General features: G+C 37.9%; 1 long non-coding RNA gene across 1 annotated transcript; it reads left to right on the top strand.

Annotated features, from left to right (window-relative positions):
* The first annotated feature begins 12,815 nt into the window (after positions 1 to 12,815).
* NBDY lies at positions 12,816 to 70,102 on the top strand. Its single transcript, XR_328348.3, has 3 exons — positions 12,816 to 13,170; positions 15,010 to 15,146; positions 69,864 to 70,102. It is a non-coding gene; the product is annotated as a negative regulator of P-body association (long non-coding RNA).
* The last annotated feature ends 1,987 nt before the right edge of the window (positions 70,103 to 72,089 follow it).

Genomic DNA, 72,089 nt, shown 5'->3' with positions numbered 1-72,089 from the left:
AGTCTTTTTAATGTTAGTATAAGTGGAATTGTTTTATTACTTTTTCTGGGCTGTCTATTGATATTATATAGAAATGCAATTGATTTTTGTCCAATATTCTGCTATTTTTCAAATTGATTTATTAATGCTAATAGCTTCTTTATAATTCTTTATGATTTTATGTACATAAAACCTTGGCATCTGAGATAGAGATAATAATACTTATTTTCAAAAGTAAGTGGTTTTTACTCCTTTCTCTTGTCAAAATGGTCTGCCTAGAAAGAACTTGCAGTACTATAATGAATATAAGTGGTGAAAGGTACACCATTGTATTGCTCCTGATCTTGAGGGGAAATTTTTCATTCTTTCACCATTCAGTATAATGTCAGCCATAGGTAATTCCATATGTGTGGTATGTCATAATGAGGCATTTCCTTTCTAATTCAGGTTTATTACTGGTGGTTTTTTTTTTTTTTTTTTTTTTGGTCATGAAATGATACTGGATTTTGTAAAATGTTTTTTTATGGTTCAATCGAGATGATGATGTAGGGCTTCTTGCTGTGGGTTTGTCATATAGGCTTTTACTATCTTAGATAGGTTCCCTCTATGCATTTTCTGGAGAGTTTTTAATCATAAATGGATGATGAGTTTTGTTGAAAGCGTTACCTGCATCTATTTAGATGGTATGCCTTTTATCTCTCAATTTGTTATACGGTATATCATATTCATTGATTTGTATATATTGAGGAATCCTTGTATCTCTAGGATAAACCCCACTTGATCATGTTGTATGATACCTTTAGTGTGTTGTTGGATTCTGTTTGCTAGTATTTTGTAGAGGATTTTTGTATCTATGTTCTTTAGTGATTTGATCTGCAATTTTCTTTTTTGTGATATCTTGTCTGTTTGGTATCAGGGTGATAGTGGCCTAATAGAATGAATTTGGGAATGTTCCTCCCTCTGCCATTTTTTGAGAGTTTGAGAAGGATAGGTGTTAGCTCTTCTCTAAATATTTGATAAAATTCACCTGTGAAGCCATCTGGCCCTGGGTTTTTGTTTGCTGGAAGATTCTTAATCACAGTTTCAATTTCAGTGCTTATGATTGGTCTCTTTATATTTTCCATTTCTTCCTGGTTCAGTCTTGGCATATTGTACTTTTCTAAGAATTTGTCCTTTTCTTCCAGGTTGTTTCTTTTATTGGCATATGGTTGCTAATAGTACGCTCTTTGATATTTCTGCAGTATGGTTGTAAGTTCATAAGTTCTCCTTTTCATTTCTAATTTTATTTATTTGAGTCCTCTCTTTTTTTTTTTTTTCTTGACCAGTCTGGCCAATGGCTTATAAATTTTGTTTATCATCTCAAAGAACTAGCTTTTAGTTTTATTGGTCTTCACTATTAATTTCTTCATTTCCTTTTCATTTCTGCTCTGATCTTTATAATTTATTTCTACTAACTTTGCATTTTGTTGTTGTTGTCGTCATTCTTTCTCTAATTGCTTCAGGTGTAAGGTTAGGTTGTTTGACATTTGTCTAGTTTCTTGAGGTATGATTGTATTGCTATAAACTTCCCTCTTAAAACTGCTTTTGCTACATCCCATAGGTATTGAGTCGTCATGTTTTCATTGTCATTTGTTTCTAAATATTTTTTATTTACTCTTTGATTTATTCAGTGATCTTTTGTTTACTTAGAAGTATATTGCTTAGCCTCCATGTGTTTGTGTTTTCACATTGCTGCTGCTGCTGCTAAGTCGCTTTAGTCGTGTCCGACTTTGTGCCACCCCATAGACAGCAGCCCACCAGGCTCCCCTGTCCCTGGGATTCTCCAGGCAAGAATATTTCCTGTAATTGATATCTAATCTCATAGCACTGTGGTCAGAAAAGTTGCTTTATATGATGTCAGCTTTCTTAAATTTACCAATGCTTCAGAAAATGAATTTCTTCAAAAAAGCAAAAACTAAAAGAACTCACCAATACAAAATATATAAATACATGTGTGTATAACTGAATCACTTTGCTGTATACCTGAAACTAACACAATATTGCCAATTAACTATACTTCAATTAAAATGGATATATTGTAGAATTCAGTGAATATACCCACTATTTTATAATAATTATAAATGGAATATTACCTTTAAAAATTGTGAATCACTATATGTTTACCTGAAATATATAATGTTGTACATTAACTACACTTCAATTTTAAAAGTAAAAGAAATACCATATATATAAGGAAGTAATAATATGCACTTAGAATGCACTCAAATTTAAGAGACCATTATCTTCTAATAGACTGCTATATAAGTAGATAATTATATCAATATATAAACCACATGGTAAACACAAAGCAAAGAAACCTATAATAGAGACACATAAATTTAGAGAGAAAAGAATACAAACATAATACTTAAGAAATTCATCAAATCACAGGGAAAGGGACACAAGAGAAAAAAGGAGCATATAATAACTACTAAAAATAGAAAGCAATTAACAAAATTACAATACATGTAATACATGCCTAGCAATAACTATGATAAATATAAATGCACTAAAGGCTTCCTCAAGGCATATATTTATGCTGCCTACAAGAGACTCACTTTGGATCTACAGAAACACACAGTCTAAAAGTGAAGGGATGGAAAAACACATTTCATGCAGGTGAAAACAACAACATAAAAGGTCTAGGATAGCAGTACATATATGAGACAAAATAGATTTTAAAACAAAGACTGTAACAAGAGACAAAGACCTTACATAATAATAAAGGTATCAATTAAACAGAAGGATGTGCCAATTATAAATATCTCTTCATTATAGGAACACCTAAATACATAGAAAATATTTACAGACAGAAAGTGAAGAATTGACAATACTACAATAACTAACAAAGGATTTTAACACTTCACTTTAATCAATTAATGAATCCTGGAGGCAGAAAAGCAATAAGGAAAAATTGGCACCATATGATACCTTAAAGCATATGAACCTAATATATATACAAAGAGTATTCCACCCCCCAAAAGCAGAATACACATTATTTTCTAGTGCACATGGAGTACTCTCCATTATAGATCATATTTAGGACATGAAAAAATTCTCAGTACATTGAATAAGACTGCAATCATGTTAAGCATCTTTTACGACCAAGGAAGTATTAAACTAGAAATGGATTTTTTAACAAAATTATGGAAGAAATAATCATAGAGAGGCTAAATAACCTGCTTCTATATAACTAGTGGGTCAAAGAATTAACAAAAAATACCTGAGATAAATAAAACATAAACACAATGTTACAAAATCTAGGAGACACAGCAAGAGCAGTTTTAAGAGGGAAACTAATAGTAATAAAGTCCTACCAGAAAAACAAGAAAAATCTCAGTAAACATTCTTTCTAGAAAGAAGCAAATAATAAAGATCAGAGTGGAAATAAATGAAATGAAGACTGAAAAAGTACAGAAAAGATCAATGAAACTAAGACTTGGTTATTTGAAAAGATAAACAAAAGATGAAACTTTAGGTAGACTCAAGAAGAAAAAAGAGAAAAGATTCAAATAGATAAAATGAGAAATAAAAGAGAATTTACAATTGATACTATAGAAATAAAAAAGACTAAAAGAGATTATTACCAAAATTTATATACTGCTAAAATGAACAGGTTAGAAGAAATGGATAGATTCCTAAAAATATACAATCTCCAAATACTGAATCATGAAGAAATAAAAAAAATATGAACAGACTAGTTATCAGTAATGAAATTGAATCAGTAATGCAGAAAAACATTTTCAAGAAACAAAAGTCCAGGTTGTGATAGCTTCACAGTTGAATTCTATCAAATAGTTAATGGGTAACACCTATCCTTGTTAAACCATTACAGAAAATTAAAGAGGATGAAATGCTTTCAAACTCATTCTATGTGGCCAGCATTACTCTGACACCAAACCAAAGACATTATGAGAAAAAAAATTATAGGTCGATATGCCTGATCAACTGGGCTTCCCAGTTAGCTTAGTGGTAAAGAACTTGCTTGCCAATGCAAAAGACAAGAGACATCGGTTCTATCCCTGGGTTGGGTAAATCCCCTGGAGGAGGGCATGGCAACCTATTCCAGTATTCCTGCCTGGAGAATCCCATGGACAGAGGAGCCTAGCAGGCTATAGTCCATAGAGTTTCAAAGAGTCAGACACAACTGAAGTGACTTAGCATGTATGCCTGATCAACATAGATGCAAAAATCCTCAGTAACATATTAGCAAATAAAATTCAACAGTACATTAAAAGTTTCATACATCATAATCAAGTGGGATTTGTTCCATGGATGCAAATATGGTTCAACATGCAAAAGTCAGGCAATGTGATATACCACATTATCATACTGAAAAATAAAATTCATATGGTCAACTCAATAGATGCAGAAACATATTTTGACAAAATTCACTATGTGTTTAAGACAAAAAAAAATTTCAACAAAGGGGGTATACACCTCAACATAATACTTTCATACACAACCAACTCACAGCCAACATCATACTAAATGATAAGAAACTGAAAGCTTTTTATCTAATATTAGGAACAAGACAAGGATGCTCACTCTCACCATTTTTATTCCACATAGTATTGGGAGTACAGGCCCTAGCAAACAGAGAAGAAAACACAACAAAAAGAATCTAAATTTTAAAGAAAATAAGTAAAACCACCACTATTTGCTGATGACATATAATATACAGAAAATGCTAAAGACTTTACAAAATAGCTAATAGAATAAGTGAATTCTGAATAGTTGTGAGATACAAAATCAGTATGTAGAAATCTGGTGTGTTTCTACTCACTGAAATAAACTATTCGCAAGAGATATTAAGTAAATTCCCTTTACACTTTCATTGGAAAGAATAAAATACCTAGGAATAAGTTTAACCAGGGAGGTTTAAGACCTGTACACTGATAATCATAGGGTACTGATGTAAAAAATTGAAAAAAAAAAAAACACAAATAAATGATGAGTTATTCTGTGTTCATGTATTGGAAGCATTAACATTGTTAAAAAGTCCATACTACTCAAGACAATATACAGATTCAATGCAATACTTATCACAATTCTAATAGCATTTTCACAAAAATAACAAACAGTCCTAATATTTGTCAACAAAGGTCCGTCTAGTCAAGGCTATGGTTTTTCCAGTGGTCATGTATGGATGTGAGAGTTGGACTGTGAAGAAAGCTGAGCGCTGAAGAACTGATGCTTTTGAACGATGGTGTCAGAGAAGACTCTTGAGAGTCCCTTGGACTGCAAGGAGATCCAACCAGTCCATTCTAAAGGAGATTAGCCCTGGGTGTTCTTTGGAAGGACTGATGCTAAAGTTGAAACTCCAATACTTTGATCACCTCATGCGAAGAGTTGACTCATTGGAAAAGACTCTAATGCTGGGAGGGATTGAGGGCAGGAGAAGGGGACGACAGAGGATGAGATGGCGGATGGCATCGAAGACTCAATGGATGTGAGTTTGAGTGAACTCCGGGAGTCAGTGATGGACAGGGAGGCCTGGCGTGCTGCAGTTCTTGGGGTTGCAAAGAGTCAGACACGACTGACTGAACTGAACTGAATATTTGTTAATACATGACCAAACAATATCCACAAAAACCAAAGTTACCTTGTGAAGGAACAAAGCTGGAGGCATAATAATTCCTGATTTCAAACTATATTACAAAGCTGAGGTAGTCAAAATAGCATGGTATCAACATTAAAACAGACACATAGATCAATAACATGGAATAGAGAGCCCAGAAATAAACCCATGCATATGTAGTGAATTAATTTTTGAGAAAGAAAACAAAATTATACAATAGGGAAAGGACACTCTCTTCAATGAATGGTTTTGGGAAACACGTACAAAGAATGAAACTATACAACTTCCTCAAACTATACACTAAAAAAGCCCTCAAAATTGATTATAGACTTAAATGTAAGACTTAAAACCATAAGAAACTTAGAAGAATACATCAGAGACTCTTGATGAGAAGACTCTTAAGAGTCCCTTGGACAGGAAGGAGATCAAACCAGTCAATCCTAAAGGAAACCAACCCTGAATATTCACTGGAAGGACTGATGCTGAAGGTGAAGCTCCAATACTTTGGTCACCTGATGCAAAGAGCTGACTCATTGGAAAAGACCCTGATGCTGGGAAAGAATGAAGGCAAAAAGAGAAGGAGGCAACAGAGGAAGAGATGGTTAGATAGCATCACCAACTCAATTGACATGAATATGAGCAAACTGTGGAAGATAGCGGAGGACAGAAGAGCCCGGCATGCTGCAGTGCATGGGAACAAAAGTGTTGGACATGACTTAGAAACTGAACAAGAACAAACTTTGTATAGGGACAGATGGTTACTAGACTTACTGTTGTGACCAATTCTGTGTATGTGTGTGTGTGCTCAGTCGCTCAGTCGTGTCTAACTCTTTGCTGCCCCATGGACTGCAAGGTTCCTCTGTCCATGGAATTTTCCAGCCAAGAATACTGGAGTGGGTTGTCATTCCCTACTCCAGGGGATCTTCCTGATCCAGGGATTGAACTGACGTCCCTTGCATCTCCTACATTGGCAGACAGATGCTTTACCACTAGCGCCATTTGGGAAGCCCCATGATATCATAATGTATGCAAATAAATCATTATATCATACACCTGAACCTACATTTTAGTAATAAAATAAATAAAAATAAAAATATTTTTACAATATATAAAAGGAAGGAAATTTAAACACATCCTACAACATAGATGAACCTTGAGAACATTATGCTAAGTAAAATAATTCAAAAAGACTAATATTTTATTATTTTATTTATATGAATTAATACTATAGTTGTATCTATGTAGACAGAAAATAGAATGGTAGTTGCCAGGGGCTATGGGCAGTAGGGAATGGGAAGTTGTTGTTTAATGGATGTAGCATTTCAGTTTTGCAAGATGAAAAGAGTTTCAGAGATTGGTTGTATAACAATGTGAATGTACTTAATACTACTACTTTTTAAATGGTCAAGATGGCAAATATTACCTCAAATGAAAAATAAAAAAAAATATAGTAAACTTTATGTTATGTGTATTTTTATCATAATAAAAATATAAAAATAAAAAAGGATGAAGTACATTGCATAGCCTCATGAACCTTGGAAATATTGTGCTTGGTGAAAGAATCCAGACATGTAAGACCATATATTGTATGATTCCATTTGTATGAAATGTTCAGAATAGACAAATCCATTGAGACTGATAATAGATTAGTGGTTTCTTACAGCTCTGGTGAGGGAAGATTGGGAGTAACTGTTAATGAGTACAAGGTTTCTTTTTGGAGTGATGAAAATGTTCTGGAATTAGTGGTAACAGATGTACAATTTTGTGAACATACATTAAACTACTGAACTGTATATTATTAAAAGGTGAATTCACGGTATATGGGTTAATTTTTAATTTAAAGAATTGGAATAACCAAAGAGTTCATAAACATACACAAATAGAGAATTATTTAAATAAAAAAAATTATGGTAAGTCCATACAATAGGATTGTGTGCAGCTATTAAAAGGACATTTATAAATGAGAACAAAAAACATGTTATATGGAAAAGTCACCAAGCTACATGGTTAAGTTAAAAAGGAAAACTACAAAAATGGTGACTATATGATCACTTTTGTGAAATGAAAAACAACAGCTATGCAAGTAGATGCAACTCTCACACATATCTGTGTGTATGTGTATGTTTGTGCAAACATATACAAATTTATAGTCTGCCCCTTTCCCACCTAGTAATTACTGAAATGCAGCTAAAATGACCAACTTTGGATATTTTTACTTTTTTATTTGATCTTTCAGAAGTATTAATTTTTTCCAGATTTATACTATTTTATCTCTTATACTTTAATGTTTTGAATGTTTAGAGCCTATCTAGGCAGAGAGATAATAGATCTTACTTTCTTTGTATTTCATAGAATTCTAAAAAATTCTTAGTGAAATATTACATCAAAAACCTGAAGTAAAACACACATTAAAAAAAAATGTTGTCTTCCTCCAAATCATTCTTATTTTTCATTTTATGAGAATGTTATATGAAGTCCATGGCTCTTATCCTTAGATTTTAGTTAAAAACAATTAACAGAGAAATCCTCTATATTTGTACAAGGAAGAGAAAAATTCTTGGCCTTAAATGAAAGCTAATTTCCAAAGAAACACAACGAAACAACCAACTTCTCAATTAAAAAAAAAATAAATAAATGAAAACAGATTACTACTACCCAGAGGCAGATTCAGTTTGTTCTCCGTTGTCATCTTCTAAGCTTTTGAAATTATGAAAGGAATTCAGATCTATGCTACTCAAATTTGATACAGTAGTCCTTCAACTTAATAGTGCCTTCTTCTGGTGCCATGTTTCACATGCAACTACTTGTTTAGTTGTCAGTGGTGTCTGATTCTTTGCCACCCTATGGACTGTAGCCCCTCCAGGCTCCTCTGTCCATAGGATTCTCCAGACAAGAATACTGGAATGGGCTGCCATTTTCTTCTTCAGCAGCTACTTAATCAATGTTAATAAAGAGGGAGGGGGCTGAACTTGGAAAAGATGTTTGAGAAAAACCATTTTGAAACCTAGAAGTAAAATGTTTTAGTTTTCTATTATAATATAACAAAAATAAACAAAAATCCAGTTCTGAGTATAATGGGGGTTGACAGGGCTGGGGAGAGAGGAAAATGGGAAGTTGTTTGCAGTAGTATTACAGTGCTAGTTGCTCAGTCATGTCCAGGGATCAAACCCAGGTCTCCTGCACTGCAGGCAGATTCTTTACCATCAGAGTCACCAGGAAGATCCCAGAAAGTTATTTAATGGGCATAAAAAATTCTGGACTTTGGTTGTACAACACTGTGAATATACTTAGCATTACTGCACTGTACACTTAAAATGGTTAAGTTAGTAAATTTTAGGTTATATGCATTATAACACAATTTAAAATAAAAATAAATAAATCCATTTGAAGTATAAATAGTTCAGGTTGATGTCAGCAGCTCTAAGTTGAGACTGTTTTCACCTCAAGTCAAATCTTTCCCATAAAGCAAATACATGTGGATTTGATACAATTTTTAATTCCAGTCATTTTACTAAAATAGGCACATGTTTCTCTTAATTTACTGAGAGACAACTTAATTTCCACTTTAACTCTTGAAGTCTTTAATCTTTCAAGATAAAAGATTGTGAAAATGGTATGGTTTTTCCAGTAGTCATGTATGGATGTGAGAGTTGGACTATAAAGAAAGCTGAGCACTGAAGAATTGATGCTTTTGAACCGTGGTGGAGAAAACTCTTGAGAGTCCCTTGGACAGCAAGGAGATCAAGCTAGTCAATCCTAAAGGAAATCAGTCCTGAATATTCATTGGAAAGACTGATGCTGAAGCTGAAACTCCAATACTTTGGCCACCTGTTGCGAAGAAGTGACTCATTGGAAAAGACCCTGATGCTGGGAAAGATTGAAGGCAGAAGGAGAAGCGGACAATAGAGGATGAGGTGGTTCGATGGCATCACTGACTCGATGGACATGAGTTTGAGCAAGCTCGGGGAGTTGGGGATGGACAGGGAAGCCTGGCAATGCTGCAGTCCATGGGATCACAGAGAGTCAGACACGACTGGGCAAGTCAACTGAACTACTTCATTTATTTTAGGAAATAGTAAAATAGTGATATATATATATATATATATATATATGTGTGTGTGTGTGTGTGTGTATATATATATATATATATGCATGCATGCTCAATCACTTCATTCATATTTGAATCTGTGCGACTCCATGGACTGTACTCTGCCAGGTTCCTCTGTCCATTGGACTCTCCAGGCAAGAATACTGGAGAACCTGTCTGCCAATGGAGGAGACCTAAGATACTCCAATTCAATCCCTGGGTCAGAAAGATCCCTTAGAGGAAGGCATGGTTACCTACTCCAGTATTCTTGCCTACAGAATCCCATGGACAGAGGAGCCTGGTAGGGTACAGTCCATGGGGTCGCAAAGAGTTGGACATGACTGAAATACACACACACACTCTAAGGTTTGAATTGTACAACTAGGTAGAAGGTTTAACATTCACTGAAGTGAAGACTATGAAAGGGGCAAGTTTGGAGGATTAGGGATAGACCAACTGTTCTAAAAAAGTATTATCCTACCACTGCCCCCACCCCTCCCCGCCACTCTTCCACCCTGCCCAGGGGATATTTGAGAGTACCTGGAGACATTTTTGGCTATCACACCAGGAGGCAGTTGGGACAGGGTTGCAGGACATGCTACTGGCCCGGATTGGCATACTGCTAAACATCCTACAATGCACAGGACAGGGTCTCACCACAAAGAATGATCTGGCCTCAAATGTCAATAGTGCCAAGACCAAGAAACCTTGGGTTGGAATCCTCTCTTCTGAATTTGTCCATTATTTCTCAGCCTTTACAACAGGCTTCTCCTCTTCTGACCCTAATTACTCAATAGTCTGTCTTTAGCAGCCCACTTCTCTTTTCTCTACACTTTCTCTTTGGAATATCACCCATAACTTCAACTACCACATCTATGTTACTGACTCCCACAATTTTGTCTAGTCCCAACCGTTCTTCTAGCTCTACAACATTGTTTCTTTTACATTTTTTCATTAACTTACTGCTACATCTCTTGTCTTTATAAGTAGTATCTGATAGAAAACCACAGGGTCATTTATTTTCCACAATGAGTATCTAGTTTGTGCAAAGGGCAACACTAGTACTCAGAGTAAGGTAGTGATGGTGATGAGAGGTAATCATGGTAATTGCTTTAAATGCATTATCCTTGTAAAGCAATTATCCATCAATTAGAAAAAAAATTAAGGCATTATCCCTTATTCAATTCAGTTCAGTTCAGTAGCTCACTCATGTCCGATTCTTTGCGACCTCAAGAACTGCAGCACGCCAGGCCTCCCTGTCAATCACTGACTCCCAGAGTCCACCCAAACCCATGTCCATCGAGTCAGTGATGCCATCCAACCATCTCATCTTCTGTTGTCCCTTTCTCCTCCTGCCCTCAATCTTTCCCAGCATCAGGGTCTTTTCTAATGAGTCAACTCTTCACATAAGGTGGCCAAAGTATTGGAGTTTCAGCTTCAACATCAGTCCTTCCAACGAACACCCAGGACTGATCTCCTTTAGGATGGACTGGTTGGATCTCCTTGCAGTCCAAGGGACTCTCAAGAGTCTTCTCCAACACTACAGTTCAAAAGCATCAATTCTTTGGCACTCAGCTTTCTACACAGTCCAACTCTCACATCCATACATGACTACTGGAAAAACCATAGCCTTGACTAGACGGACCTTTGTTGGCAAAGTAATGTCTCTGCTTTTTAATATGCTATCTAGGTTGGCCATAACTTTCCTTCCAAGGAGTAAGCGTCTTTTAATTTCATGGCTGCAATCACCATCTGCAGTGATTTTGGAGCCCAGAAAAATCCCTGATTATGACAACAGTTTTACAAGGAAAAAATTGTCATCTCCTGGGAAGGAAAGGTGCAAGTGTTTAATTAACTACTTAAATATAACAGTGTTTGTAAATAGCAGAGTATTTTAAAAGTCAGTTCTATTTTGACATTACGGATTGCATTCTCTCCATTAAAAAACACTGGGAACAGAGCTGGAAAAGTGTGTCCATAGTCATAGGGAGGTGGATATGAATGATGAAGGTCTAAGAAGTTCTGCCTTTCTGTTTAGTTGCATCTGACTCTTTGTGAACCCATGGACTGTAGCCCCCAGGCTCCTCTGACCACGGGATTCTCCAGGCAAGAATACTGGAGTGGATAGCCAATCTCTTCTCCTGGAGATCTTCCCAACCCAGGGATCAAACCAGTGTCCCCTGCTTTGCAGGCAGATTCTTTATCATATGCGCCACCAGGGAAGCCCTAAGACATTCTACTGCTGTTGCTGCCAAGTCGCTTCAGTCGTGTCCGACTCTGTGCGACCCTATAGACGGCAGCCCACCAGGCTCCCCCGTCCCTGGGATTCTCCAGGGAAGAACACTGGAGTGGGTTGCCATTTCCTTCTCCAATGCATGAAAATGAAAAGTGAAAGTGAAGTCGCTCAGTCGTGTCTGACCCTTATTCTAAGCCACAGTGTACCTGCTTCGGTTACTTACCTACCATATATCACAGAATATAATACACCAGCCATAGTAGGATGAATCATTATTTTCCTTAACTGTAGAGAAGGAAAAAAATGACAATGAAAGTATGACATACTGTCAATTGTCAGAGATTTCCTAGATGTTGACATATTTTAAAAAAGATAAGCCTTCAGAGATTTGTTATTTGTTAAAATATGAAGAAAAAACGTGATCTTAGATTCTAAGACATACGGTGAATTTGTTTTCCACATTCAATTTCCATGGTCGGTGCCTGTGTGCTATCTGCACTTCAGTCAAGTAAGACGTTTGTATATCGCTTTCTAAAGGGTCGTAGGTAGTTTTATGACTCTTGTGCTTCTACAACTAGAACGTAAAGCTCTTAGCTTTTCAATCACCTCTTTGTTCTCCACACAAACACTCCCGCCCCGACACGCAGCGCCTTTCCACAATCTATGCAGATGCTTCCATTTAAGAGTAAACTTTAATTTGTTCTAATCTTAGAATTGCATAGATAGTATAAGACTGTCCACAGATTTAGTTACACTGGGGGCGGGGGAGACATTCTATTAAATAAACGCTTCTTTTTTTTTAAGACCCATCCTCGCAGAAACGTTAAAATAGGGTGGGGTAGGGAGCGAGGGCGGAGGCAGAGAGGGGATATACGTCTCAGGATACAGGAAATACGGAAAAAGCGAAACCCAGAGGAAGCCCTTTGCCTGGAAGGGACCCGCCGCCATCTCAGGTCTCTTGGCCTCGCCAGGGCCCACCGGAGAGAGCTGACACCCAGGTCCTATAATCCTTATGGGGGACCAACCTTGTACCTCCGGGAGATCCACGCTCCCACCTGGAAACACGCGGGAAACGAAGCCTCCAAAAAAGCGCTGCCTCCTAGCTCCACGTTGGGATTACCCTGAAGGAACCGCTAACGGAGGTAACACCACTCTCCCTTCTACACCTCCTCCAGCATCATCGGGCCTGAAGTCGCATCCACCTCCTCCAGAGAAGTAGTACAATATACTTCTTCCACTCTAAACCAGGTCAGATTCTTTCTCATTTGGGACAACCAGGCTCTCTCAAACTTAATTATGCATTTCCGCAGATCTCCTTCTCCCTTTCCCTATTCTTTTCACGATTTCAAAATTAAAAAAAAAATGTAGGCATTAAATAGCTCTTTCACAAAATATGTGGGGGTGAGCTTATGGATATTTAATAACGTTAAGTAATTATTTTTAAATATATATTTTCAGTAGACGTATCTGTTGATTTGCTTTAAAGTCAGTTGGGCCCAGGTGAGGGGTACAAATGTTAATGACTTGATAATTGTTAAAGCTGAGTGATATATACATGGGGATTCATTAAACTATTCTTGCTACTTTTGTGTATATTTGAAGCTTTTCCGTTCAAAAAATGCCTGATTCAAGATCAATAACACCATTGTATTTAAGGCCTAATTCCTATAGCCATAGCTTTGTGCTAACAGAGTATTTTAAAGTGAACCTTTAGAGTTGTATTACAGGAGAATTTAATGATTTAAAAAATATAATATGGTAAATCAAACCCAAGTACCATAATATTTGCTTGCTCAAGGTATTCAGGAAGCTTGGGGGATGGACCTTGAGCCATCAAAGAGGAAGGGGTAACTTTGGGTGGGCCTTAAAGGATGAGTGACATCTGCCTTGTGGAGGGGGCGGGAATGCTTTACTGGCCTAGCTTTCCCAGAACAAAAGCCCCAAGCAGGTTTGTGCTAGGAAAAGCTTGTCTATAATTCTGAATGTATGAGAAAAACTAGGAGGTGAGATAGTGTTGCAGGGGTTGAATATTTATGGTAAGGAGTATGCAGTTTAATCCAGAAGCAGTGGAAACCATTGAAGATTTTCAAGGAAATGATATATTTTAGGAGTCCAGTTTTTACTATCAGGAAAACAATCAATTTAGATGAGCTTACAAAATGTAAAAACTAAGGTCTGACTCAAAACTCAGATTCTTGTACTCCAAATGAGACATGACATACTTTCTTCATTTATGCAATAAACCTTTAAGGAACTGTTGCAATGGACTAAGCATTATGCTGGGAACTGTAGTGGTTAGATAACTAAAGCACATAGGAATGTGAAGTGAAGCCATCCAGTTGTGTCCGACTCTTTGCGACCCCATGGACTGTAACCTACCAGTCTCCTCTGTCCAGGGGATTTTCCAGGCAAAAATACTGGAGTGAGTTGCCATTCCCTTCTTCAGGAGATCTCCCCGACCCAGGGGTTGAACCCGGGTCTCCCGCACTGTAGGCAGACGCTTTACCATCTGAGCCACCAGGGAAGTCACATAGGAGGGAAACAGAAATTGAATGAATAGGTCAATGATTGATGGGATTACAGTGGCAATTTAAGGAAGTTCTGGACTTGGGGCTTGGCGGCAGTGCATAGTAAAAGAATGAGCTCTATTGTGCTTGAAAGCTTCACTCTCAGTCATTCCTTACTGCCTGATTTCCCTCAACTTTACCTCTCTGTTCAAAGGGGTAGAGGTAAAGGGGAACCATAGGAATAGGAGTGCTTAAACAGAAAACAAAGGCGGTTGTATAGGGCAAAAAATGCAAGAAATATATAATTTCCTCCAGTGATTCAAATCATTGAAATTATAATAACAAACATTTACTGAACATCTTATATGCCAGACACTGTTCTACAAAACTTCCCAGCGCCTATGCTCTTAATTGCTGTGCAATAGATCCCTTCTAATTCTGTCTGTATAACTTTTTCAGGAATACATAACTGAAATAGCTGAAATGGGGGTATGGTAGAACATAAGAACTTGAGGAGGTCATGGAAAAGAGAGGAACAGTAAAAGAAGAAATTATTTAACCTTATTTTATTATTTTTCAGTCTATGAGGGATTGCAGTATGACTTCATTTCCTTGGTGTATTCATAAAATAGTTCACTCAGTGAAGACAATGAAGATTACTGACATTGCCACCCTGCTTTTTCTGATGTCCTGCACCAGGAAGTTGTGATTTTTAAGGTAATCGCTTTACTAAAAACTTATTAAAGAAGGAAGAGGAATAAGAGTTGATTATAACACATTAAAATAGTTAGCCAAACAAAGGGCTAGCACCAATGATAAATTGAAACCATTTTCTGCATTATATGAAACCATATATACCATATAATAATAATGCTATCTATAAGCTGTCTTGTTATATTCGCTCCTAATTACCTTATAGTTTCTGGTATCATGGTGAAATGTATCTTTTAAACCATATTTTCAGATTATAGTTGGTAAATGGGAATGTGATTGATATTGTAACATACTGATTTTATATGCTGTGAACTTTCTGATTTATATTTGTTCTAATATTTGTAGATTCTTTGTATTGTCTGTTAATTAAGTATATTGTAAATGATGGAAATTTCTTCCTTTCCAATATTTATTTTTTAATTAGTCTTACTGTGTTAGCTAGGATCTTTGGTATAACGAAATATAGTAGCAGTGATAGAGGATTCTTTTGCTCCTGAATTTACAAGGGAATTTTCATAAATGTTTCACCATTTTTAGTATTTTCTTTGTCAGGTTATGTAAGTTCCTTTATATTCTTCGTTTGCTAAGAGCTTTTATTATGGATGAGTATGGAGCTTCTCCAAATATTGATCACATGGAGTTTTTTCCTCCATTAACATGACACTGAGACTATGTGATAAATTACAGTATTCAGTTTTCTAATATATTTCTTGCTTCTGGTTTCATCAGGCCTTACCATTGAATATTGTCTCTTATTTTAATAATTTTTCCTTTTATTTTCTTTTTGTTTGCTCTTTTTCTAATTTATTTGGACCATTAGCTCAGTAATTTTAAATCTTCTTTCCTAAAATAATTTATAACCATAAGTTTTCTACTATGTACTACTTTAGAAGAATTTCATAGGTTTTTATATGGAGTATTTTTATTATTATTCAATTATTATTTTATAATTGCTCTTAAGATTTATTTTTTGACTCATGAGTTATTTGGGTATTTTAAATTTACAAACATGGATCTTTTTTTTAGAAATCATACTGTGAAATCATTAATCCAATTACAGTTAAACATTTTATTTTCTATTTTAAAATATTTAATGTTTTTTATTCTTGTAACAAAAAGCAAAATTATACACTGGCTCCTCATCTCAATAGATTTCAGCAATATAAAACTTTCATTAAATACATAAGAAAACTGTGCTTATGCTGTTCAATGATGGAGTTATTGCTGATATTTATACTTGTGGCTTTAAATCTTTTATTTTGATCTAATTCTACACCTAAAGAAAAATTGTGAGAATATTACAAAGAACTCCCATACACTCTTTATCCAGGTTCACCAATTACCATTTTGCCATGTTGGCTTTATAATTCTCTATTTCTGTTTCTCCCTCTCATTCCCCTTTTCTCTTTCCCTTTACTGTTGTCTACCTCTCCCGCCCCTTGGCCTGTCTTCTACCTCCTCCTCTTCCTGTCTCCTCTCTCTTTGAGCTGTTTAAGAGTAACTTGAAGACTCCAAGCGCTTTTACTTGTAAATACTTCAGTGTATATTTTCTCAGAATAATACCTTTTTCTTATATAACCTCAGTTGCTGCTGCTGCTGCTGCTAAGTCACTTCAGTCGTGTCCGACTCTGTGCGACCCCATAGATGGCAGCCCACCAGGCTCCCCCGTTCCTGGGATTGTCCAGGCAAGAATACTGGAGTGGGTTGCCATTTCCTCCTCCAATGCATGAAAGTGAAAAGAGAAAGTGAAGTCGCTCAGTTGTGTATGACTTGTAGCGACCCCATGGACTGCAGCCTATCAGGCTCCTCTGTCCATGGGATTTTCCAGGCAAGAGTACTGGAGTGGGGTGCTATTGCCTTCTCCCACATAACCTCAGTACCTGTTTCAAAATAGAAGTTGGACCTTCTTCCAATTTTTGTTTCATAAACCTTTATTGTCAAGATTATCCACTCATATTTATTGAAAAAGGGATGACTTTGGGAGAACATATATTTTAAATGGACAATGTAAGCTCTATTACAGTTATTTTTCTCCTAGCTTTATTGAAATATATTTGACATATAACAGTGTAAGTTTAAAGTGTACAGTACAGTGTGATGATTTGCTAAATGTATATATTACAAAATGATTACCCACAATAATATTAGGTAAGACATCAGTCATATAATTAATATTTTTTTGTGTGATGAGAACTTGTAAGATCTACTGTCCTAGCAACTTTTAAGTATACAATACAGAATTGTTAACTATACTCACTATACTATAGTATTAACTATACTATCACTGTAGTTATGTAACTATATATTGATAGTGTAACTATAGTGTTATAGTATAATGTACATCATGCTGTAGATTAGCGCCTCAGAATTTATTCCTGTTACAACTGAAAGTTTATATCCTTTGACCACCTTTATACATTTCTCCTACCTTCCCTTCCCTGGAAACCACCAATTTACTTTCTGTTTCTATGAGTTCAGTTTTTTTTTTAGATTCCATGTATAAGTAAGAGCATTCAGTATTTATCTTTTTCTGTCTGACTTAACCTCACTTAGCCTGATATCCTCAAGGTTTATCCACTGTGTCATAAGTCCCTTCTTTTTATAGCTGAGTAGTTCCAGTGTAGTGTGTGTGTGTGTGTGTATCACATTTTCTTTGTCCATTAATCTGTCAGTGACACTTAGATTGTTTCCACATCTTGCTTATTGTAAAGAATGATGCAGTAAAATTGGGATTGCAAGTATCTTGTGATTGTGATTTCATTTCCTCAGAAGTGGAATTGCTGGATTATATGGTAGTTCTATTTTTAATTCTTTGAAGAACCTCCATACTGCTTTCCATAGTAGATATTTCACTTCACATTCCCATCAAGGAATATGCAAGGGTTCACTTCTCTCTATATCATCACAGGCATTTTTTATCTCCTGTCTTTGTTAATAGCCATTCTAAAAAGTGTGAGGTATCTCATTGTGGCTTTGATTTCCTTTTCCTTGATGATTAATGATGTTTAGTACCTTTTCATGTACCTGTTGGCAATCTGTATGTCTTTGGGAAAATGTCTATTTAGGTCTTTTGCACCTTTTTGAATTAGATTATTTGTTTTTCTGATATTGAGTTGTATGAGTCCCTTATATATTTTGGATATTAATTTTTTATCAGATATGTGTTTTAAAATTTTTTTCCCCATTCTACATATTGTTTTTTCATATTGATCATTTCTTTTGCTGTGCAGAAGCTTTTTTGTTTGATGTAGTCCCATTTGTTTATTTTTTCTTTTGTTGCTTATGTTTTGGGTGTAATATCCATAAAAACATTGCAAAGACAAATGTCAAGAAGCTTTTTCCCTGTTTGCTTCTAGGAATTTTAAGTCTTTAATCTATTTTGAATTAATCTTTGCCAGTGGTGTAAGATTGGGCTCCAGTGTTATTCTTTTTCATGTGCATATTCAGTTTTCTCAGCATTATTTATGAAATAGACTATCTTTTCTCCATTAAGTACTCTTGAATCCCTTGTCAAACATTAGTTGACTGTATATGCAATGTTTTATTCTGGGCTCTCAATTCTGTTCCAAGGTCTATGTGTCTGTTTTTACGTCAGCACCATGCTCTTTTGATTAGTATAGCTTTGTAGTATATCATAAATTAGTGTTCCAATATTATTATCTAGACCATATTGCACTTTGACCAGTTTGTTCCAATAATGTGTTTTATAGCTATTTTGGGCTTCCCTGGTGGCTCAGACGGTAAAGCGTCTGCCTGCAATGCGGGAGACTCGGGTTCGATTCCTGGATTGGAAAGATCCCCTGGAGAAGGAAATAGCAATTCATTCCAGCAATCTTGCCTGAAAAGTCCCATGGATGGAGGAGCCTGATAGGCTACAATACATGGGGTCGCAAAGAGTCGGACACGACTGAGTGATTCCACTTTCCACTTTATAGCTATTTTATTTTCTTGATCAAAGTTTCAATTGAGGATGATGTGCTGCATTTAGTTTCCATGTTTCTTCAGTTTTCTTTAACCTGGAACAGTTCAACCTTTCTTTGTCTCTGATGACAATGACAGTTTAAAGATTTCTGGACAATTGTAGACAGTTGTTTTATAGGTTGTTCCTAAACTTAAATCTGTGTGCCCATTCCTCATTATTGTATTTAGATTATGGAATTTGGCAGGAATGTCAGAGAAGTAATGTATTATTCTCAGGGCAGCATATCAGTGGCACATAATGCTGATTTGACCCCTTAGAAGAAATGTTAACCTTGATTACTTGGTTAAGATGATGTTTACTAGATTAATCCACTCTTAAGTTTCCATTTTCTGCTTTATAGTTAATACATTTACTTGGGGTACTTTGAAACTGTGTAGGTATCCTATTTCTCCTCAAACTAAAATCCGCTGGCTTTAATATCCATTGATAATTCTTGACTGAATCAGTTATTACCCTGTTGCTGCTGCTGCTAAGTCACTTCAGTCGTGTCCGACTCTGTGCGACCCCATAGACGACAGCCCACCTGGCTCCTCTGTCCCTGGGATTCTCCAGGCAAGAATACTGGAGTGGGTTGCCATTTCCTCCTCCAATGCATGAAAGTGAAAAGTGAAAGTGAAGTCGCTCAGTCGTGTCCAACTCTTTGTGACCCAATGGACTGCAGCCTACCAGGGTCCTCCGCCCATGGGATTTTCCAAGCAAGAGTATTGGAATGGGTTGCCATTGCCTTCTCTGAGTTATTACCCTAATGGCTGAAAAATGGTCATTTTCTTTCTTTCTGGCTGCACTGGGTCTTTGTTGCTTTTTCATGAACTTTCTGTAGTTGCCGTGAGCGGGGGCTACTCTTCATTGCAGCGCCTGGGCTTCTCACTGCCATGGCTTCTCTTGTTGCAGAGCACAGGCTCTAGGCTCACGGGCTTCAGTAGTTGTGGCACACAGGCTCAGTAGTTGTAGCTCTTGGGCCCTAGAGCTCATGGGCTCAGTAGTTGAAGCTTGTGGGCTTTAGAGCGTGGGCTCAGTGGTTGTGGTGCACGGGCTTAGTTGCTTTGCAGCATGTGGAATCTTCCTGGGCTAGGGATCTAACCTGTGTCCCTTGCATTGGCAGGTGGATTCTTACCCACTGGGGCATCGGGGAGATCCTGAAATGATCATTTTCAAATGTCATCTTTTCACTACATTTATTACTTTGTATTCTGCTTCAAGGAAGAGGTTTTTTCCTCCTCCTTTTATTTATTTATTTGTTTATATTGGTTTGGACACATAGATTTTTATTTTATTTCATGAGTATGCTATTGCTATCATTATTTATTTTAATGCTCAAATTGTCCCAGTGGCAACCTATTCAAGCTGGATTCTCTGTCCATTTGACATATTCCCATGATTTTTTTGATACATACTTGACTTCAGCCTTTTCCTTACTTTTTTAACTTTTATGCTTGTTTTGTATTCCCTGCTTCATTGCCAATTTCTCTATGGATCTCTGGTACTTTTTGTGGGAGATGGTATTTGGAAACCAAGATGTGGGTACATGGATATATTTTGAAAAAAACTTTAAACATTTTAAAGATTACTTTCCAGTTACAGTTATTACAAAATATTGGCCTATATTTGCCATGTTGTATGATACATCCTTGAGCCAATCTTATACCCAATAATTTGTACTTCCCCCTTCTCCCTATTGGTAACCACTAGTTTGTTCTCTATATTTGTGAGTCTATTCTTTTTTTGTTACGTCTGTGTGCTAAGTCACTCAGTCACTCAGTTGTGTCTAGCTCTTTGCAAACCTATGGACTGTAGCCCACCAAGTTCCACTGTCCATGGGATTTTCCAGGCAAGAATACTGGAGAGGGTTGCCATGCCCTCCTCCAGAGGATCTTCTTGACCTAGGGACTGAACCTGCTTCTCCTGCATTGGCAGGTGGATTCTTTGCTACTAGTGTCACTTGAGAAGCCCCTTTTTTGTTATATTCACTATTTTTTTTTTTTTTATTCTACATATAAGCGATACCATACAGTATTTGTTTTTCTCTGTCTTACTTATTGCACTTAGCATAATACCCTCCATGTCCATTCGTGTTGCAGTAGATGGCAACATTTCATTCTTTTTTATGGCCGAGAAGTAGTCCATTGTGGGCTTCCCTGGTGGCTGAGTAAAGAATCTGCCTGCCAATGCAGGAGATATTGGTTTGATCCCTGGCTTGTGAAGATACCCTGAAGAAGGAAATGGCAACCCACTCCAGTATTCTTGCCTGGGAAATCCGGACAGAGAAGCCTGGTGGGCTACAGTCCATGGGGTCGCAAAAGAGTGGAACAGGACTTAGAGTCTAAACAACAGCAACAATAGTAGTTCTATTTTTAGTTTTTTGAGAAACTTTCAGACTGTTTTCCACAGTGTCTGTGCCAATTTCTGTTCCCACCAACAGTGTACAAGGGTCCCTTTTCTTCACATTTTCTCCAACATTTTTTATTTGTGTTTCTTTTTGATAATAGCCCTTCTGGCAGGTATGAGGTGATATCTTATTGTGTTTTGATTTCCATTTCCCTGATGGTTAGCAATGCTGAACATGTTTTCCTGTGCCTGTTGGCCATCTGCATTTCTTCTTTGGAAAAATGTCTGTCTTATTCTTCCCATTTTTTAATTGGGCTGTTTTTACGATGTTGAATTGTATAAGCTGTTTATATATGTTGGATATTAATCCCTTATTGGTCATATCATTTGCAAATATTTTCTCCTATTCAGTAGCTTGTCTTTTCATTTTATTGATGGTATCCTTGGCTGTTCAAAAACTTTTAAATTTGATTAGGTCCTATTTGTTCATTTTTGCTTTTGTTTCCTTTAAAAGACAGATTAAAAAAAAAATGTTGCACAATTTATGTCAGAGTGTTTTGCCTGAGTCTTTCTCTAGGAGTTTTGTAGTATCCAGTCTTATATTTAGGTCTTTAATCCATTTTGAGTTTATTTTTGTATATGGTATTAGAGGATGTTGTGATTTGATTCTTTTACATGTAGCTGTCCAGATTTCCCAGCACCATTTATTGAAGAGACTGTCTTTTCTCCACTGTGTATTCTTGCCTCCTTTGTCATTGATTAATGACTGTGACTGTGTGGGTTTGTTTTGGGGTTTTCTGTCTTGTTCCATTGATCTATACATATGTTTTTGTGTTACACATAGTTTTGATTACTGTAGCTTTGTAATATAATCTGAAGTCAGGGAGCATGTTCTTCTCTGTTCTTCTTTCTCAAGATCATTTTGGCTATTTGGGACCTTTTGTGTTTCCATACAGATTTTAAGATTTTTTTGTTCTAGTTTTGTGGAAAATGCCATTGATATTTTGATAGGGAAATGCATTGAATCTGTAGGCTACCTTGGGTAGTATAATCATTTTAATAATACTTATTTTTTCAATCCAAGAGCATAGTATATCTTTCCATCTATTTGTCTTCAGTTTCATCAGTGTCATAGTTTTCAGAGTACAGGTCTTTCACCTCCATAGGTGGGTTTATTCTAGGTAGATGCAATAGTGAATGTGATTGTTTCCTTAATTTCTGATAGTTCATTATTAGTGTATAGAAATGCAACAGATTTCTATATATTTATTTTGTATCCTGCAACTTTACTGACAATTCATGAGCTCTAGTAGTTTACTGGTGGCATCTTCAGGATTTTCTACATGTAGTATCATGTTATCTGCAAACAGGGATAGCTTTATTTCTTCCTTTAGAGCACATGGATATTTTTTAGCTTAGCATTTTGTTACTCTTTTCCATTTAATTGCACTTAATACAGACAACATGGTTTACACGATACTGATTATTTAGTATATGTTGAGATATGCTTCATGTTTTAAAGAGCAAGATCAATTTGTGATGCATGTGTGCTTGAAAATATTTTGTATATTCTAATTGTTTCATATAGTCTTCTGGAAATGTCTGTTAAACTTATTGATTGTATTGTGTGTCTTCTATATCACTATTAATTCTGTTTACTACATCTATCAATTATGGAAACCAATTTAAAATCTTCCACTGTAGTTGTATAAATTCTTGTAGTTTGTATATATTCAAGGATTTATTATTATGTGCATACAAATCTAAAATAGATATACCTTTTTATCATTTTTAGTGACTCACTTGAATTTAAAGTCTATTTTGTCTGATAGACTGCTTTTTGGGTGATATTTCTTTTTTCCATTCTTTTACTTAATTCTTTTTTTTTCCCTTTCTTTTATTTTTCAGCAAATGTTCTGCCAAAAAATTGAATACACTGGTTTATTTCTGAATTTACCGTCAGGATTTATAATTAGAATTAACGATAAGCTTTATAGCTTCAAACATTATTTTCTTCACAGTTTTTAAAAAATTTTATAAAATTCCAACTCTTCAGGAATGCCAAAAGACATCATTCATGTAGATACATCATTTGTTTTTCTACATATGTTTTTCTTTCTCTTTTTGTGTATATATATATTATGTATAATATATATATATACACACACATACATACACACACACACACACACACACACACACATATATATATATACACTTTTTTGCTAAACCATTTGGAAGTAACTTGCAGATATCATGACACTTAAGCCTTAAACACATCAAAGAGTATCTCTTAAGAACAAGGCATAACATTCAGAAAAATTCAACTTTGATACAATTATATAATATACCATTGATGTCAAATTTCCCCAACTGTCATAACAATGTCCTTTATATCTTTTTATTTGTTTTGATCCAGGATCCAGTCAAAAATCATGCACTGTATTTAGCTGTCACGCCCCTTTAGTCTTTTAAGATCTAGAATAGCACCTTCTCATTCTTTTCTTTCTGGAGAAGGAAATGGCAACCCACTCCAGTATTCTTGCCTGGACAAGCCCATGGACAGAGGAGCTTGGTGGGCTACAGTCCATGGGGTTTCAAAGAGTCAGACACAACTGAACAACTAAGACAGACAATTTTATTTCTTTATATTTTTCATACCATTGGCAGTTTTGACAAGTCCAGGCAGTTGTCCTGCATTCATCCCACAATCTGAACGTGTCTGCTTTACCAAGATTAATTTGAACATTTTTAGTAAGAAGACTACATAGGTGATGCTGTGTCCTTGCTATTGCATCACATCAGGAGACACAAAATGCCATTTGGTCCCATTCATTATTGATGATGCTAAGTTAGTTGATTTTGTTCAAACCACACACCCTACTTTCCTTAAGCAACTATAAACTATCTTCTACACCAGTATTCTATAGATTAGTAAACATAAATACCAATGATTTCTAAAAACATGTGCTTTCTCAAAGAGAATATCTCAGGGTGGCATCAAACTCTGTTTAGTAATTGATACCTCAGTATCTTATTTTATTTGGGAATGACCTAGCTATTCAATAAACTGTCATCGCTTAATTTAGAACAACTCTAAATATCAAATAAATTTTCAAATACCTAGAGATTATATTTGAAAAAAAATTTGATTGGAGTACAGTTGATTTAAAATATTGTATTAGTTATTGGAGTTGGTGATGGACATGGTGGCCTGGCGTGCTGCAATTCATGGGGTCGCAAAGAGTCGGACATGACTGAGCGACTGAACTGAACTGAACTGATTAGTTTATGTATACGAAGGTGAATGAGTTACACATACACATATATCCTCTCTTTTATAGATTTTTTCCATCTAGATCATTACAGAGTACCCTGTGCTATACAGTACATGTTTGCTGGTTATTTGTTTTATATATGGAGAAGGCAATGACACCCCACTCCAGTACTCTTGCCTGGAAAATCCCATGGACGGAGAAGCCTGGTAGACTGCAGTCCATGGGGTCACTAAGAGTCAGACACGACTGAGCGACTTCCCTTTTACTTTTCACTTTCATGCATTGGAGAAGGAAATGGCAATCCACTCCAGTGTTCTTGCCTGGAGAATCCCAGGGATGGGGGAGCCTGGTGGGCTGCCGTCTATGGGGTTGCACAGAGTCGGACACGACTGAAGTGACTTAGTAGTAGTAGTAGTGTAGTATATCAAATGATTAATAAAGCACAGATATTAATAGAGTTTCCTGAAGAACCTGAAACACCAAGAAACATGAAGAAATCTAACAAATATTTTATCCCTGTTATGAGCCTAAAAAATAAAATTGTCCCAGTTTTAAATGGGTATGCATAAAAATTCTAAAATGGTGATGATTAGGGAATACCAGACCACCTTACTTGCCTCCTGAGAAACCTGTATGTGTGTATGTGTTGATCCCAATCTCCCAATTTAACCCTCCCCCCATAGATTACACAAATAAGCAATATCCTATGATATCTTTCTATGTCTGACTTACTCTAGGTTCATCCATGTTGCTACAGATTACATATTTACAAAACAGAAATAGAGTCTCATGTGTAGAAAACACACAGTTTGTTGTGATCCACATAGTCAAAGGCTTTAGCATAGTCAATAAAGAAGAAGCAGATGTTTTTCAGGAACTCTCTTGCTTTTTCCATGAGTGAGTATTATTCCATTGTACATATGTACCATATCTTCTTTATCCATTCCACTGTCAATGGACATTTAGGTTGCTTCCACATCTTGGCTATTGTAAATAGTGCTACAGTGAACACTGGATAGCATGTATCATTTTGAATTATGGTTTTCTCTAGATATATGCCTAGAAGTAGGATAACCGTATCATATGATAGTTCTGTTTTTAGTTTTGTAAGGAAATTTCATACTGATATCCATACTGGCAGTACCTATTTACATTCCCACCAACAGTGTAGGAGAGTTCCCTTTTTTCCACACCCTTGAAACCATGCACCTCAAACTGGGACTTGAACCCATGTCTTGGGACTTGAACCTGCCCAACAAATTCTTTTAAGGCAGCCGAATTGAGGAAAAGCATCAGATAAGATCAGCCTCTTACCTAACTACCCAGCACAGACCACACAGTCTCCTACAATGGAGCAACCTTGGTATCTGGATGAACTGAAGGTCAGGGTCTTTTTTTTCTCAGTGCAGAACAAATTCAGCAAGAGGCAAAGTGATAGGCATGAAGTAGGTTTATTAATACAGAAGGTTTGGGAGAGATGCAAGCTGACAGATGAGCATCCTCTGTCCTGAGGATTGTGTGGGCTGCAATTTTATAATCAAAGGAAAGTGGGGAAGAGAAAGACTGCCTTTGAGTAGACCTGAGAATAATATCACTAGCTTCTCTGTTGTAACAGGCAGAAGAGTGTCTGACCCTGTGAGATCAAACAGTTCACTAACTCAGTTGTGTCTGAGTCTGCAACTATATGGACTGCAGCACGCCATTCTTCCCTGTCCATCACCAAATCTCGGAGCTTGCTCAAACTCATGTCCATCAAGTCAATGATGCCATCCAACCATCTCATCCTCTGTCATCCCCTTCTCCTGCATTCAGTTTTTCACAACAGCAGAGTCTTTCCTAATGAGTTAGTTCTTCACATCAGGTGGCCAAAGTATTGGAGGTTCAGCTTTAGCATCAGTCCTTGCAATGAATATTCAGGACTGATTTCCTTTAGGACTGACTGGTTGGATCTCCTTGCAGTCGAAGGGACTCCCAAGACTCTTCTCCAAAATCAAAGCATCAGTTCTTCAGCACTTAGCTTTCTTTATGGTCCAAATCTCACATCCATACATGACTACTGGAAGAACCATAGCTTTGACCATACAGACCTTAGTTGGTAAAGTAATGTATCTGCTTTTTACTATGCTGCCTAGGTTTGTCATAGCTTTTCAACCAGGGAGCAAGCGTTAATTTCATGGATGCAGTCACCATCTGCAGTGATTTTGGAGCACAAGAAAATAAATTTTGTCACTGTTTTCATTGTTTACCCATCTATTTGCCATGAAGTAATGGCACTGGATGGCATTATCTTAGTTTTTTGAATGTTGAGTTTTATGACAGCTTTTTCACTCTCCTCTTTCACCTTCATCAAGAGGCTCTTAAGTTCCTCTTCACTTTCTGCCATAAGGGTAGTGTCATCTGCATATCTGAGGTAATTGCTATTTCTCCTGGTAATCTTGATTCCAGCTTGTGCTTCATCCAGTTTAGCATTTCTTATGATGTACTCTGCATATAAATTAAATCAGCAAGGTGACAATAATTCATAGCCTTGACATATTCCTTTCTCAATTTGGAACCAGTCTGTTGTTCCATATCCAGTTCTAACTGTTGCTTCTTGACCCACATACAGGTTTCTCAGGAGGCAAGTAAGGTGGTCTGGTATTTCCATCTTTTGAAGAATTTTCCACAGTTTGTTGTGATCCACATAGTCAAAGGCTTTAGCATAGTCAATAAAGAAGAAGTAGATGTTTTTCAGAAACTCTGTTGTTTTTTCAATGATCCAGTGGGTGTTGGCAATTTGATCTCTGGTTTCTCTGCATTTTCCAAATCCAGCTTGAACATCTAGAAGTTCTTGGTTCACATACTGTTAAAGGCTAACTTGGGGAATTTTGAGCACTACTTTACTAGCATGCATGGTGAGTGTGATTGTGCAGTAGTTTGAACATTCTTTGGCATTGCCTTTCTTTGGGATTTGAATGAAAGCTGACCTTTTCCACTCCTGTGGCCACTGCTGAGTTTTTAAAATTTCCTAGTATGTTGAGTGCAGCACTTTAACAGCATCATCTTTTAGGATTTGAAATAGCTCAGCTGGAATTCCATCACCTCCACTAGCTTTGTTCATAGAGATGCTTCCTGAGGCCCACTTGACTTCACAATCCAGGATGTCTGGCTCTAGGTGAGTGATCATGCCATTGGGGTTATCTGGGTCATGATGATCTATTTAGCATACTTCTGTGTATTCTTGCCACCTCTTCTTAATATCTTCTGCTTCTGTTAGGTCCATATCATTTCTGTTCCTTATTGTGCCCATCTTTGCATGAAATGTTCCCTTGGTATCTCTAATTTTCCTGAAGAGAACTCTTGTCTTTCCCATTCTATTCTTTTCCTCTATTTCTTTGCATTGATAACTTAGGAAGACTTTCTTATCTCTTCTTGCTATTCTTTGCAACTCTGCATTCAGATGGGTATATCAAGCTAGGATTATCTTAATGCTGATTCAAATCAGAAGAAGGAGGTCGACATTTTTCCGTCACCTAATGGACTGGGGCATATTTCATAATTTTATTTATGGTTTTATAGATAACAAAGCCTGCTTCATTCCATGACATTCCAATAGCTTTCCTAATCCATCATTAACTTACAGTGGTCTTCCAAAGTTTCCTAGGTTTCCCTCTCTATCTATAATCCCCTACTGGGACCTGTATAACTATCTGGTTCTTGTTACTGAGTCCACACTCATTGTGCTCACTGCACAACAGGCCAGTGAATCCTAGAGACGAGGTGTTGAGGCCAGGATTATGACTTTATTTGGAAAGCCAGCTGACCAAGAAGATGGCAGACTTATGTCTCAAATTAAGCATCTTTTCGGGGTCTGGATGCCAGGTTCATTTATAGAGTCAGAAAGAAAAAGAGAGAAAAGCAATGAGGAACTAAAATCAAAAGGCAGAATAGAGAAGGAGAGGCAGTGAGAAGTGAAGTAAAAAGGGTCTTCAGTCTTGCAAAACATCTCCAAGTGTAGCCTCTGGGAAGAATGTGTTCAGTTCAGTTCACTTGCTCAGTTGTGTCCCACTCTTTGTGACCACATGGCCTGCAACATGCCAGGTTTTCCTGTCTATCACCAACTCCCAGAGCTTGCTCAGACTCCTGTCCATCAAATTGGTGATGCCATCCAACCATCTCATCCTCTGTTATCCCCTTCTCCTGCCTTCAGTCTTTCCCAGCATGAGGGTCTTTGTCAATGAGTCAGTTCTTCGTATCAGGTGGTCAAAGTATTGGAGTTCCAGCTTCAGTATCAGGATGTGTTAACGGTCAGCAGGGTCTGATTATCTCTCTATGAGCTGAACAAAGGCACATTAATTTACATTCAGGCAGTGGTACACTCAATATGCTAGCAAATTTTCAAAATTCACCATTGGCCACAGGACTTGAAAAGGTCAGTTTTAATTCCAATCCTAAAGAAAGACAATGCGAAAGAATGTTCATACTACCATACAATTGCTCTCATTTCATATGGTAGCAAGATGATGCTTAAAATCCTTCAAGCTATGCTTTGATAGTATGTGAACCAAGAAATTCCAGATGTACCAGCTGAATTCAGAAACAGCAGAGAAACTAGAGATCAAATTGCCACCATCCATGGGATTATAGAAAAAGCAAGGGAATTCCAGAAAAACATCTACTTCATTGACTATGCTAAAACCTTTGACTGTGTGGATCACAACAAACTGTGGAAAGTTCTTAAAGAAATGGAAATACCAGACCACCTTACCTGTCCCTTGAGAAACCTGTATGTGGATCCAGAAGCAGCAGTTAGAACAAGGTATGGAGGAGTGGACTGCTTCAAAATTGAGAAAGAAGTACATTGAGGCTATATATCATTACCCTGTTCATTTAACTTATATGTAGATGTTGTCATGTGAAATGCTGGGCTGGATTAATCACAAGCTGGAATCAAGTTTGCTGGGAGAAATATCAACATCAGATATGGAGATGATACCACTCTAATGGCAGAAAGTGAAGAGAAACTAAAGAGCCTCTTGAAGGTGAATGAGGAGAGTGAAAATGCTGGCTTGAAACTCAACATTCAAAAAAACAAAGTTCATGGCATCTGATCCCATGACTTCATGGCAAATAGATGGGGAAAAAGTGCACACAGTGAGATTTTATTTTCTTGGGTTCTGAAACCATTGTGGACAGGGACTGCAGCCACAAAATTAAGACACTTAACTTCTTGGAAGAAAAGCTGTGACAAACCTAGACAGCATATTAAAAAGCAGAGACATTACTATGTCATCAAAGGTCCATATAGTCATAGCTATGCTTTTTCCAGTAATCATGTATGGATGTGAGAGTTGGACCATAAAGAAGGCTGTGTGCTGAAGAATTGATGTGTTCTAATTGGGGTTCTAAAGGAGACTCTTGAGAGTCCCTTGGACTGCAAGGAGATCAAACCAGTCAATCCTAAAGGAAATCAGTCCTGAATATTCATTGAAAGGACTGATGCTGAACAAGTTCCAGTACATTGGCCATCTGATGGGAAGAGCCAACTCATTGGAAAAGGCCTTGATGCTGGAAAAAATAAAGCACATGAGGAAAAAGGGGCCACAGAGAATGAGATGGTTGGATGGCATCAACCTCTCAGTGGACCTGAGTTTGAGCAAACTCTGGGAGATAGTGAAGGACAGGGAAGCCTGCCGTGCTGCAGTCCATAGGGTCACAAAGAGTCAAACATGAGTTAGCGACTGAACAACAACAGTTATGTATGATCATAATAACAAAAGCAAGTCAAAGAAATATTTCCATTATGGAGTCAGAATTGGATTCTTTGCAACAATTCTGCACTTTAAAAGCTCATTCCACAATCTTGTGGAAAAAAGGGGTGATGACCATTTTGCTTCATCAGATGGATCTTTCTGGGAGTGTCTGCCATTACTGCCAATGTTTCACATGTTAAGATTTGTCTTCCTTTTGTTCCTCTTTGGTAAATGTCTACTTTACATTTGTAGACTTTAGGAATACTGATCTTCAAATCCAGGAGGCAGCATTTCAAATTAAAGGTATGTAGTACTTCTCTAAATATAGGAAGATGCACGAGTCAGGGATCATTAAAATTATTTCCTTTATATGTACCTCAGCTATCTGGGGGCTTCCTTGGTGGCTCAATCTGTAAGGAATCTGCCTGCAATGCAGGAGACCTGGGTTCGATCCCTGGGTTTGGGAGATCCCCTGGAGAAGGGAATGGATACCCACTCTAGTATTCTTGACTGGAGAATTCCACAGACAGAGGAGCCTAGCAGGCTGCAGTCCATGGGGTCACAGAGTTGGACAAGACTGAAGGACTAAGGACAGCACAGCACAACTGCCTGGGGGTCTGTAATCCTGTATTCTCAGAGTTTCCTCAGGGTTCACCATAGGAAGCGGCAGCAGTGTGATGACTGCTAGATGGCAGGTATTCTCCTTCCTCGGGTTTCACTGGCTCATGTGGAAGGGCTGCAATTGCCGATTCAATTCCTCAGGTCTTCCCTTCTTGGTCATGAATTTGACCAATGTTTGGAAGACATTTCATGATCAACTTTTGTCCCACAGTACTGGGAGACTTATCCTAGTTCAGGCAAAATTCTTGATATGCCCCTCCAGGTGTTACATTTTGGACTATGCCCCATCAATAATTAAAAATTGGATTCTGTCTAACTGTAATCCAGGAGACATTTTCCCTTGTTGCTTCTTTCCATACCTAGAATCACACTATTACAGTCATTTTATTTTATATATGTGATTTTCTCAAAATATTTAGCCACACAAATATTTTTGGAGGTCTGATTATACATTGGTTACTACAAGAGACAACAGTCTTATAAATTAGAGAGGACATAAGTAGTGCAGCTAGTAACATTGACAATGACATAGTGCAGCACAAAGCACTATTTGAAAACAAAAAAAATTAAACAATGATTTGTATAACTAGTTGTAATCCAGTTGTAGTAATTGAGTGACCAAAGGAGCTATAACTGATTTAATGACCTATTTGCAGTTCCATTGTACTGGCCATGTACATTTATGCTTGCCTTAATCTTTTGAGACAAGCATATGTTACTGGCAGGATCAACCAGGTAGAGAGAAAAAGAATAAATGTTCCAATTCTGCTCACAAAAGGCATAATCTACCAAATTACTACAAGTCATAATTAAATGAAGAAGAACATTTTTCTTACACCTAGAAAACACAAACCAATAGTCCTTTTAGATAGAAACCATAAAAATTACAACCATATTTACCCATTTACTCATTCCTGTGTAACTTTTTGTTAAGGGCTTTATGAAGTCATCAGGTGTTCTAGTAGAATTCTTCAATTTTCAGTTCAGCATTGTGTGTGGAAAGTTAGAAACTTATATTTCTCCAAAAGTCCTTTTTAATAAATTTTTAAGAGGAGGCATTTTTGCAATGGCATTAGAGTGAAACCATAACTGTCATCAAAAAGACTTAAGAAAGCACATTTAAATCTAATTACAATGCAATTGATAAAGCAACCCAGTTGCTGCTGTGACATATGACAGTTTCAGAAAATAACTAGAATTATGACTGATAATATTCCACCTGGACATATCAGACTCTTTGGAACTCTATATAATCTCTAGAATATTTGTACCATTTACCATACAATGCAACTTAAAATTTATTACTCACTTGACAATACTCTATTAACATACCAGGTGAACCTAATTAGTTTAATATCTCCCTTTGGGGTGCCTCAGGGGCTCTTTGAAGCACCCCAAAGTAAGCTAGAGGTCAAAGGAACTTTATTATATAATTTAATTTGTGAAGCCCTATCAAAGGAACACTAAAAATTTTTTAAAATACATCAGGACCATAGGTCACTGCGAAACTTAGCCAAAGTGACTATACAAAATTTCAAAGGCAAATACATTCTTTAAAAGGTAAACTTAAATATCAAATGCAGTTTAGCATGTTAAGAAAACTTGTCTGTTTTAACAGAGGAAAAAAGCCAAATTTACGTTTTGCACCTGCTTATTTTAAGTTTCATTTACTCAGTTAAACTTGTTTGAAACTTTGTCAGTCCTGATTGATCATGTACATAACCCTTTTTGGGGTCCATTTTCCATAAACCTCTCATTACTTTATTTATTTTAACAAATTTTACCTTTTAAGTTGTAGAATATCTGGAGAGATCCTAAAACATGAATTTCTAAAAGTTCACTTAAAGCTCATATCTCATTTGTATTTTCTTAAAATTTATCTAAAAAGCTGTTGTTTCATTTACACTTCTTTATCTAAGTGTTTGTTTACATTGAATTGGGTCACCACCCAGTTGTGGGTGCCTCACTTAGCTTCCTGATGTATTACAAAGAGCATGTACTGCGGCTCAAGGTCTAGTGGAAACGGACTAGTCTACCATGTTGGACCTGTTTGCTTATAATCAGCCTTGTAATGTCCTAGGGTTATGTCACTCTTTCAAAGGTTGTTCCCTGCCCTCTTCCCTCCTGTTTCATTTCCCCTTTCAGAGATTTTACTCCCATAGTCTTATGGGAAGCAGAGAGGGGATGGTCTTATCTTCTGTAACTGCTTCAAGTCTGAGTAGTGGCATGGACTGCTGGTCAGGGAATAAAAGTCTTTGGATACCTGATATAGGGGCCTCAGGGGCAGGACAGCTTCTTGCTTTAATCCATATGGATTGGAATTCTTGAATAGCCATCATTTTGATGTGGAACTATTTTAAGTGCTTCCATAGACTTCCTGTGAATTTCCTTGATAATAAAGCCCATTTTGTAACAGCATCAGAATACAGATGTATCTATAAATGACAAAAGACTTAAAAGTCATAGTTAAACATCTGGTTAATTGATAAAGTAAGTTGGATAACACTTATTCCTTAAGCAAAGTAACCAGAGATCTCAAAGGCAAATACAAAGCACTTAAAGGCAAAGAAACTCATATAATGTGTTATCAAAAATGGCTTACTCCCAACATGATTCATTTACTCAACCAAATTCAATCTAGTCTTAGGAAATCCTGATCATGCATAGCTCTTTTCAGTATTTTTTTTTTTTAGTTACTCACACCTTCTACTGAAAACACATATCTTGATATCCCTACAGTTTTTTTTCCCCCACATTGAGGTACTTTACTTGCTGACAAATTTTTGACAGATATAATACCTTATTTAGCTTATGTTAAGCCTAGGCACAATGAAAGTCTTATGCTTAATATTATAGTTAATTTGATGATGACTCAGGACATGTCTATATCATTAAAATTAGATCAACAAACTTAAACATTAATACCAGCTACCAATTTAATATTAAATATTTACCAGTTCACGTGAACCTGAAAGTCATTTTTGAATTTCTCTTATATTTAGAGTTGATTGGTTTGTCAGTATTTATTACTTTTATTTAAGCCAATTAAATAGAGCTCTTTTTACAAATCAACTGCAGCAATGTTATCCAAAAACAAAAATATATGTAATGCACATTGAGGCCTCAGTTCTTCAAGGTTTCTGTCCTGAATCAGGTACAGCAATGTAAAACCCAGTTTACAGAAGAGGTTGGATTAAAATTGGGTTTCTCACAGGTGGAACAAATCAAGCTCATTTGGCTAGATGGCTAAATATTAATATTTGTATAAAAAGGAATTTCTAATTACCTTGGACGAGACAACTTCTGAATTACTTTACCCTCTCTAAAGAAAGGCATTGCAAGAGAATGTTCAAATTACCATACAATTGCACTTATTTCATATGCTATCAAGATTATGCTCAAAGTCCTTCAAGCTTGGCTTCAGCAGTACATGAACTGAGAACTGCCAGATGTACAAGCTGGATTTAGAAAAGTCAGAGAAACCAGAGATCAAATTGCCAGCATTAACTGGATCATAGAAAAAAGCAAGGGAATTCCAAAAAAGTATCTACTTCTGCTTCATTGACTATGCTAAAACCTTTGTGTGGTTCACAACAAATAGTGGAATATTCTTAAAGAGATGGAAATACCTGACCACATTTCCTGCATCCTGAGAAACCTGTATGCAGGATAAGAAGCAACAGTTGGAACTCAACATGGAACAATGGACTGGTTCCAAATTGGGAAAGGAGTACATCAAGGCTATACATTGTCACCCTGTTTGTTTAACTTATATGCAGAGCACATCATACGAAATGCTGGGCTGGATGACTCACAAGCTAGAATCAAGATTGCCAGGAGAACTATCAACAGCCTCAGATATGCAGATGATACCACTTTATTGACAGACAGTGAAGAGGAATTAAAGAGCCTCTTGATGAAGGTGAAAGAGGAGAGTGAAAAAGCTGGCTTAAAATTCAACATTCAAAAAAAGAAGATCATGGCATCTGGTCCCATCACTTCACAGCAAATAAATGGGGAATAAGTGTCAGATTTCATTTTCTTGGGCTCCCAAATCACTGTAGATGACGACTTCAGCCATGAAATTAAAAGACTCTTGCTCCTTGGAAGAAAAGCTATGACAAACCTGAACAGTATATTAGAAAGAAGAGACATCAATTTGCCGGCAAAGGTCTGTATAGTCGAAGCTATCATTTTACCAATAGTCATGTATGGATGTGAGAGTTGGACCTTAAAGAAGGCTGAGTGCTGAAGAAGACTCTTGAGCGAGTCTCTTGGACAGTAAGGAGATCAAACCAGTCAATCCTAAAGGAAGTCAACCCTGAATATTCATTGGAAAGACTGATACTAAAGCTGAAGCTCCAGTACTTTGGCCACCTGCTGAAAAGAGCCAACTCATTGGAAAAGACTCTGATGTTGGGAAACATTGAAGGCAGGAGGAGAAGGGTGCCATAGAGGACAAGATGTTTGAATGGCATCACTGACTCAGTGGACATAAGTTTGAGCAAACTCAGGGAGATAGTGAAGGACAGGGAAGCCTGACATGCTGCAGTTCATGGGCTTGCAGAGTAGGACAGGACTTAGGGACTGAACAACAATAACTCTAAAATTTACATTAAAAAACAAAAAGCAGAGATAATGGTTTTTGAGAAGACCAGAGAAGACATTTGCTTCTCAGTGATACAGGCAATTTCTTCCTAGAATGACTTTGTTTCCCCCTTTTAAAAATATTTATATGACTCTTAAGATGAACAGGCAAGATTTTAGAAGTGGTAAAAGGACTTTTTGGAGCCTCCCTTCTGGTGCTATAAAGACTACATTGTAAAACAAGTTTTGTTTTTTTCCCTTTTTATTTTTTTTTGAAAGAATTGAGTGGCTACCTTAGGAAAGTTTCACCCCTCCTCTCTCGTAGGGGAGAAGGCCTCCTGGGATGGCCGAGTGACAACACTCAGGCTTCTGCAAAATTAATCTCGACTGAGGGGGAAAGAGGTGAAGGCAACAGGGAAGACAGGCTGAGGAATCTGCCTTGTAATCCTACTGGGAACTTGTCCATCAGGGGAGTGGGCTCGGTGTTTTGCTTGAACCAATATGTATCTGAGTTTCACAGAAGTTGTCTTTTGGGGACAGATACTCTAATACTGTAGTCCATTCCATGATTCTTTTATCCTGTCACTGGAGTCTGCAAGTGGCAGGCACCCTAATGGCTTTTCTGTGCCTGACTTGTGCCCACATGATATTAATTGGCCTGGTCTTCAGCTTAAGGGAGGGAGAGGAAAGGAGAGCCCTCACCCGCTTAGGTGGCAGCTACTGGGGCACAGTGACCTGTGGGCCTTCAGAACACACCAGAGAGGAACCCTGGCCAGAGTTCCTCAATTGCTTCCATAGCCACTCACCTGTTTGCAGAGGGTTCGAGGAGAAAGAAGCAAGAAGATGTAGAAGAAGCCTTAAACGAAACAGTACCAGATGTCTATGTATTACCAAAGTACCAGAATAAACCAAAACCTAGCCAACCAGAAAGTCACATTAGACCTGTGACCTTTGTCCAAATGCTCCGAGTTTTCCCTCTCAGGGGGAGCTCCCTAAACTGGAGCTGATGCTCCCCACTGTCAACGTTACATGGGGCTGCTGTAGCGGAACTGGAATCAGATGCCTCAAGTCCAAGGGAGCCCTAGGACCTCTTCATTTTTAGGGAGTTCCTTTCCTTTGCACTTCTATCTGAGAGACTATAATTGTGAGCCATTCTGGGGCCATTGCTCTTCTGATCTTAGTATATCTAATATATGCCCTAAAGAGCTTTCCTTAGGGATAGATTAAATATTTCCCATTTTTATAAGCTTGATAACGCCAAAACACAAAAGACATGTGCAAATTCCAAGAAAGACAGCACAAACAAATTCCAGCATCAATGCACAGATGAACCGGTTCCAAAATCAGGTAGATAAATTTACCCTATGAAACAAATGAACTAATTCCAATGAGGGTAGGCTTGTCTTACAAGAAGTAATTCCCCCAATGAACTGGTTCATTGTAGAGCCCAACAACACTTCCCCTTTCCAACAGGGTACCCCAACCAAATTGGCTTTTCCCATAAAAGAAAAGCCCAAATTGAAGGGGGGAATATGTTCCTGGTGTGTACAGCAGAGCAACTTCACCTCCAAAATTGAGCCCACTGACTCGTAACACAAAAGGGCAGACAAACAAGCAAACTGACTGAACCGGCCATCAAATTGAGTAGATTTACCCTTGAACAAAGTCAAGTCTGTTGACTTGTAGAAGTTTGTTGGTTCCTTGTCTCAACTCCCAAGTGCTGGGGCAGCTGGTGCTGCTTGAGGGAATCTTGAAGAATAGATCCTCAGGACAAATGGTCCTAGAAGCTGCTTAGGGCCTTGTCTAAATATTCCCTGATAGGGGCCAGCTAGCCATGAGCAGTAAGGCTCCTGTGCTGGCTCACCAAATTTGTTTCCGTGTCCAAGCTTACTGTACTTGCTGCATAACAGGGCGATAAATCCAAGAGAGGTATTGAAGCAAGGAATACGACTTTATTCGGAAAGCCAGCTGACCAAAAAGACGGCAGACTAATATCTCAAAGTAACCATTTTGTTGGCGTCTGGATCCAGGTTCTTTTATAGAGTCAGAGAGAAGCAATGAGGAACTAAAGTTAAAAGGCAGAATAAAGAGGGAAGGGGCAGTGAGGAAGTAAAGTAAAAAGGGTCTTCAGTCTTATAAAACATTTGCAGGAAGGGTCAGCTTTTGGAAGGGATGTGTTAATCTCTTCTATTCGCAAGTGGGCAGGGTCTGATTGTCTTTCTATGAGCTGAACAAAGGCACATTAGTTTATAGTCAGGCAGAGGAACAGGGTCCTTTGGAGCAGGCCATTATGTATGACTGTAATAACAAAAGCAAGTGAAAGAAGCAGTTCCAGCATGGAGTCAGTATTGGCTTCTTTGCAACATTCTATCTCTATCACCCAGGAGAGATTATTTTTAAGTAGGTATTCCTAAAGCATAATTACTTCTAAAAAGTTCACCTAAAAGCTCTTACTTCACTTGCATTTAATTCACTTATAAAAATTTCATCATACCAAGTTATTTTTCTTGCTGTCAGAACAGATACAGAAAGGTCTCATTTGAGCTCTAGTAAACGTAGGTACAGCATTTTATTTTTTAATTAGAGGAAAATTGATTTTACAATGTTGTGTTGATTTCTGCCATACAACAATGAAAATCAGCCATAATTACACATATATCTCCTCCCTCTTGAGCCCCACTTCCCCTGCCCATCCCACCCCTCTAGGTCATCACAGAGTGCCAAGCTGAGCTATCTGTTATATAGCAACTTCTCACCATCTATTTTACATGTGATAGTATATAAAGACATTTATATTAATCAAACTAAAAAGTTCATACTAGATATTAATATAATACTGAATATTTTTTAGATCACATGAACATGAAATTTACTCTCGCTAATTTCCTTCATATTTATGAGTATTTATATACAAATCAAGGTCACCTATCTAGGTTAAATCTTTTTTTACTGGCATTTATGAAGAATACACTGAAGACATTTATTTGTCCTCGCCAAATTCCAAATTACTTACCCTTTTTCAAAATTTGTATTTTAAAAATATGGCAGAGATAAGGGTTCCTCTAGAAAAACAGGTAGAATATTTTCATTTCAAAAGCATGAGAGGAGAAAAGCAAGTTCTTCCTTGATGATTTTGTCCCTCTTTTGTTCAATGCTTACAAGCTTCTGAAGACAAATAAGGAAGGTTTTGGGAATGGTAAAAGAATTGATGGGTTTTGGATTATTTTTGGAGCCACCCATTTGGTCTTCTTTTCCATTCTCAGATCTCCATTTCCATACCATGGTTTGAACCATTACCATTTTTCTCCTAAATGACAATAATAGTTTTCTAACTGACCTCCAGCCTGTTCCACTACCGCCTGTTGAGCCATGGCACAGCCTCTAGAATAAATACCTAACCATATTTTTCCCTACTCAAAATCCTTTAATGATTTCCTGTTTTATATAATAAAATATTAGCATGATCTAAGATTCTCTCAAAAGCCTCTTAATTTAGCCTTGCTTGTTGCTTTTAATTCCTACGCTCCATCCTGTACTTCTCCAACCCTCTTCTTGTATATTATAGTCCACTAGGCTTTCCTTGAACATATTTTGTTATTTCATTCCAATCTTTTGTACATTTGGCTCTCTCCAATACCTTTAGACCCGTGTCTACCTCATGGACTTTGTTCTTCAAGCTCTGCTCAGTTGTGCTAGTCTCAGGGAAATATTTCCTTATTTCCTGTCCTCTGCATCGAGAGGTGACTAATTCCTCTTTGCTACTTCTCTGCCTGGTATACATATCATATATACACTTGGTAGGTGCACATTGATTTTAATCAAATTCTCAGTGTAGTATCTTGTCATCTGGTTGATTAGGAGTGTAAGAAAAATAAAGTACACAACAGGAATCCATAGGTTCGTTGTATTTGTTTTACTTATTAATTGAGATATAACTCACAGTAAAGTAATATATCTTAAGTATGTAGTTCAATGAATATGTGTGTATATATATACATGCTTGTATAAATATCACCACTTAAAACAAAATATAGAACATTTCCAATAACTCTAAAGGCCCATTTCTGCCTGTTCCAAGTCAATACCCTTGAGAAGTAACCATTATTGTGACTTCTATCACCATTGGTTAGTTTTGCCTGTTCTTGAAATTTGCATAAATGGAATCACAGAATATGTGCTCTTTTGTCTGACAGGTTTTTATGTGAAGCCTTATAAAAACCATAATGGTGCCTATAAGGGCACAATATACTGAAATAGCCCATGAGGGTAATGCTCAAAGAGGGAAACAAATACTTTAACAACTCTTAAATAAGTAGAATCAAAAAGTCTAAGAACATTTGGATGGGTATCCTCACACTGAAATAAAATGATCTGGCACATGGCTTCCCAGGTGGTGCTAGTGGTGAAGAACCCACCTGCCAATGCAGGAAACATAAGAAATGCAGGTTCTATCTCCGGGTCGGGAAGATCCCCTGGAGGAGGGCATGGCAACCCACTCCAGTATGCTTGCCTGGAGAATCCCATAGACAGAGGAGGCTGGTGGGCTATAGTCCGTAGGGTTGCAAAGAACCAGACATGACTGAAGTGACTTATCACAGCACAGCACATATATTATCTATGATAATGCAAAATTAAATATAAAAAACTTTTGAAGAAACTGTAGAAGAGATCTTCACATTTTTCTGGGGTAGAGAAGATATTAATTTTAAGTTAATTCAGTTCTATTTTTTTATTTCTATTTTTCTTTTACACAAATGTAAAAAGCTGATAAATCTAAAGATTATAAAATTGGTTTATTGTAAAAGTAATTCAAGAATACCCAGTTAAAATCTTATTCCAATGCCACCCAATACAACCAAGAAGCAGTTAAACACTTTTACATTAGGAACAAGGACAGAAACCAAGAAAGACCACATCAAAGCTGTAATTCAAACTCAGAAAGAGAAAGGCTTAGGTCTCCTTCAAGTCAATACAATGGGTACAATTAGGTCAAAGCACCATTTTCTTTAGACACCACGGTGCTGCTACAACATTGAGGTATAACTGATTCTATTTAATCAATACTGACTGAGAACTTACTGTGTGTTGGGCACACAGCTCACTAAACCATGCATCTGCCTTGAAGATCATACAGTCTAGTGCTGGAGAAAAAATCATCTTATAAGGGAGAAGATAAAGATAGGAAACACAAAGGAGCTCTAAGAGAAGGGTTCTTGGAAGAGATAATGTTTGGATTAAACTTACTTTATAATTGGGGGACACGCAGGTGAAGAAAGTTGACAAATTATTTCATTTTCATCCATGATGAATTTGAGATACCTGTGGGATATTCAAGTGTGCATGTTCATTAGAATGTCAGCATTATAGGCAAGGAATGTATATTTGGATGTTACCAGCATATGATGGAAGTTGTCAGCATACATATGGGAGCTGCAGTCATGAGGAATGTGTATTGTGAGAAGAAAGCAAGAATTGAATTCTGAAAAACACCAATGATAAAATGACTGACAGAAGAAGAAGATCCTGCAAAGGAATTGAATAGGCAAAGAAGTAAGGAAGGAAAGCAGGAAATGAAGTGTCTTGAAACCTGAGAGAAGACATTACCCCAAGAAAAAAGAAATAATCAACAATGTCAAAGTGTTTTGTCATTTTGCTTAGTCACTCAGTTGTGTTTGACTCTTTTCAACCTCGTGGACTGTAGCCTGTCAAGCTCCTCTGTCCATGGGGATTCTCCAGGCCTGAATACTGGGATGGGTTGCCATGCCCTCCTCCAGGGGATCTTCCAGACCCAGGGATCGAACCCAGGTCTCCCACATTGCAGGCGGGTTCTTTACCATCTGAGCCAACAGGGAAGCCCAAGAATACTGGAGTGGGTAGCCTGTCCCTTCTCCAGGGAATTTTCCTGACAGGAACTGAACGGATATCTCCTGCATTGCAGGTGGATTCTTTACCATCTGAGCTATCAGGGAAGCCCACTTAAAAGGGTCCATTGATGTTGGGGAAGAAAGGAGACAACAATCACTGAATTTTCAAAAGATGTTTGTGCCTTTGTCAAGAGCAGATTCACTGAGGAGACAGATGAAAGATTGTAATAGGTAGAGGAATTTGTGGAGGGAATGTGAGGAAGTGGTCAAAGAGAACTGACAGTGCTTTCAAGAATCTGAGCTATGATACATAGGAAGAAAGAGAAAAAGTTATAACTGAAGGGGACTATAAGGTAAAGTGTAGTTTTTTTAAGAAGGAAAAGATGAGCATATTTAAATGTTTATGGGAAATATCAAATAGAAAGGGAGCTAGGAAAAAGTGGCTATAATTAATAGTCTGACAGAAGTGAGATCATATGAGATCAAAAGTGGAGATAGGAAAGTATGCTGTAAGAGAGGAGAGAATTGAAGGGAGGAATAGACAGTAATAGTTGGAGACAAATACTCTACTCTCAATAATTAATAACACATGTAGACAGAAGACCAATAAGGAAATGGCAGACTTACATACCACTATAAACAAGTAGACCTAACAGAGAAGTATATCACAGTCCTTGCAACAATAGCAGTGTACATATTTCTCTCAAGTGCCAGGAACATTCTCTAGGATCGGCCATGTGTTACTTCGCAAATTTAAATCATACAGTGTATCTTCACCCATGACAATGTAATAAAACTAGAAATCAATAACAGGGAAACTTGAGAGAGAGAGAGAGAGAAATAGATTGATTATACACCATGACGCAAAGAAAGGCAATCCCAAAGAAAAGGGATTCCCAAAGAAAGGCAGTGCCAAAGCATGTTCAAACTACAACACAATTGCACTCATTTCACATGCTAGCAAAGTAATGCTCAAAATTCTCCAAGCTAGGCTTCAATAGTACCTGAACCAAGAACTTCCAGATATTCAAGCTGGATTTAGAAAGGACAGAGGAACCAGAGATCAAATTGCCAATATCTGTTGGATCATAGAGAAAGCATGAAAATTCCAGAAAAAAACATCTACTTCTTCTTCATTGACTATGTTAAAGCCAACACAATAAACTGGAAGATTTTTCAAGAGATGGTCACCTTACCTACTTCCTGAGAAACTTGTATGCAGGTCAAGAAGCAACAGTTAGAACTGGACATGGAACACCAGACTGGTTCCAAATTGGGAAAGAATTTAACTTATATGCAGAATACATCATAAGAAATGCCAGGCTGGATGAAGCACAAGCTGGAATCAAGATTGCCAGGAGAAATATCAATAACCTCAGATATGCAGATGACACCACCCTTATGGCAGAAAGCAAAGAGGAACTGAAGAGCCTCTTGATGAAAATGAAAGAGGCTAGTGAAAAAGCTGGCTAAAGACTCAACATTCAGAAAACTAATATCATGGCATCCAGTTCCATCACTTCATGGCAAATAGAAGGGGAAAAAATGGAAACAATGACAAACTTTATTTTCTTCCAAAATCACTGCAGACTGTGACTGCAGCCATGAAATTAAGACACTTGCTCCTTGGAAGAAAATATATGACCAACCTAGACAGCGTATTAAAAGGCAGAGACATTATATTGCCAACAAAGGTCCATCTAGTCATGTGTGGATGTGAGAGTTGGACCATAAAGAAGGTTGAGCACCGAAGAATTGCTGTTTTTGAACTGTGGTATTGAAGACTCTTGAGAGTCCCTTGGACAGGAAGGAGATCAAACCAGTCAATCATAAAGGAAAGCAATCTTGAATATTCATTAAAAGGACTGATGCTGAAGCTGAAGCTCCAGTACTTTGGACACCTGATGCGAAGAGTTGACTCATTAGAAAAGACCCCGATGCTGGGAAAGATTGAAGGCAGGAGGTGAAGGGGATGACAAAGGATGACCTGTTTGGATCGCATCACCTACTCAATGGACATGAGTTTGAGCAAGCTCTGAGAGATGGTGAAGGACAGGGAAGCCTGGTGTGCTGTAGTCCACAGGCAAACAAAGAGTTGGACATGGCTGAGTGACTGAACAACAATATACTATGATGAAGTGAGATTTACCTCAGAAATAAAGAAGAGTGGTTCATTATAAGAAAATCAATCATTGTAACACATCACACTAACAAATGAAGAAAGGAAACAATAATCACAATTGATGCAGAAAAAACATTTGACAAAGTCCAATACTATTTCGTAATTGGAAAAAAAAAGTCAGAAAACTAGGAATAGCAAGAACTTCATCAATGTAATAAAAGGCATCTATGAACCCCAGGTGACTCAGTGGTAAAGAATCTGCCTGACAATGCAGGTGACATGTGTTTGATCCCTGGGTCATGAAGATTCCTGGAAGAAAATGACAATCCACTTCAGTATTCTTGCCTGGAGAATCTCATGGACAGAGGAGCCTGGGGGCTACAGTCTGTAGGGTTGCAAAGAGTTGGAAATGACTGAGAGACTGAGCATGCACACACATATGAACAACAAACCGCTAACATCTTTCTTAATAATAAGTGAGTAAAAACATTACTCTTTAGATCAAGAAGACAAGGATGCTGCATTTCACCACCACTGTTTGACATTGCACTGGATGTTTTAACCAAAGCAATTGTGAAGAAAAAAGAAATAATAGGAATCCAAATTGGGAAGAAAGAAGTAAGACGGTCTCCATTTGCAGATCACATAATCCTATATAAAATCCCACAGGATTCTCACACCAAAAAAAACCCTGCTAGAGCTAATAATTCAGTAAAGTTGCAGGATACAAAATCAGTACACAATGTTCAGCTAAGTTTCTATACACCAGCAATGAACAATCCAAAAGGAAAATCTAGAAAACAGCCCTCTTTACAATAGTATCTCCCAAAATAAATACATAGAATAAATTTAACCAAGTAGGTCAAAGACCTGTACACTCAAAGCTACAAAATATTGACGAAAGAAATTAAAGAAGACAAATGGACAAACATTCCATGTTCATGGATTGGAAGCCTTGATATTGTTAAGATATCCATACTACTGAAAGTGATATACAGATTCAATCCAGTCTCTATCCAAATTTGAATGGCATTTTTTTTTTTGCAGAAATAGAAAAAATGCATTCTAAAATTTGTATGGACACTTAAAGGAATCCCAAACAGCTTGAACAGTTTTGGAAAAGAACAAAGTCGTAGGACTCACACTTCTTGATTTTAAAACTACAGTAATCAAAACAGTGTAGTACTGGCATAAAGATAGACAAATAGACTAATAATATAGACTGGAGAGTCCAGAAACAAACCTCTATGGGTCAGATGAACTTCAACAAGGGTGCCAAGATCATTTAGTGGAGTAAGCACAGTCTGTTGAACAAATGATGTTGGAAAAACTGGGTATCCATGTACAGATGAATATAAGAAATTCAACTCAAAATGAATTAATGACCTAACTACAAGAGCTAAAACATAAAAATTTTAGAAGCACATATAAATCTTCTTTACCTTGCATTTGGTAATGTTTGAATAGGACACTGAAAGCAATCACAATAAAAGAACAAAAATAGATGGATTTATCAAAATTGAGAACTTTTATTTAGCAAAGGTCTATAATAAAGAGAAGACAGCCTACAGAATGGCAGAAAATATTTGCAAATTATATATCTGGTAAGGGCCCATATCCAGAATATGAAAAAAAAAAAATATTTGCAACTCAACAACAGAGCAGTGAACAGTACAATTTTAAGAAAAATGGAGAAACTTGAATTAGCCATTTCTCTAAAGAAGATATACAAATGGTCAATAAGACTTTAAAACATGCTGAACATCATTAGTCATAAAGGAAATACAAATCTAGACCATAACTTTACAAACCCACTAGGATGGCTATAATTGGGGGGAAATAAAGGAAATAAGTGTTGGGGAGGACATAGAGAAATTGGAATACTGATAAAATTGCTAATAGAAAAGTGAAATGATGCAGGTGCTATGCAAAACGTTTTCCTGTTTCTCTAAAAGTTAACATAGAATTGCTTCAACCCAGAAATTCCATTCCTAGATGTAAACCCAAAAGGGCTGAAATAGATACTGAAACAAATTCTTTCACATTAATGTTCAGAGCAGCACTATTAACAATAGCTAAAACAACTCGAAGAAACGAATTGATAAAGAAATTGTGGTATATACCATAAAATCAAATATTATAGTTTGTGGTCAGTTGCTTCAGTCATGTCTGACTCTTTGGGACCCTATGGACTGTAGCCCACCAGGCTCCTCTGTCCATGGGATTTTCTTGCAAAACTCGAGTGGGTTGCCATGTCTTTCTCCAGGGTATCTTCCTGACCCAGGGATCGAACCCACGTCTCCTGCATCTGCAGGTGGATTCTTTACTGCTGAGTCACTGGGGAAGACCCAAATATAATATTCAGCCATAAAAAGGAATGGTGTTCTTATACATGCTACAACATGGATGAACCTCAAAAACGTAAGTGAAAGGATGTAGACAGAAAAGGTCACTTACTGTATGATTCACTGATATGAGATGTCCAGAATGGGTAAATTTGTAGAGGTGGAATACAACTAGGGGTGGGTGGTGAGTAGGGAAGTGGCAAACTGCTTAATGGATAGGGAATTTCCTTTTCCTGCTAAAATGTAGGGATGGGGAGGGAGGTGGGAGGGGGGTTCAGGATGGGGAACACATGTACACCCATGGCTGATTCATGTCAATGTGTGGCAAAACCACTACAATATTGTAAAGTAATTAGCCTCCAATTTAAATAAATAAATTAAAAAATAAAAATAAATTTAAAAAAGAAATTAGATACAGGTGGAGGTTGCACAACATTGTGAATGTGATAGATGCCACTGTTCACTTCAGAAGTAGTTACTTTCATGATACATGAATTTCACCACAATTGAATAAAGAATAAATAAAATAGTAACTATTTGGAAAAGAAAACTGTTCAGTAAGACAGATATATAAATCAGAAGTCAAAAAGGAAAAAAAGTAACATTTAACAAACTAAACCATGAGAAGACTTACTCTATGAAACACCTAAGAAAAGATAAGCAAGTAGGAAAGAGATAAAGTCATGTCAAAGCCAGTAGGATCCAGGGCTCCTAGACCTGTCTTTCCCATTGTGGGGAGGGCGTCCCCTTAGGCTTCTGAAAGTTACTTAGGCTTTTACTTCTCCCAAGAGCAGGCGTGAAGAAAAAAAAACGGGTTGGAGGCAAAGAAGGGGGAAAGACTTGCAGGACGTCCAGCCTCCTGACCAGTGGTCATTCTGTCCTTTTCTCCCCTCCTTCACGGGGTTGTCTGTGTTGGCCTAATAGTGGTTTTGCCTTGGAAGGGGAGGAGGACCAAGGCCTGATGGGATGATGGAGGCAGGGTCCAGCCCTCGGTTGGCATTTGGGGAGCCATGCTGCCATTAAGTGGAGCTTGTCTCTGTCAAAGCCAGTTACCTGGGCTCAAGTGATGGAGACAGCCATGGATTGGGAAGAAACTGGCCCTGTGGGGGTTGAGAGGGGTGGGGATGGGTGTTGTGTCATCCTGAGGGTGCACATGGGCAACGGGCTCCTGGCTGTCCCTTCATCTGTGCGCTCCATGGGAGACTGGACCGTGGTTCTGCAGTTGTGGAAGGCCCTCAGATACCCTAGGGACAGCCCGAAATGGCTGCCACTGGGAGTGCCAAGTGTAAGTGGCCCCAGTCCCAGAACCTCAAAGCCCCTCAGCTCCCAGTGAGGAAAGAGGCCGCCTGACCCCCAGTGTGGTCCCAGGCAGGGCACCCCGGCACTCCCCAGCAGGGACACCACAGGAAAAATTGCAGAATCTCTCTGGGTCCAGCCCAAAATGGCAGACAGGGGAAGCTCCGCCCCCTGAGCTGGTCGTTCCCTGCGCTATCGGCAGGGTCCAAGGCTCCTAGAGCTCCTGTCTTTCCCGTGGTGGGGCAGGGGTCCCTTTAGGCTTCTGAACTTGTGGGGGTGGGGGTGGGGTGGGGGAGGAGAACCTTCAGCTTGGGCAGAGCTCAGAAGGCCCAGCACAGCCTTGCTGATCCCTGGAGGCCTGGCAGAAGACAGGTGTCTGCTGCATGGACTTTTGAGATACACGTTCCGCTGGATGGCACTGTGGCTGCAGAAATGGCAGTCGCCCCTTTCCTAGCCCCCAGCAAGCCTTCCTCTCCTTCCTTTAGCTGCCAGACAGAGTATGGGATAGGGGTGGAGATGGGGAGATGCTCAGGTCACCGTCCTCCTCCTCCTCTTCTTGCTTCTCCTGCCACCCCCCTTCCTCCTCACTCCCCCTATCATGACCATCATCACAAGCAGCAGCGGGAGCAATATCCCAATACACTCATCACCACTGATAGTCCAGCTCACACAGCACCCAGCTCCGTTTCAGCTGGGCTCCTCATAACCTTGGCCACTTAGGGATAACCTGCAGGTGTAGCTAGGCTGTTCTTGACTGCCTTCACGTGAACACCAACAACCCTGCAGAGATCCCACCAGTAGGCTTGCAGTTTCTTCTTTGTATCTTCGGGCTCCTCCCAGCCTCTCTTGCTTGTCTACACCGTGCCTCTTCTAGGCAGCAACCCCTGTTCTCCCGAGGATCTGGTGGGACAGAGGCAAGCAGGTCCCAGGGAGGTCCAGAAGTTTTTGACCCCTTCTGTAATAAGGGGGAATCTTTCCAGGAGTCTCGAGGGTCTGGAAGAGGCCACCAGGCTGCCTCCCAGCGTGGTACCTCTGAGCACTCATTCTGTGCCCATGGGTGGGACTTTGGGGGATGGCATGGATCACACAGGTGGAATCTTTGGGAATGCCCCACTTGGCCTTGCCTACATTTGTCCACAGGTTTGCCATCTGGGTCTTTTCTGCCCACAGGCCTTGGTAGCCAGGCTCTCGCAGGCTTCAGTTCTGCACCAGGAACCCGTCCACATGTCACCTTCAATCTTTCCAGGTGCCCTCCCTCTGCTAGCAATCCTGTTAATTTTTATCCTCTGGGGAGTAGGTGGAGTTTAGGGGGAAGGGAGAGAGGAGGCGGGCTTGGGGATTGAAGGGGTCAGATGGCAAGAAGGGAGTTTGGTGGCTTGGTTTGCCATGTAGATCTCTTAGCTTCGAAACCTTACCCCTGACAGTAGCCTAGTATTCACCCTGGAAGCTCACCCCCACCCCAGGGGAATTATGGATCCCCCTTAAACACACACACACACACACACACACACACACACACACAAGTGGGCATGGCAATCATGACAAGGGAATCAGGGCCTTTATCCAGAAAGTTTTGGGATGTGTGCAAAGAAGGAAAACACACAACCTGAAAGCTGACAGTTTCCTTTCATTCGGGGACCTTCCTGAGGGGTACAGCCACAGGGCCACATCTGCTCTGATAGCTCTGAGGAAAGGTTTCCCCAGAGGTAAGGGAGGAAGGAGCCAGCCTATTTTAGAAGTTTTTGTTGAAAAAAAGCGAGGAAAAAATTAAAACGTGGGGAACACTGAAAGGTTACTGCTAGTCCACTGCCCACCCCCCCCATTCCACCCCTCCCCCACCCCCCCATTCCAGGCCAGCAAAAGCCAGTAAACATACATACATACATACATACATACATACATATATATACACACAGAAAACAGCCAGACATCTCATTCTCTGTGTGGGAAGGTTTCAGAGTTTGGGCCCACTGAAATCATTCCTAGATTCACATCTGAACTATCCAGGCCCCGTATCTTGCTCTTCCCCATCCTGAATCCCTGTCAGGGTGACACCTTTCAGGGCAGCTGCCGTGGCTGAGGGCAGGGCCACAGTCTTTGTTCATGGAAAAGGCCAGGGACATTGTTTTGGTCTGCAGGTGCAAGGGAAAGCAAGTGGTCACCGTGGCCTGAGTGTTTAAGGATGTCGTGCCCATGCCACCCAGTGCCTCGTGAGAGACCAGTGTGGAAGGTGATCCCGAGTCTCTTTTGTAAGTTCCTCAATGGTTCCTTTCTTTGCTCCTTTAAAGTCTTCCTAGATGTGTAACCCGAACAGGAGGGAGCTCCAAAGGAAAGCAAATCCATGTCCCAGGGATTTCCCACACTCAGTATCTTAAGGACTCTTAGAACTGAGGAGCAAATCCACATCCCAGGGATTTCCCACACAGAAGTATCTTAAGGACTCTTAGAACTGAGGAGTGGCAGTTTGAGACATTCTTCTGCTTATGCCAAGCTGTCCCAGAAAGTAGGCCAACATTCGAAATTGGTGAGAGAAACCAAACACACAGCAAACAACCCACTAAAACCAAAGTCACTACCTTCCTATCAGGTAGGACCTGAGGTGGATCTTTTCCAGGCATTAAATATCAGGACTTGTGGGACACTTACCTGGGGAAGATGCAGGGAGGAAGGAAGGAGGGCAGGGATTGGGACTAGCAAGTGGTGGAATCCCTACTCTCAGCATCACTTCACACCTTCCCCTGCCTTTGCCCGGGCTTACTGTCCTGAACTGGGGCACACACCCACACACAGTGTTGCATTCTTGAAAACATGCCTGTGCAGGCCCCACTACAGCCCCAACCCCCGTGCTGGCACCCATCCACCAAATCTCAGCGGACCCGATGATTGCCTTTCCTTCCTTGTTCCCTGTCCTTCCTCCTTGCCCCTTTTCTGTTTGTCTTTCCACTTCCCAGTTGGGCACTAGGGCATCACAGCACAGGCCTCTCTCTGGATGGGGTTCAGCCCCTTGCCTGCATGGCTGAGGCTCTGCCCTGGCTGATGGCTCTTCTCTGGCTGATGGCTCTTCTCTTAGGAGGCCACGGTTGGTTCCACCAGCCTACGTGGGACACAGTGCACTGGAGACCCCCTTTACACTTCACCTCCACTGTGGTTCTTTCTTGTGTTTTCAGTTTGCTCTCCACTTTCAGCTCCTTCCTTTCAGTTCTTCCCTGTGTCCTGAAGGCAAGGTTGGGTGGGTGCCTGAGAGCATCAACGCTGCCAACACTTTTACTTTTCCTGTGGGAGTGAGGGGCATTCCCTCACAACCATCCTTTAATTGCCATCGGAGATTATTACCTCATCCCTCTCGTGTGTGCCCTTCACCTCCCACTTTTAACCTACAGTTCCTGGAGTCCTCCCTAGCTTTTCTGAGCCCTGCGTGCATGCCCCGGGCTCTTTAGCCCTGACATGCTCAAGGCATCCAAACTTGGCCACGCCTCTCCTTTTGCCTTCTGGAGGCCCGCCAGGCCTACTGCCTGGTTGGTTGGTTGGTTTGTCGGTTGGTCAGTCTGGAGCCCTGGAAGGCACTCAGGAGGGACCACTCCTGACAAGGGGCTGCCTGGCAGAGTATCCTTTGGGCTCCAGGCAACTTGTGTTTCCCTGTCATTCCTTGTGTATGTTGTGTGAGAGACACAGTGAGGCGCCCTTGCACAGGGCCCAGGGGCAGACAGTGTTGGAGGTTGGAGCTTGGAGGTGGCATGACCACAGTGGTAGTGAATTACTGCTTCCCACTCTGCCTTTCAGTTTCTTTTAGCTGGCCTAGTGTCCTCAGTGTCCTTGCTCTTCTGCTCTTTGGTTAAGGGGGAGGTACAGGTGTAGGAGAAAGCAGTAAGTAGTGTGGTTCAGTTTCCACTCTTCCCCTGCATCATCGACATCTCCCTTCTCTGGTGGTGGAGATCCCTGCCATCCTCCAGAAAAACCCCAAGAACTAAACATAAATAAAACTGAAGGTGTTCCATGAATTACTTGGCAATGAAACAGCAAGAGAAGCTCAAGGCTTGCAAAAATATCTCTTGACTTTGCATTCCTTACAGCTGTCATGCTTATGGGAGCTCTTAAAGTCCAGAGGTGAGCCAGTAGGAGCCTCCTCAAGTCGTGCCCTGCTCCCTTTAGGTTCCCAAGACCAAGGGCGTGAAGGGAACAATACACATTTCACTGTATACTTACAGGCTGTTGCCTCTATATCCAGGAGCCTGGCTAAGCTGGTTTTTAAAATCATTTTCAATTTTTTACTTGTCATTGACCTATTCAGTTTTTCTGTTTTCCTGTTTCAGTCTTGGTAGGGTGTACATTTCTAAGTATTCATTTCTTCTGGATTGTGTATTTCATTCCCATATATTTGCTTGCAGTAATCTTTTATGATTTTATTTGTGTGGTTTCCATTGTAACTTCATTTTTTAACTTTCTACTTTTATTTATTTAAACCCTTTTTTTTCTTGAGGAGTCTGACCAGAGGTTTATTATTATTATTTTTTTTATCTTCAGAGAACCAGCTTTTAGTTTATTTTATCTTTTGTATTATTTTCTTCATATATGCTCTGATATTTATGATTTCTTTCCACTAACTTTGTTTTTTGGTTGTTCTTTTTCTAGTTGCATTAGGTATAAAGTTAGGTTATTTATTGTGGATATTTTTGCATAAACACTAATTATTTTTCACTATTGTATCAGCTATTACTTTCCTTTTTGGCAAAATATCCAACTGATTTTCATAAAAATTACAGAGAACTTCACCTTGAAATTCATTTGGAACACTCTATCATCCATTCCCAGCATTAATTAATATCCTATAAATAATCCCTTCTCCATAAAGCCATTGAAAGTTTACAGTGTTGAAATCCTCATTATCCCTTGCACTTGCTAAGGTAACACTCATTTTACAGTTGATAAAACCTAAGAGCTGAGTCTTGAACTTTGTTTGCAACCTTTATGGAGATAACAACATTGTTATTCCTATGATCTATAATCCTCATACATTACTAAAGTTCATTCCTATTGGAAATAAATTCTTTACCATAATGCATTTATCGGGTGTATTCTTTACTTTTCCAGCTAATGGAAGTATGTACTCAATAGCTTTTTGCTTTACTTGGGAGCAGAATCAATTTTCTGGACAGTAATGCTTCAGGGTTATACTGAGTGTCCTTATTCCTCACACATCCTGTTGGCTGTTCTGGAAGACATAAAGTTCCATAGAGGCTTTACTTGGTTTTAATATACAGATGATATGCTTCTTTGCTCTCTTTCTCATGCCTCCTCACAGAAAGACAGCATCCACTTGCTAAAGCTTTTAGCCTTAAAATGTCATAATGCTGCGAAAGAAAAACTGCAGGTTTCCCAAATCCATGTTTGAGAAAGCTGTCTTGAATGCTGCCTCTGAGGCTTGAATTCCTCAGAAAGGGTTTCTGATGTTAGAAAAAGGGTTTCAGCTAGATTTAGATAGACTTTATGTTGCCCTAATTTTTCAAAAACCTCATACAATGCACAAACACCAAGGTTTTCCCTGGTTAGATGTTGCTGATACTGGATTGCAGTTTCTCTCTTATGGCCAAATGTCCATATTTTTACTCAGCTGTAACAATTTGGACCCAGTTTTATAGAACTAGATCATGAAGCTTTCAAGGCCTTAAGGTAGAACTTGATGGACCCACCTAAACTTGGGCATCCCAATTATCATATTCTTTTTTTTCCTTTCTCTATTTGAAAAGATAGGGTATGCCCTTGGGGTACTCACCTATAAACAGAGGATTCACCATAGATCCACAGGTTATTATAGCCAGCATCTGGATCCTGTGGCAAAGGTATACCCCATTTGTGTTAGAGTAATTATGGTCACTGCTTTTTTTGGTGAACACCAATGAGAAAATTGTGAATTCTTCTTTAACTTTTTTTGTACCTCTTGCAACAGAAGCGCTCCTGAAATCTAATCAGACTCAACCTTTTCTCAAGTAGCTGCTTCACCTCCTTTTGAAGTAATTTTGTTTCCTGCCCTTCATCTAAACGTTTTACATTGTGAGAACATTAACCCAAATATACTTCTCCCCTGCATCACCAACGTGTTCCTTTACAACTGTTTGATTCTTGGATCAGGAAGATCCCCTGGAGAAGGGCACAGCAATCCACTCCAGTATCTTGCCTGGAGAATCCCACAAACAGAAGATCCTGGCAAGCTACTGTCCATAGGGTCACACAGAGTCAGACATGACTCAAGCAGACTTAGCATGCACGTATGTCTTTTGATGTAAAATAATTATGGATATTATGTACTTATTGCCATTTAACTACATGTTTTTCCAGTTGTTTTTTGTAGTTCTCCCTTTTTCTTTATTTTGTAGTTCAATGATTTTCTTTAGTGGTATGCTTGCATTCCTTTCTCATTTGTTTTTGTGTATGTATCATAGATTTTTGATTCATGCCTACCATGGGATTCACATATGTTGATCTATTACTATATCTACTTGTTTTAAACAGGTAGTGTTTGAACTTCAAGCAAGTACTAAAGGACCTAAATTTATTAATATTACTACCTTCCACTATACTTTGTGTTTTTGATGTTACATTTTACATCTTTATGTTTGTCCCTTTACTGATTATTACAGTTATATTTGATTTTACATTTTATTTTTACTTTTAATTTTCATACTGGCTGATTTAAGAGGTGGAATCTCAGTCTTTGCTGTATATTTGCCTTTAGTAGTGGGATTTTTCATTTTGTCTAGGTACTTCTTGTTAAAGCCTTTTATTTTCTACTTAGATAATACATGTTAACATTCTTGTAAGGTGGGTTTAGTATAGAAGAAATCTTATTTATTTCTTCTCAGAGAAGTTCTTTATCTCTTCTTCAGTTCTAAATCATAATCTTGCTGGGTAGATAATCCTAGGTTGCAGTTTTTTTGTTTGTTTTTTTTTCATTTTAGCACTTTAAATATTTCATGCCACTCCTTTCCACCTTGTAAAGTTTGTGCAGAAAAATCAGCTGATAGCCTTATGAGGGGTTCCCTTGTATATAAATCTATTTTTTTCTCTTGCTACCTTTATAATTTTTTTTCTTTTTTTTCTGTTTTAAAAACTTTTATTTTATATTGAAGCATAGTTGATTAACAGTGTTGTGTTTCAGTTGGATAGCAAAGTGATTCAGTTATATATAAACATGCAGTTATTATTTTTCATTTTCCCCCATTTAGGTTATTACAGAATATTCAGCAGCATTCCTTGTGCTATACAGTAGGTCCTTGTTGGTTATCTATTTTATATATAGTAGTGTGTACATGTCAATCCCAAATGCCCAATCTATCTCTGCCCTGCACCCTCCCCCCCCTGGTAACTATAATGTTGTTCTCTAAGTCTGTGAGTGTGTTTCTGTTTCGTAAATAAGTTCATTTGTATCATTTTTTTAAGATTCTGCATGTAAGCAATAATACTAATATATATTTGTCTTTTTCAGGCTGACTTACTTTATTTAGTATGTTAATCTCCAGGTCTTGTTGCTTAAAATGGCATTATTTTGTGCTTTTTAATGGCTAAGTAGTATCCCCTTGTATATGTGTACTACATCTTCTTTATCCATACGTCTGCTGATGGATATTTAGGTTGCTTCCATATCGGGGCTGCAAAGAACATTGTGTGGATGTATCCTTCCGAACCATGTTTTTCTCTGGGTATATGCCTAGGAGTGCAATTGCAATAGTATGTGTTGGCTCTGTTTTTAGTTTTTTGAGGAACTTCCATATTATTCTTTACTGTGGCTGAACCAGTTTATATCCCCTCCAGCAGCAAAAGAAGGTTCCCTTTTGACCACACCCTCTCCAGCATTTATTGATGTAGACTTTTTAATGATGGTCATTCTGACTGTTGTGAGGTGATATGTCATTGTAGTTTTCTTTTTTTTAATTTATTGATTTTTAATTGGGGCATAATTGCTGTACAATATGGTGTAGTTTACTGCCATACATCAACATGTTTCAGTCATAGGCCTACATATGTCCCCTTCCTCTTGAACCTCCCACTCACTTCCCACCCTATACCACCCGTCTAGGTTGTCACAGAGCACCAAGTTTGAGCTCCCTGGGTCATACAGCAAATTCCCACTGGCTATCTATTTTACATATAGTAAAGTATATGTTTCAATGCTACTCTTTATTTGTCCTACCCTCTCCTTCCTCCTTTCTGTCCAAAAATCTGTTCTCTAAGTCTGTGTCTCCATTGCTGCCATGGAAATATGTTCGTGAGTACCATATTTCTAGACTCCACATATATGTGTTAATATACAATATTTCTTTTTCACTTTCTGACTTACTTCACTCTGTATAATAAGCTCTATGTCATCCACTTCATTAGAACTGACTCAAATGCATTCTTTTATGACTGCGTAATACTCCATTGTATATGTATGTACCACAGCTTCTTTGTCCATTCATTTGTCAGTAGACATCTAAGTTGCTTCCATGTCCTAGCTATTGTAAATAGTGCTTTGATGAACATTGAGGTACATGTGTCTTTTTGAATTATGGTTTCCTCAGTGTATATTTCCGGTACTGGGACTGTTGGTTCATATGGTAGTTTTATTCTGTTTTATTGGTGTAAAGTGATACCTCATTGTAGTTTTGATTTGCATTTCTTTAATAATGAGCACTGTTGAGCATCTTTTCATGCATTTATTAGCCATCTGTATGTCTTCTTTGGATAAATGTCTGCTTATCTGCTTAGGGATTTTGCCTACTTTTTTATTGGGTTGTTTGTTATCCTGGTATTTAGATGCATGAGTTGCTTGTATGTTTTGGAGATTAATCCTTTGTCAGTTCTTTCATTTGCTATTCTCGTATTCTGAGGGTTGTGTTTCTACCTTGTTCATAGTTTCTTTTGCTGTGCAAAAGCTTTTAAGTTTAATTAGGTCCCATTTGTTTATCTTTATTTTTATTTCCATTACTCTAGAAGGTGGGTCATAAAGAATCTTGGCATGATTTATGTCAAGGAATGAATGGCCTATGTTTTCTTCTAAGAGCTTCATAGTTTCTGGCCTTATATTTGTGTATGGTGTAATATTAGGAAGTTCTAGTTTCATTCTTTTACATGTAGCTGTCCAGTTTTCCCAGCACCACTTATTGAAGAGGCTGTCTTTTCTCAATTGTATGATCTTGCCTCCTTTGTCAAAGATAAGGTGCCCATAAGTGCATGTTTATCTCTGGGTTTTCTATCTTGTTCCATTGGTGTATATTTCTGTTTTTGTGCCAGTACCATACTGTCTTGATGACTTTAGCTTTGTAGTATAGTCTGAAGTCAAGAGAGTTGATTCTTTCAGCTCTGTTTTTCTTTCTCAAGACTGCTGTGGCTTTGTTGTTGTTGTTCATTTGCTCAGTCTTGTCTGACTTTTTGTGACCCCATGAACTGCAGGATGCCTTACTTCATTTGGGGTCTTGTGTTTTTCCATACAAATTGTGAAAAAAATTGTTGTAGTTCTATTTTGGAAGTCCTAGCCATAGCAATCAGAGAAGAAAAAGAATAAGAGGAAGCCAGATTGGAAAAGAAGTAAAACTCTCACTGTGTGCAGATGACATAATACTATACATGCTGCTGCGGTTGCTAAGTTGCTTTAGTCATGTCCGTCTCTGTGCGACCCCATAGGCGGCAGCCCACCAGCCCTCTCCCCGCCCCTGCCCCCCCGTCCCTGGGATTCTCCAGGCAAGAATACTGGAGTGGGTTGCCATTTCTTTCTCCAATGCATGAAAACAAAAAGTGAAAGTGAAGTTGCTCAGTCGTGTCTGACTCTTAGCGACCCCATGGACTCCTCCATCCATGGGGATTTTCCAGGCAAGAGTACTGGAGTGGGGTGCCATTACCTTCTCCCCATAGAAAATCCTAAAGATGAAGGAAACCAAAAAATTACTAGATCTAACCAGTGAATGTAGTAAAATCACTAGATACAAAATTAATGCACAGAAATCCCTTGTATTCCTATACACTAACAATGAAAAATCAGAAAGAGAAATTAAGGAAACAATCTAATTCACCATTTCTACAAAAGAATAAAATACCTAGGAATAAACCTACCTAAAGACCTGTATGCAGAAAACTATAAGATACTGATGAAAGAAATAGAAGACAACACTAACAGATGGAAAGATACACCATGTTCTTGGATCAAAAGAATCAATATTGTAAAAATGACTATACTACCCAAAGCAAACTACAGATACAGTGCAAACCCTATCAAACTATAAATGGTATTTTTCTCATTGTAGTTTTGGTTTGCATTTCTCTAACTGTTGGTGATGTTAAGCATCTTTTCTGTGCTTCTTGGCCATCTATATGTGTTCTTTGCAGAAATATCTATTTAGGTCATCTGCTCTTTTTTTTTTTAAAAAAACTGAGTTGTCTGTGTATGAGATTTATTGAGCCCCATGAGCTCTTCGTAAATTTTAGAGAATAATCCCTGTTAGTTGCTTCATTTGCAAATATTTCTTCCATTCTTTGGTTTTCCTTTTCAGTTTGTTAATGATTTCCCTATCTGCAAAAGTTCCTGAGTTTAATGAGGTCCAAATTGTTTCTTTTCATTTTTCTTTTTCTAGGAGGTGGGTTCACCAAGATATTACTGCAGTTTATGTCAGAGTGTTTTGCTTGGGTTTGCTTCTAAGAGTTTTATAATATTCCACCCAACCTTTAGGTCTTTCTTTCATTTTGAGTTTATTTTCGTGTAGGGTGTTAGTGAGTGTTCTAATTTCATTCTTTTACATGTAGCTGTACAGTTTTTCCAGCACTTATTGAAGGGATTGTCTTTTCTGCATTGTATATTCTTAACCTCCTTTGTCATGGATTAATTGGCCATAGATGTGTGATTTTATTTTCAGCTTTCTGTTTGTTCCATTAATCTATTTTTCTGTTTCTATGTCAGTACCAAACTCTTTTGATAGCTGTAGCTTTGTAGTAGAGTCTGAAGTCGGGGAGCCTGATTTCCTCCAGCTCTGATTTTCATTCTTAAGATTACTTTGGCTCTGCAGAGTCTTTCATATCTCCATACAAATTTTGATGTTTTTATTCCAGTTCTGTGAAAAATGCCATTGATAATTTGATAGGGATTATAATGATTCTGTAAATTGTTTTGGGTAGCATAATTATTTTGACAATATTGATTTTTCTGATTCAGGAGCATGGCATATCTTTTCATTTGTTTGTGTCATCTTTAGTTTCTTTCATTGGGATCTTATAGTTTTCAGAGTACTGGCCTTTGCCTCATTAGATTGGTTTAATCCTAGACATTTTACTGTTTTTGATGTGATGGTAAATGTGGTTGTTTCTTTTATTTCTCTGTCTGATCTTTCCTTGTTAGTGTATAGAAAAGCAACAGACTTGTCTGTATTAATTTTAAATCCTGCAGCTTTACTCAGTTCACTGGTGAACTCCACTAGTTTTCTGGTGCCAACTTTTGGGATTTTCTATGTATAGTTTAAAGCCTTCAACAAACAGTGACAGTATTACTTCTGATTTTCCAATTTGCAATGCTTTTATTTCTTCTTTTTCTCTGATTCGCTTGGCAAGGACTTCCAAAACTCTGTTTAATAAAAATGATGTGGGTGGTCATTCTTGTCTTGTTCCTCATCTTGGAGGAAATGCTTTCAGCTTTTCACCATTGAATATAATGTTAGCTGTAGGTTTGTCATATATGGCCTTTATTATGTTGAGGTAGGTTTCCTCTATGTCCACTTTCTAGAGAGTTTATCATAACTGGGTGTTGAATTTTGTGAAAAGGTTTTTCTCTATCTATTTGCATGATCATATGATTTTTGCTTTTCAATTTATTCATATAGTATATCACACTGGTTGATTTGCAAATATTGAAAAAAATCTTTGTATCCCTGAGGAAAATTCCACTTCATCATGGTGTCTGATTAAAGTCATATTTTCAACATCAGTACTTGTGATTGGTCTGTTCATATTTTCTAGTTCTTCTTGGTTCCGTCTTGGGAGACTGTACCTTTCTAAGAATCTGTCCATTTTTTTCCTGGTTGTCCATTTTATTGACTTAGAGTTACTTGTAGTATCTCTTATGATCCTTTGTATTTCTGTGATGTCCATCGTAGTTTCTCCTTTTTCATTTCTAATGTTACTGATTTGAGGCCTCTCCCTCTTTTCTCAATAAATCTGGGTATAGGTTTATCAGTTTTGTTTATCTTTTCAGAGTCAGATTGTAGTTTCATTGATCTTTTCTATTGTTTTCTCCATCTCTATTTCTTTGATCTCTTCTCTAATCTTTATGATTTCTTTCCTTTTACTATTTTTTTTTTCTCTTCCCCTAGTATCTTTAGGCATAAGGTTAGGTTGTTTATTTGAGATTTTTCTTGTTTCCTGAAGTAAGGTTGTATTTCTATAAACTTCCCTGTTAGAACTGCTTTGCCACATCCCATAGGTTTTGGATCATTGTGCTTTCATTTTCTTTTGTCTCTGTGTATTTTAAAAAATTTCCTTTGATTTCTTCAGTGATCCATTGGTTGTTTAGTTGTATATTGCTTCCCCTCCACGTGTTTGTAGTTTTTACAGTTTCTTTTTCCTTGCATTTGATTTCTAATCTCAATAATTCTGTGATCAGAAAAATATTCTTGATTAAGATTTCAATTTTCCCACTGAGTCCAAAAGACTTTTCTTTACATCTGTGTCTCCTTTGCTGCCCTGTAAGTAGGATCATCGGTACCACCTTTCTAGATTTTATATATATGTGTTAATATATGGTTTTTGTCTTTCTCTTTCTGATGTATTTCACTCTGTATAATAGGCTCTAGTTTCATCCACCTCATTAGAATTAACTCAAATGAATTTCATTGTAGAGCTAAGTAATATTCCATTGTATATATGCACCACAGCTTCCTTATCTATTCACCTGCCAATGGACATCTAGGTTGCTTGCATGTCCTAGCTTTTGTAAATAGTGCTGGAATGGACATTGGGACACATATGTCTTTTTAAATTCTGGTTTCCTCAGGGTATATGCCCAGTAGTGGGATTGCTGGGTCATATGGTAGTTTTATTCCTAATTTTTTAAGGAATCTCCATACTGTTCTCCATAGTGATTTTATCAGTTTATATTGCCACCAACAGTGTAAAAGTGTTCCCTTTTCTTCACACCCTCTCCATCATTTATTGTCTATAGACTTTTTGATTATGGCCATTCTGACCAGTGTGAGATGATTCCTCATTGTGGTTTCGATTTGCAGTTCTCTAATAATGAGTGATGTTGAGCATCCTTTCATGTGTTTATTAGCCATCTGTGTGTATTCTTTGGAGAAATGTCTGTTTAGGTCTTCTGCTCACCTTTTGCTTGGGTTGTTCATTTTTCTGGTATTGAGCTGCATGAGCTGCTTGTATATTTTGGAGATTAATTCTTTGTCAGTTGTTTCATTTGCTATTATTGTCTCCTATTCTGAGGGCTGCCTTTTCACTTTGCTTATAGTTTCCTTCTTTGTGCAAAAGCTCAGTGGTAGAAGGAGAATGTGGGATGATTTGAGAGAATAACATTGAAACATAGACATTACAATATGTAAAATATATGACCAGTGTGAGTTTGATGTGTGAAGCAGGGCACCCTAAGCTGGTGCTCTGTGACAACCTGGAAGGATAGGGTTGGAAGGGAGGTGGAGGGGGTTCAGGATGGCAGAGACACATGTATACCTATGGCTAATTCATACTGATATATGGCAAAACCATCACACTATTTTAATTATCTTATATATAAAATAAATAAATAAATATTTTTAAATGATTTCAACTTTCTTAAATTTACCAATGCTTGATTTGTGTCCCAAGATGTGATCTATCCAGGAGAATGTTCTGTGTACAACTGAGAAGAAAGTGTATCTTTCTGCTTTTAGATGCAATAGCCTATAAATATCAATTAAGTACATCTGATCTAATATGTTATTTAAAGCCTGTGTTTTCTTGTTGATCTTCTGTGTGACTGATCTTCCATTGATGAAAGTGGGATGTTAAAGACAAAAGTGCCACTATTATTATGTTACTGTTGACTTCTTATTTAATGGCTGTAAGCTTTTGCCTCATACATAGGGATTCTATGTTGGGTGCATGCATGCATGCTCAGTTGCTTCAGTCATGTCTGATTCTTTGTGATCCTATGGACTGTAGGCTGCCAGGCTCTTCTGTCCATGGGATTCTCCAGGTAAGAATACTGGAGTGGGTTGCCATGCCTTTCTCCAGGGGATCTCTCCCACCCAGGTATCAAATCCAGGTCTCCTGCATCTTCTGCATTGCAGGTGGATTCTTTATGTTGAGCCACTGGGGAAGTCCATGTTGGGTGCATATATGTTTTCAATTTATAATCTTCTTGAATTGACCCCTTGATTTTTATGTAGTTTCCTTCTTTGTCTCTTATAAGTTTATTTTAAGGTTTATTTTGTCTTATGACAGCATATATATGGGTCTTGTTTTTGTATCTATTCAGACAGTCTGTGTATTTTGATGGAACATTTAATCTATTTACATTTAAGGTATTTATTGATAGGTATGTTTCTACCACCCTTTTTTAAATATATGTTTGCATTGCCATTTTGTTAGGTTTGTTAATTTTTTTCAATTTGTTTTGTAGGTCTTTTTCTTCCCTTCCTCTTTTGTTCTCTTCTGTTTTGATTTGATGATTAAACTTAGTTTTGTGTTTAGAGTGTTTGTTTTCTTTTTCGTATTTATATCTAGTGTGGATTTTCAGTTTGGGTTACCATAAAGTATTAATATAGCAGTCGATATATAAACAGGATTGTTTTAAATTATTGGTCTTTAATTTATTTTTTAATTAAGGATAATTGCTTTACAATATTGTGTTGATTTCTAACATACAACAATGAAAATGAGACTTAACTATATATATATATATATATAACTTCTGCAATGCAGAAGACCCAGATTTGATCCCTGAGTGGGGGAGATCCCCTGTAGAAAGGCATGGCAACCCACTCCAATATTCTTACCTGGAGAATCCCAGGGACGGGGGAGCCTGGTGGGCTGCTGTCTATGGGGTCGCACAGAGTCAGACACAACTGAAGCTACTTAGCAGCAGCAGCTTCCCATTAACTATCTGTTTTACACACGGTATTGCATATGTGTCAATGCTACTTTCTCAATTTGTCCTATTCTTTCCCTCCCCCACTGTGTCCACAAGTCTGTTTGCTACATCTGTGTCTCGATTCCTTCCATGCAGATAGGTTCATCAGTACTGTTTTCTAGATTCTACATGTATGCTTTACTATATGATATTTGTTTGTTTGTTTTTTTCTTTCTGACTTCCTTCATTCTGTGTAACAGGCTATATGTTCACCCATCTCAGTTCAACTGATTCACATTTATTCCTTTTTATGGCTGAGTGATATTCCACTGTATATATGTACCACAACTTCTTTATCCATTCATCTCTCAATTTACATCTGTGTTACTTTCATGTCTTGGCTATTGTAAATAGTGCTGCAATAAACACTACGGTACATATGTCTGTTTGAATTGTGGTTTTCTCAGGGTATATGCAGAGAAGAAAATGGCAACCCACTCCAGTACTCTTGCCTGGAAAATCCCATGGATGGAGGAGCCTGGTAGGCTGCAGTCCATAGGGTCGTTAAGAGTCAGACACGACTGAGCGACTTCACTTTCACTTTTCGCTTTCATGCATTGGAGAAGGACATGGCAACCCACTCCAGTGTTCTTGCCTGGAGAATCCCTGGGACAGGGGAGCCTGATGAGCTGCCATCTATGGGGTCGCACAAAGTTGGACACGACTGAAGCGACTTAGCAGCAGCAGCAGCAGCAGCAGGGTATATGCCTGGTAGTGGGATTTCTGAGTCATGTGATACTTTTCTAAGGAACTCACATACTTTTTTCCATTGTGACTGTATCAGTTTATATATATTCTTACCAACATTGCAAGAGTGTTCCCTTTTCTCCACATCCTCTCCAGCATTTATTATTTGTAGATTGTTTTTGATGATGTTCATTCTGTGTGTTTTAATTTTAAATACATTTCCAGTATCCTGCATTTGTACTCTCCTCACAATTGCTTGTTTTTATATCATATTTTTGTGTAGTTCATTTCCTACCTTTATTCTTGTCTTTATCCATCAACTTTTTTATTTGTAATGGTCTTGCTTTTTGTAGTGGACTTTTCTTTTCTACTTACAGAATTTCCTTTAGCATTTGTTGCAAACATAGTCTGGTGTTGCTGAATTCTCTTAACTTTTTCTTGTCTATAAACTTTTGAGTTCTCTGTTGCATCTTAATATAAGCCTTGCTAGGTAGAGTATTCTTGGTTTGTAGGTTCTTCCCTTTCATCACTTTAAATATACCATGCCGCCATTCCCTTCGACCTGCAAAGTTCCTACTGGGAAATCAGCTGATTACCTTATGGAGTTCCCTGGCATGGTATTTGTTGCTTTTCCTTTGTTGCTTTTAATATCTTCTTTGTTTTTAATTTTTGTCAGTTTGATTAAAATCTAACTCTCTGTTCCTCCTTCAGTTTATCCTGCCTGAGGTTCTCTGTGCTTCTTGTACCTGGGTAACTGTTTCCTTTCCCATGTGGGGAAAGTTTTCAGCTATATCTCCCCAAGTATTCTTTTCAAGTCATTTCTCTCTCTTTTCTCTTTCTGGGATCCCTATAATGCAAATGTTCATACATTTAATGTTGTCCTAGAGGTCTCTTAGACTGTCACTATCTTTTTCTCATTCTTTATTCTGTCCCACAGAAGTCGTTTCCACCATTCTATCTTCCAGCTCGCTGCTTTTCTGTTATTCTCCCTCAGTTCCTCTGATATTGATTCTTTCTAGTGTATTTTTAATTTAACTATTGTATTGTTCATCTCTTTCTTTGTTTTTTATTTATTTTTATTGAAGGATAATTGCTTTACAGAATTTTGCCGTTTTCTGTCAAACCTCAACACGAATCAGCCATAGGTATACATATATCCCCTCCCTTTTGAAACTCTCTCCCATCTCCCTCCCCATCCCACCCCTCTAGGTTGATACAGAGCCCCTGTTTGAGTTTCCTGAGCCATACAGCAAATTCCTGTTGGCCATCTCTATTACATATGGTAATGTAAGTTTCCATGTTACTCTTTCCATACATCTCACCCTCTCCTCCTCTCTCCCCATGTCCATAAATCTATTCTCTATGTCTGTTTCTCCACTGTTGCCCTGTAAATAAATTATTCAGTACCATTTTTTCTAGATTCCGTATGTATGTGTTAGAATACGGTATTTATCTTTCTCTTTCTGACTCACTTCACTATGTATAATAGGTTCCAGGTTCATCCACCTCATTAGAACTGACTCAAATGCATTCCTTTTTATGACTGAGTAATATTCCATTGTGCATATATACCACAACTTCTTTATCCATCATCTGTTGATGGGCATCTAGGTTATTTCCATGTTCTAGCTATTGTAAATAGTACTGCAGTGAACAATGGGATACATGTGTCTCTTTCAATTTTGTTTTCCTCGGGGTATATGCCTAGGAGTGGGATTGCTGGATCATATGGTGGTTTTATTCCTAGTTTTTTTTAAGGAATCTCCATGCCATCTTCCATAGTGGCTGTATCAATTTACATTCCAACCAACAGTACAAGAGTGTTCACTTTTCTCCACACCCTTTCCAGCATTTACTGTTTGTAGACTTTTTGATGAGGGCCATTCTAACCGGTGTGAGGTGATATCTCATTGTAGTTTTGATTTGCATTTCTCTAATAATGAGCAATGTTGAGCATCTTTTCATGTTTGTTAGCCATCTGTATGTCTTCTTTGGAGAGATGTCTGTTTAGGTCTTTTTCCCACTTTTTGATTGGGTTGTTTATTTTTCTGGTATTGAGTTGTATGAGCTGCTTGTATATTTTGGAAATTAATCCTTTGTTAGTTGTTTCATTTGCTATTATTTTCTCCCATTCTGAGGGTTGTCTTTTCACTTTGCTTATAGTTTCCTTTGTTTGCTTTTAGTCCTTCTGCATCTTTGTTAAGCATTTTTTGCATCTTCATAATCTGTACCTCCATTCTTTTCCTGAGATTTTGGATTATCTTCACTATCATTACTCTGAATTATTTTTCAGCATATTGCCTATTTCCACTTCATTTTGTTGTTCTTCTGGGGTTTTATCTTGTTCCTTCATTTGGGATATATTCCTCTTTCATCTCTTTTTGTCTAACTTTCTGTGATTGCGGTTTCTTTTCTGCAAGCTGTTGGATTGTTGGATGAGGCTATCTAAGGGGATTTTGCAGGCTTCTTGGTGAGAGGATCTGGTTCCTTCCTGCTGGTGGTTGGAGCTGGGTCCTGTCTCTCTGGTTGGCAGAGCTCTGCTCAGGAAGGCTTTACCCAGCCTGTAAGCTGATATGTGGGACTCTGTTCCCTCCCTGTTGGTTGTTTGGCCTGGAATATCCCAGCACTCTAGCTTACAGGCTGTTAAGTGAGGCTAGGTCTTGAGTAGAAAATGGTGTTCTGCAGGAAGGCTTGTACCAATGAGTACTTTCCAGAACTGTTGTCTACCACTGTCTTTGTCCCTGCAGTGAGCCACAGCCACCCCCAGCTCCACAGCAGACCCTCCGATACTAACAGGTAGGTGTGATCTAGTCTCTTATGAGGTCACTGATTTTTGCCCATGTGTTCTGATGCTCACAGGGTCTTGTTTCCCCCCTCCAATAGTGCGGTTTTTCTTTCTTCCTGTCCCGTGGAATTCTTGTGATCACCCTCACTGTCCATCAAAGCCAGATTCTCTGGGGTCTCCTTCTCTTGTTGACCCAACCCCAGGCTGGGAATCCTGATGTGTGGCTCAGGACTTTCACTCTGTCTCATTGCCACTTCTGTGTTGTGTTTGGATACCGGGTGCCAATTTTTGATAGATTCCTGTGTTTTTTTATCGATTGTTCTTTAGCAATTAGTTGTGATTTTCATGTTTTAATGAGAAGGTGTTGCTTATGTCCTTCTACCCTGTCATTTTGTCAGCCATCTGTATAGCCTTTATCAAGGTCACTGCAGCAGTACATATGAGGCTTGTCTTGGGCACTACATGATGAACAGACCACACTGGCTGCCAGAATTTTATAATGTATATAAAGGTTTTAATTGGGTTCACTCCTGTATATAGATCATCCAGATAGTCCCCAAAACATATTATGCTCACAAGACCATATCCTTGGAGGAGCTTCTAGTGGAGGGATGACACATGGATTCCAGGGATAGAGAGAAAGAAGGGGCCTCCAGCAAGACCTTCCAACAGTTTCATTCACTCCATGACCTATAATTATTTATCTTTGACTTTAGCCATTTTAATTATGACTGTGTCTTGCTGTGGGTCTGTTTGGGTTCAATCTTTGTTTTCCTATACCTGAATATCTTTCCTTTCCCAGGTTTGGGAAATTTTCTGCTATAATTTTATTAAATGTATTTTTACCCCCTTATCTATCTCTTCTCTTTCTGGGACTCCTATAATGTGAGTGTTTGTATGCTTTATGTTATCCCCAAAATCTCTTAATCAGTTTCCATTTTTAAAAATTTGGTTTTCTTTTTCCTGTTGTGCTGCTGATTTATATTCTTTAAGATAGAATGCATTCTTCTGTATGCATTCTTCTGTATCACATAGTTTGCTGTTTACTCCTTCTAGTGTGTTTTTTATTTACTTCATTTTTACTTCTTTAAAAAATGATTTTATTTATTTATTTTTGTTTGTGCTAGGTCTTCATTGCTTCATAGGCTTTTCTCTAGTTGTGGTGAGTGGGGACTACTCTTGTTATGGTGCACAGGCTTCTCATTTTCATGGCCTCTCTTGTTGCAGAGTATGGGCTCTAGGGTACATGGGCTTCAGTAGTTTCAGCATGTGGGCTCAACAATTGTGGCTCTGGTTGTTACAGTACAAGCTCAGTGGTTGTGGCATGCAGGCTCAGTCGTCCTGCAGCATGTGGGATCCTCCCAGACCAGGGATCAAACCCATGTCTTCTTCATTGGCAGGTGGATACTTTACCACTGAGTCACTAGGGAAACCTTATTCTTTACTTCTGACCTATTTTATATATATATATTTCTGCTTCCATGTTAAAATTTTCATTGTGCTCATCTATTCTCTTACATAATTTAGTTAGCATTGTTATTACTAATGCTTTGAATTCTTTAGTAAATTGTTCATTTCTGTTTTATTGGTTCCTTTTTTTCTTTTTCAAATGAGAAAAATTCCTCTGTCTTCTCAATTTGCTTATTCTTCTCTGTCTCTATGAAATTAAGTAAAACAATTATCTTGAAGGGATGTCCTTATGTGTGACTCTATGTGCGCCCAGTGACTTTGGTGATAGAGCTAGATTTGATGTGAACACAAGTCACATCTTTTCTCAGGGTGTGCTAGCATCTATCATCATGGTAGAAGATGGGGCTGGAGAAAGCAGCTAAGGGGCTAAGGCAGAAAGCAGATGTGAAGAGGGGCTTTTGCTCTGTTCAGTGACTGTCACCACCCTATTGGGGGTTGGGTCAGATCTCAGGTTGCTGGAACAGAAGCCCTGAGGGTTGAGTCTGAAGTACCTCAGTTCCCTTGAAGTGTGTATTCTTCTGCTTTCCAGCACAGTCTCCCTTAGCCCCAGAGAAGAGCAGTGCTGGGGCAAGAGGTAATGGTGTGGGTACTGAACAAGGGTCAGGGCATAGAGTATGGTATGGCAGTCTGGCCACTTTTCAGCAATCTGGTCTTCCTGTGATGTGCTGCCTGTGCTATCAACCACAATGGCTGCCCAGTCCCTGCTCAGACATGCTTAGTGTCTGAGTCACTGTGACATCTTATAGCTGAGCCCTTTCTTCATTTCTGACTGCTTTTGCTTTAGTGGGGAGCTTCAGTGTGAGGCAAATGGCGGTAGAGTGTTTGCTTGATTCAGGCTGGGGCACACACCAGATTGGTCACAGGGAATGAGTCAACGACCTGTGTGGTTTCAATTCAACCTTTCCTGCCCGTGTTTGGGAGCAAGCAAGCATTCAAGTGCTCATCACAAAGAAAGTCAAGGCTTCCCACAGCACTCTTGAGCCTCCAATCAGCCAAGGGGGCGCTTCCATTTGTCAGACTCCAGGAGTGGGTCATCCAATATGTTGCTCAAACTACTCACTCTCCAGTGAATGTCTATGCCTGTATAGTCTCCCTTTTCCTCTGAATCTTCTCCCAGAGGCACAAGTCCTAATCTGATCATTTCTTTTCCCTTCCTACCCAATTCTTCATGTATCTTTCTTTCGTACAACCTTGATTGTTCAGGAATCTTTCTGCTAGTCTTCAGTTAGTTTTCATTGAGAATTTTTTTCCACTTTTAGATGTATTTTTGATATGTTCATGGGGGGAGGGCCACATCTTCCTACTCCACCATCTTGATTTGAGTCCTTAAAACACTTTTATATATAACACAGAATACAAATAACTTGATAGAAAAATGTTCAAGGAACAGACAGTTCTTAGAAGGCAAAATATTAATGACCAATAATGATAATTAATTAACTTCCTTATTAATCATGGAAGTATAATTCAAGATATCATTTTTAACACATCACATTTGCAACAATCAAAAATCTATGTAGTCTGTTTTAGGGAGGATGTGGTGATATATACACTGGTTATGAGAGTGTGTATTTTTATATTAGCAGCATTAAAACTTTAAAGTGTGTACTCTTTGACACATAATTTGCTTATGGAATCTATGGGAAAATTCTTACATATAGACAAATATGCTTTTTTATTATAAAGAAAAATTTCAAAGATAGAAATTCCTTTTGAGAGAGGAATGACTATTCTGTCATGCAGTATAATATTGTGAGCTGTTGAAATATGTAGATAGATCTATTTTGATAAAGAAAAATCATTAATATTTTATTAAGTGGATTAAAGTGAATTAAAACAATTTGCAGAATGAACTAATTTATATTCAAACTGTCTAAATTTTATATTACTGTAATTTTATATTACTGTAAGTACTATCTGTATGAATATTTAAATGCATAGAAAAGGATTTAGAAAGAACTGATACCTGTGATTTCTTTTAGAAATAGAACTGAAGAAAAGTAGAAGTTTGGTGACAAGGATAATTTTGTTTATATTGTTTGAATTATATACTGTTCAATTATAAACATTTATTATTTCTGTAAATAAGTACAGATTTTCTGGAGAATAAAAGAACGTGTTGATGGGTAATTGGGTCAGAATGGGGCCAGTTGATCAATTATGGCAGTCTAAAAAATAAGAAATACAAAGGTAGACATCCTAGAACTTTTCTCGGGGAAAAATGCCTTGGGTAATGGAGACATCTGGTCTATGTATCAGATAAATCTTCGTTGTGCAGGGAAATTTACACCAGGTATAAGTAATATGCCTGTTATTAGCATCTTATGACTTTGATTTAATGTTTATGAAGAAATACACTAATAATTTTGCTTCCCTTATAATCTGCCTAGAAGGAAAAGTGGGGTGTTACCTTCTCAAGAGACATATCTAATCTGTATGATTATTGCATTTCTCAATATAAATGAATAAATTGTCCTCTTTTATATCTTTCAGTCTTACGATATAATCATCAAAATTTCACCTCCTGTATTTGGATGGATTCTGGAACATGACCAGTAGATCTCTAAATTTGAAGACCCCAGCATGGATTGTGGTGACCTCACCAAAGCAAATAATGCCTGTGAGGTGGTCCTGCAGCAGCCAGTCAATGCTCTCTTTTGGTGACACTGTCTTTGCTGTATAACTTTGAATTCTTATAAATCCATTAAGTTTCCAATAAAGTTTTTCTCTCATTTGCTGTTAGTTCTATATGACTACGATCTAGTAAATTGTCAATTTTCAGTAAAGGTTTCATAGTAATTCCAAGCATCAGTAAAATTGGTATCAAAGTATGACCTTCTTCCTAAGAATTACCATTCACTGATTCTTTATAGTGTGAAAATACCAGAAGAATGAGGGGGGAGGATTGAGGGGAAATATGAAAAATAATTAAATTCCCAGCACATTCTCTTTACTATCAACTTTTCTATGGTATCTTATCTATTCTATGGTATTCCTTATTCTTCTACATCTTAACTGCTTTCTTGGTCAAGATGGCTGCTGTGCTTTTCATTTGCTATTTTCCAATTTACTTCTAAAACACTCAGTATTAAACAAATAGGTTATCTTAATTAAAAACATTAATAAAAAATTATGATAAAAAATAAAAGGAAAACAGGAAAATTTCAGTCAGCAATTTTTAGTATTTTCACATTGTTCATGTATTTTTCATAAATCATAGGAAAAATTAAAGTTACATTTTGGGAGATATTTATGTACATTAATATAAAAATGATACAATAATTAAAACAATCTATTATTTATGTAGAAAAGTGTACACAAGTCAATATAACAGGATATAAACCCCAGAAATGGACACATAGAAGACTTTAAAGGTAGTATGTCAAATAAGTGAGGAATGGCTGAATCATTCATTACATTGTGTAAAGAATATCTGGCTGATCATATGGGGAAAAAACATATTAGATCTTCCCCCTCATACCACGAATTTAAATACATAAAATCACAAAAATATTAGAAAAAAACTTTGGTGAATGTTTATATTATTGTACAATGAGCATACCCCATGCATAATAATTTAGTTTTTCAAAAGATGGTGTTTAACTATTTATGATGTAATAAATGCTACAAACTATGGAAATATGAGGGTGAGTAAGATAGTAGTCAGTATAACTTGCAGTTTAACAGGAAAGGCAGTTAATTAAACCAATTTATAAAACAAGTCTGGATCTACATACTGAAGCTGCCTTCAGTGATCTCTCCTCATCTTTCAGTTCAGCATTCCTTTGCTTACTTCATTTTCAGCCTTTTTCTTCATATTGAGAAGGATGATACCTCAGTACCTTCAGAATTATATTACATTAAGCTCACACACTCAGAAGGAGAAGCAATCTCTTTTCCAAGTTCCCATATTAATAGCTCCAAAAGTACTCAGTTTGACCTTGCTTGGATCACATATGAATTTATGGACGAATCACTATCCACTAGAATGGGTGCTCTGGCCAGTTTAAAGATTATATTCTTACCTCTATGGAGAGGAAGGTAGGGTTCCTGATTGACATTCTCACCAGAGTCATACTGAATCAGGAAATGGCAATTCCCAAAAGGAAGAGACACAAGACAGATTAAAAAATAGTATATATATATCCACTAAGCAAGAAAATATTTCCTACTTGACAAATTAAAAAACAATTTAACTAAACTTTAAAGTAGATGGAGTGGTGAGAGATCAGACAGGAGTGATAGGTAGAGGCGATCACAAGGATTTATGTAAATTGTTTTACAGAATTTAGACTTTATACCTATAAGTTTTTTAAATTGCAATTAAATATACATAATATAAAATTTATCATTTATTCATTTAAATTAACTCTTTTAATTAAAAAATGTTTTTGACCATGCCATGTGGCATGTGGGATCTTAGTTCTCCAACCAGGGATTGAATCTGTGCTCCCCACAGTGGAAGCATGGAATCTCAACCACTGGACCACCAAGGAAGTCCCTAACCATTTTTTTAAATTGGAGGATAATTGCTTTACAATAATGTGGTCTTTGCCATACATCAACACGAATCAGCCATTGTATGTTTATACATAGTTAATATGCAATTGTAACCACCATCCATTCTCAAGAATTTTTCATTTTCCCAAACTGAAATTCTGTATTCATAAAACAGTAACTCTCCATTCTTCCCTCCCACCAGTTCCTAGAAACCACCAT

This window comes from Bubalus bubalis, chromosome X, assembly GCF_019923935.1.
Source record: "Bubalus bubalis isolate 160015118507 breed Murrah chromosome X, NDDB_SH_1, whole genome shotgun sequence".
Lineage (NCBI taxonomy): Eukaryota > Metazoa > Chordata > Mammalia > Artiodactyla > Bovidae > Bubalus > Bubalus bubalis.
This window is presented reverse-complemented; position numbering and strand designations above follow the sequence as displayed.